Here is a 68,245-nt window from a genome sequence, read left to right as displayed (position 1 = left end):
GATTATGTTTTGTTTTTCTTCTTCATATCAAACGCTTCCGCTTGGGCGTCTTTTTACGTGTGGCTGAAAGCCCCCAAGATCATCAACCTAAAAAGTGGATCCTTGAGCTTTTAAACAGAAAAAGAGTGTGAAAAAAGATCTGCAGGATCATAGCCACTCCCCAGCACTGTGCTCCCAAGGACTTTGCCGTGAAATACAAAATAAAGAAATATTTTGGTATTGCCGGTTAGCAACGAAAACGAAAAGAAAAAATGTTGTAACCTCGCTACGGGGTTCGTCGCTTGGTGCACGGCTTGCAGCAATGTTCCCCATCTTTCAGCGCCCTCCTCTTTCCGTGCGTTCCATTTCACTCGCGATTGTGCTTTATTTTCCCCTTTTTTAGCACACAATAATCCCCAATCCTTTCACTTTGCCGACCGCTCGGCGGAAGGTTGCGCCGGCCAGGTACTTGGGAAAAGCAATATTCCCGCCAAGGTAATATTGCTGGCGGGCCCCGAAAGAAAAGAAACAACACCAACAACACAGGACGACGACAACCTATCTGGATCTAGACTTCTTTTCTTCTCACCTTCGATGGTGCGCTTGTGTTGCAACGAATTACAAATCTATGGCCAATGTATGGCTCCCGGACTTTGGTTGCGGGTTTTGTGGTTGTTGTTGTTTTTTTTTTCGTCATCGGCGGCGTCCCCTTTCGATGCGGACGGAGCGCGCTATTACGTCAGGGTGTTGAACTTTCGGCGCGCAAAGGGGGATGGGGTGCTTGCAGCCTCGGGTCCCCATCTCCTCCCTCACTAGTTCCGACTTCCTTCGGGCGCAGTCCTCCCGCTGTGTTATCAAGGCACGGTCGCGTCGTTTGCTCGTTTGCGGTTTTTTCGGTCAAAATTTAAGGCACGCGGTTCAAATGCGAGCTCGAACCGCTCTGATGTCACCGCTGCGTGATGATCACGCAACACGGGCAACTTGGGCCGGTTATGTGCCACGAAGCGCTTGATAGCGTTGCATCTGCGTTTGGTGATAATGGAAGGATGGGGATGAGCGGTTGGTGTAAAGTCTTGGGCGGTGCGGTTGGATTCTATTGCCTGGTTACACGAAGCCACGGCGCGACAGTTTTGGCGATGACATCTCCAACATGTTACGTGCAAGGTCAGCGCCTGATAGTTGTCCTACTAAAGATACTTAGCGTTTTGGAGCGTTGGCGCTGTTTGGGTGTTTGGTAATCGAGCTGCCATCGAGAAGCAAACAAAAGCAAACTAGTGATGGATGAAGTTGGCGAAAATCTGGAGTCGACTCCGATCCGACTCCGATAATTTGGGAACAGACTCCACCATTATCCGGAGTCGACTCTAATCCGACTCCGATACTTTCGGAATAGATTCTAGCATAATCCAGAGTCGTTTGGAATAATCTGGAGTTGTCTGGAATTTTCTGGAGTCGTCCGGAGTCGTCCTGAGTCCTGAGTTCTGAGGAGTCGGAGTCGTCCGGAGTTGTTCTGAGTCGTACGAAGTCGTCCGGAGTCGTTCTAAGTTGTCCGGAGTTGTCCAGAGTCCTGAGTTCTGAGGAGTCGGAGTCTTCCGGAGTTGTTCTGAGTCGTACGAAGTCGTCCGGAGTCGTCCTAGGTCGTCCGGAGTCGTCCTAAGTCGTCCAAAGTCGTCCGGAGTCGTCCGGAGTCGTTCTGAATTGTCCAGAGTCGTCCGGAACCGTTCTGAGTTGTTCGAGGTTGTCCTAAGTCGTCAAGAGTCAAAATCGTCCAGAGTTGTCCACAGTCGGTCTCCTAAATAAAGGCCTGTATACGAAATGTACGCATACAATGAAAGACAAAAAACACGAAATGAAATGCCTGATGACAAGCACATTGCATCGGACAACTTCAATTGACTCCAAATGATACCGATTCCGGTCGACTCTGGACAACTTCGAGCGATTCTGAACAAGTCAAGACAACCCAGGACGACTCAGGACGATTCCGGACGACTTCGAATCCGAACAACTTCAGGCAACTCCGTACGACTCCGACTCCGGACTAACAGTAGACGAAGTCGGATCAGAGTCGTGGATGCGCTCCACAGAGCACATCACAAGTCTACACGCTAGTCATTAAGGGAGATATTAGATGGCTGCGTCTCACAAGCTGAACGCTTCTGTTGTACAACGCGGGACACAGTGGAGTAGATTGAACCGCTCATTTGACATCTTGATGAGCTTTTTCTTCTCGTTCCTTTTTCGCATGTTGATCGGATCGCCACCGATCGAGTCTCCTTCTTTTCAAAAGACTTCACAGCGTGGTTCTTGTACCGTCATCTTTCTTCTCTCCCCCACACGTAAGCTCAAACTACCCCTTTTTCCTTCTCTATTGCTCTCTCTCACACACTCTACAACATCCTCTCTCTATCCCTCTTTGTATCTTTCTCGTTCGCGCGCGCATCATCCAAATCGATCAGTATTGTTGGCGCCTTGTATTTGCCATCTAGAGCTTGGAAGTTGTTTTTTTTGGAGATTGATCTATCACACACTACCCCCTCCCCCCTTTTCTCGCTCTCTCTCTCCCTTTCTTTCTGCACCACAAGCCCTTCGAATGCACCCTTTCATTGTGCGAATGCGAAACAAGATGCAACCGAGATGGCGGGAGCAGCAGCCAGAGTGTGTGCGTTTGTTGGGAAGGACGTGCGACGTTCTGCAATAAGCCACGACGGTGTGTGTGTGTGTCTGCGGGTGTGTGTTTTGCTACCCGTGCGCTCCTAACGCAACGGAAAGACCGGCTTCGAAAGAGTAGAAATACGGGCGTCCACTTTAGTAAGGCAATCATTTACCACCGTGCGGCGCCAGCGACTAACACACAGCTCGACCGGCGACCAAGCGTGCAAGGCGTGCCAATTAGTTCGATCTAACAGCGGCAAGAACGAGTTCTGACCTTTTTTTTTTTTGGTTGCTGTTGCTGTTTGTTTACGTTCGTGTCCTGCGATCCCGATAGTGGCAGCTGCTGTTTCCCCGCCGGCGCCCCTTCCAATCCCGCACGCAAGGGTAAGTTTTGGGGCGAAATAGGTCGTACGGCCGCAGTGGCACAGTGAGGCCGAATCATGTACGCGCCACATTCGGAGATAAAATCAACTGATTCCCGTTCCCGATCAAAGCACACACACACACACACACACCGGAGCGCAAGGTCTCCCCGCCAAGGTCTCCCCACTCTCCAATGGGCCGCCGTGGTGAGTTTGGCCGTGGTGAAATGCACAAACTCGTCCGGACATCGGCATTCGACTCGGCAAGATCGGGCGTCGGGCGTGTTGCTGCATTAGATTGGATGGAAGGGAGCGCTAGTTTTTCACGAGTGGAAAAGCGCCCGCGCTGCGTGTGCAGGTGAAGACAGCAAATCCCTCCAACACCCCACCGGGTGGGGTGTGCGAGCCCGTAATCAAGCCCTTGCTCACTAATCGGGGAGGTAGGCTTCGGCTTCGGGTTTTAGTATTTTCTTCATCGGTGTTTTTTGTGGTTGTTGCTGTTGTCATACACACATGAGAATCAGAGGTTTTGGGTGGTTGGGCTGCCCCCACTCCCTTCTCCAGGTGTTTGTTGGACCCCGTTGGGCTAGTTGTGGCGGCGGTGCGTGTGTGTGGGGCTACCGGTGAAGGTCTTTCGGAAAGGAGACTTCGGGCGTCGCGAAATACACCTCGGTGATAGTGAGCGAGCGGGACAGAGAGAGATAAAAAGAGGGGGAGGGAGAGAAAGAGAGAGAGAGCGAGACAGTGAAAGAGAGCGTGTGTTTGGCGCCCGATTCCGTCCATCACGTGGCTGGCGTGGGCTTCTTGGGGGGCGCCCGAGCACGCGCAGAGCAAAACGCCAGCCACCCGATCGAACCGTGATCATTTGAGTGTTTGGAGCTGTTAGAGTCACTTGCATCTGCGCAGTGTAGCGTCGCAGACACGGCTGCCATAGTACACCGCCCGATCGACGCAACCATCGCCACCACGAGCCCCCAGGGTAAACGCGTCCAAGTGGCATTAGTTTGTTTGTTTGGCATTTTTGCTGTGTGGATTTTATGTGCTCAACTTTTCGCAGCTTCACCACAACCCGACTAGAATATCCCAATCTAATCATTTTTTTTTCCTTCAACATTTCCGCTTATTGTCCTCTACTTGCATGTGCCTCTGCGGCGGAATTTGTTCCGGAATGCCCACCACAAAAAACAAAACCCAACAAAAACAACAACCTGTACAGAAAGCCTCCGGAACAGAGATCAGCAATCAATCCAGCCGTACAGCAGCCACCAACAGCAGCTGATCGCGATGAAGCCGTTTCACAGCTGGAGCAGCGCGGTGACGATCCTCACCCTCGCCCTGTGCGCCGGTGTGGCGCTCGCCGCCCCGAACGTGCGCGTCAAGCGCGGCGACGAGGTGGAAGTCATCGCAGACGCCGAATCCGCCGTCAACCCGCTAGCGTCCCAGGTTAGTGCCACAGTTCCTTGTCCGTTCTGGCCCACATGGCATGGTGATACAGATACACACACAACACATTTCACAATACACACATACACACAAGAACGTTGCTCATCCCTTGGTGGGATTCGGTTTAGGCAACATAAAAAATAGGAAATCCATCGTAAACGTTGTGGTGCAATTTGGTCAGTAAGCAAAGTGTGTCTGTGCGCGTGTTTAAGTGCGTCTGTACGTGTGCTGAAGGTGCCATAAGTTGCCGTACACTGCATCATCTTCTCGCATTTGACCTTCCCCACCGCTCGATTGGCTCATTGTTTATGCGTGACCACACGGCACAGTGCGGCGCATCCTCGGCGCTCTGCTGTGGAGGTTTTCCCACGGCGCCTAACCTCAACCGGGAGGGCCATTGCTCAATGTCAGCTGTTTGGGGTGCGGGGGAGGCCGTTCTGCTCTATCATTGGACTGTCTGGGTTGGAGCTGCGAAGTGTCCTCCCTAACCTATCCCAACCGTCCAACTCCAACTGTTTGGGAGCGCGAAGTTCTTGCACTGTTCAGGCAGAGCGCAGTTGCCTAATCGCCTTCCAGGCTGGCTCGAGTGTGCGAGAGGGGGTTAGGTCTGGCTCCCTTCGCTTGGCTCAATGGCTGCTGCTGCAGGTCCGTTTTAGATCTCCCCGCCTCTTTCAAACCGGTTCCTTTTTATGCCATCAGCTGTGGCGGCCCCAAAGCATGGGTTTTGAGGGCGACTCGGCGGTCATAGGCGGCAGCGCCTGCGTGACTTACGTCTTTGGCGCCGTATTGGTATGGGTAGAAACGGATTCCGCATTGATCGGCTGCGGCTGGGTCAGACTTTGAATTTCGTTATTAAAAAAAGGCAAATTGGAATTAAAATTGAGCAAATTGGAGAGCTTTCGGCAACGGAACAGTCCTTGTTTTTGCAGTACGCAGAAAAACGAGTTGGCGAGTCCTGTACCCCCTTGCTGTGGTACGCTTGGTGTACTTGCGGGTGAAGCAATCGGTGCAACTGCATTGCTGCCCAATCGGCCCACCCGTTTGGCACATATTGATTTCAGCATTTTTTTCTTTTCTTTTTTTTGCATAAACCAACCCCATACACACCCGCAACCATCCTTTTTGCTCGGTTCGCCCGTGCACCATGCGCTCCAGCACGGCTAGAACACGGTCGCGGCCTCCCTTCCCCAGCGCATTTGTAAGTTTGCATTGCGTTTGCGCCTTTTCCTTCGCTTTGGCGCTTCCACTTCGCAAAGCCAGCTCCTTTTGCTTTCCCGCTTCACGGGCGGATCGAGTTCTTTGGGTGTGTACCACTCAATGCACTGTGGCAAGCGGCGAAGGCAACGAGCAAGCAAGCAAGCAAGCAAAAAAAAAAAAAAAAACAGAAAACCTTGCACACCCAAATGCAACGCAACGCCGTGTGGGGAGCTGTGAATGGAAAAAAGCGATTATTTCGCTATCCGAACACAAAAACACACACACACATGAGGTCACTACAAAACGCCGTATGTGTGGGTGTGTTTCGAAGGCAAACGAATAGAAGGCAAAAAAAACATAAAATCGACACATGCATTCATTAGAATGTTGCTGTAATAATGCTCCTTGCGGTCGTCGCCTTTTCCCTGCCACCGAACGGAGTGTGTCTTTCTTTCTCATTACCTCCCCTCCCTCCCCCCCATTGCTTCATTGGCCGTTTCGAACAGGTTTTGGATTTGCAAAACTGTTGCATCGATCATACGACACCTTCCACACACACACAAACACTGGCTCACTCACAGCCCACTGCTGGCTCGAACCGCCAACGGAGTGCAGCGCAAAGGCGTCGTTTGCCCAGTTGGAGGCTGTGAAAGTAGCAGAACCGAAACGGGACCGTATGCACCGTTTTCGTGACCGATTTGCCAGTTCGCGGTTCATTTCGGTGTAGCGTATCGGCTCAACACACACACAGCTTCCATGGCGCGCGGAGTTGATTTTGAGGTTGCGTCGCGTTCCTCATTAATCAGCATCCTCCAAAAATGGAGGACAAACCAAAAAAAAAACCCCCACAACCACACAGAACCAGTATGTTAACCCTGAAAAGAAGCACGTGAAAGTGAAATGAAACCGTAACCCATAGGCCCACAAAAAAAAAAAACTGCACGCCACCACGTTGCACGCGTCAGCGCGCCCATTGCATAATGTGAAGCGAGCACGACGTTTTATCTTAAAGTTGGGCGTCTGCTCTCTGTCTCTCCCCTTTTTTTTTGCGGACCACTTTTCGTGTGCGCTATCCGGCTCGTGGTGAGCAAGACATTGCTCAGATCTGTTACAAGAGCAGCAGCTGCAGTGACAGACGATGACGAAAACACACCTGTTCCACGAAAACACGCCAGAGCATCCCGAACGCACGCGCGTGTCTGTGTGTAGGGGAAAGTATGCTTCCTGCGTTAGTTGAAGGTCACACATGGAACGAAGGGGGGGGGGGGGAATGGATTCAGGTCGGCCAATGAACTCGATCGCAGTGCGTTTTGCGTAACTTGGAGCGTCTTCGGTAGCTTCTGCGTTGCAAGCGACGAACCCGATAAGCGATCTGCTAAGCGACGCTAGGCTTTTCTTCTGGATCACTGGGTCGCTTTCGGGCGCCATGGTCACAAGCACGACCCGGCACCTTATATCAGCGTGGCCGCGCTGCCGGATTGCTTCATGTCGCTCGTGGTCAGCAGCACTCCTCAGACAACCTGGGCAACTCTTCCGTTTGGATTGGAGCGGAAAAGAAAAGCACAGCTTGCTAAGTGTACCCTGTAGCCATATAAAAAAAACCCGCCATAAATTTCCTTTCCCCCTTTTTGCGCGTGTGTAGTACAAGAGTGCGAGTGGTTTACCTCCGTGCAATACCGTGCTCCGTACCAGAAGTGATGTAAAAGGATCCGACGTAAGCGGACGCAAGCCGGCACAAAAGCACACAAGTTGGAGCGGCTCTGTCGGCCAGTTACCGTCCAACACATCGTCGCACACTTGGCCGCACGTGTACTTCGGTCCTGGAAGGGAGTGGAAAAAAAACCACGCTCAAAAAAACAGCATCCGCTAGAAGGGTGACATCATTGTTGGTGAATGATTTAGCCATTTTCTGGAGCCTACCAAAATGCGCTTTGAATTTGCGAAAGGAAGAAAGGGGGGTTAAAAAGGCCTACCAAAAAAAAAAAACATTGTTGCGTCATACGCAGACTGTTCTTCCACTTATCAAAAATGGCCAAACGAATGGTGAAGAAGCAACACGCTTGCAGATCGTTTATCACGCGTTTATAGATCTCGCCAGCCGATGACAACAAAACACCTCCAATTATCTCATTAGGCAGTCGCACACACACACACACACACACCCAAGCATCGGCACGAGGGTGCTCGAAACAGGTTTGCCGTTGGGCAAAAATAAAAGCCCCCGACACCGATGCGCATCCAGACTGTTCGCTCCTCCCTTTCGCTTTCGGTGTGAAATCGAGCGCGCTGCGGTCAGCGTATACAACCACCGGGCCTGACGTAACGGCCCGAGTAACGGGTGCCCCAAATCCGAGCGATGCCGTAACGGAATCGGCGTGCGTGTGGATCTTCTTCGTCTACCGCGGGCCATCCTCGATCACACTTCCTCATGCTTCGCACACTCACGTACACGCGCAAGCTCGTTCGCTCTCGCTCTCTCTCTCTCTTCCTTCGTTTTGTTCGACGCCATCTTCGTTACACTTTTGCACGTGCTTTCTCCTTGAGCTGTTTTTTTTTTCAGTGTGATGTTTATTTTTGTGTCGGACAAGCGGTGCCAAGCTGACCTAATTGGGTGCGCTTCACTCTCACTCTTCACTCACGCGCTCGCGCTGAAAGGGATTGCGTTACGTGGGCCGTGCTTGTGCCGAGTGTTACTGCATACTTTGCACTTTCACGCGCTTCCCGAATACTTGTGCACTATTCCATTTGGTGCCGTTTCTCGCTTGCTGTTTTTTATTGTGTGTGTGTGTTGTTTTTACGCATTTCTCCTCTCGCTTGTTGGACGCTATTGACGCACAGGTGTTGCGTACGGGTAGTTCACTAATACTGTACCACTTAGCTTATAGCTTAGTATGCCGCATCATTCGTCGTGAGCTCGTGAGAGAGAGAGAGAGCGCATGCACTCAGGTGTGCACTCATTTTCATCATTGTCGTTTCTACACTCTTCGCGCGCTCCTTCCTGTGTGTTGTGGCGCTTCGCAAACACTCCTTTACTGCTCGGCTCGTCCTCTCGCCTTATACGCAATGTTTGTTTCTTCCTTTCTTTTTCGTTTCTCTTCGCTTTCTCCCGGCCTCTTCCATACAGGATGCGGTAGCCATCGGCGACGACCTTGACCGTGACAAGCGCAAAGTTCCCGACCCGAAGTACGAGACCAAGAACGCCATCCTAGGATTCGTGTTTGGAGTGAGTACACGCATTAGTTGAAATACCATTCTCTTTAGTAGCTTCACGACTCCTGGTTCCTTCTTTCCCGCTCAGTTTTTTTGTGTTTGTTACTAATCATTAGTTTGTAGCGCTGTGGGTAGTGCAGGCACTGGTTTGTAATGGTGGTTGGTGTCTTTAATTCATATCCCTAACAACACGGAGATGCTGTACGCTACACAATTGTAACACGTATGCCCCTTATACTGTCTACATTCCATCGACTGCAACAAACAACCGCTCTGGTACTGTTAAGGCTCCCTCCTCCCCGACCAAGCGCTACATCCGATTACGGGCGCTGAGCTTTGCTTCCTGGCAAAGCGAGCCTCTACTTTAATTCCTAGTAGTTACAAAACTGGTACGCAACCGACGCTAGACAAGAAAAGACACCAGCTGGCCTTCAAGCGGTCAGTATCGCTAACCAGAATGCAATGGTGGTGGCGAGCGACGACGCCAAATGGTTTGAACATTGGGCAGATGCAGGAAAACCCTTACATGTGCCTGGTCTACATTCCAGTTTGACGAGATTTTGTAGCACGCCCCTCTCCCTTCCCCATCCTTCTGTATCAGCCTATCTGTTTATCTCACTCCTTTTCCCCTTGTTTTTTGCTGCTCAACAAAAAGAGGGTTGATTTAATGAGTGGTTTGTGTGTTTTTTTTTTTATTATTAATGCAACAGTTAGAACGCTCTATTTCTTGGTAAACGCGCTGTACGTTTCACTTTCTATTTCGCCACACTGTACGTATGCATCGTATACACCGGGGACGACCTTCGCTAGCGTTAGCGTAACTGTTGGGCTTCGTACACTCGCGACACGCATCGAAAGACGGCAAGCGACGAACCCCCTGATTGATTAATGAATCATTCATGGATTAATGAAGGCAAAGTGGAGCAGCAAAGATTCAAATTTTCACACAAAAAAAAAAAGAAAACAGTACAATACAAGCTCACCTATAGATAAACGCAACCCACAGCAAACATTGAGTCATTGAAGTGTCAGGCTTCAGGCAGCAAGCGCGCTTCGCTAATCGATGGAGGTTGGCGTTTTCGTGTTGCTGCTCATTTCATTTGGTCACCAACCGACTAAGGCTTACCCGTTCCTCCTCCCCCTTCAGTCTTTATTCCCAACAGCACAGTAGAAACCGCCCATGGCTGGGTCGTGCGGCCACGCTCGGAAACTGTCTCAGTCGGTCAGTAAGCTGCGCGTGATTTTTCGGTTAAGGTCGTTAAGTTGAGCTCCCCATTTGGCCCGGATAGGTTGCAGCTGGCCGTAGGACGGGCAGGATGAAAGTAGTTGACCCCAGTTTAGTAACCGCATTTGAGAGCTAATTTTTTTTTAGTTTTTTGTGTGTCAACGTTACTCAAAGATTAGATACGCACGGTCGGTGTGGTTGTTTTGAGAAATCGAGCGCTTTCAATTTTCAAGTTCAACGAGATTTTAAACTGTAAACAAAAAAGAAACACGTCCCTATGTAGGCGCCATTATGTAAGGTTCCATTGCAAGACAAAAAGTTTTTGGACGCTGGAAAGCTGTAACCAAACAGACTTGGACTGTTGCTGGATACTGATACTGAAAACGACCATTACACTCTTCGCTCCTTAACCCCTCCGTCAACCTTGAGGGGTTCCAGACTCCTTTTTACCCTTTCCCATTTTCCTATGCACTTGGAAATGTACATCTTAGTACTTTCCATGGCTTGGTGTACAGAAGCATCTCCAAAGGTACTGGGCAGACACTGTATCTCAGATTCGTTGGCCGATGAAGTTCACCCAGGAGTTCCTTCCTCTGAGGGCCCTTCGTTTCGTGCGAAATTCCAGTTGGCCGGATTAAAATTGAATCTCTTTATAGTCAAACTAGTCGGTTTTATTCCTTCTTTCTTCCTATTCCTTGTTTAAACGACGAAACTTCACGATACCGTGTCTGTCTCGTTCCTGGTGTACATTTTAAACTGGTGACAAGGTTTGATGTTGCATCCTCTCTCTCTCTCTTTCTACCCGTTTGCTACCACTAATAACATATCTCCCGTCCACCCTGTATCTTACCTTCACCTCTCCACCTGCTCTGCCGGAATGCGCCACCCCGTCAATCAAAATGCGTGCAACGCCTCCAACCAAACCCAAAACCCGAAAAACAAAACAAAAAAAAACGAAACCAAAAATCGAGTAGAAAATCAACTCGTTCATCGACGCGAAGACGCGCTTCATTGACAAGCTGGACCACGCGAACATTGAGAAGAACAAGCAGCACCACATCGAGCCGCCGAAGCCGGTGCCCGACTTCCAGTCGCTGATCTCGTCCGTCATCACGCCGAAGGTGCAGTTCATCACCTCCAAGATCGGTTCGCTCAGCGGCAGCTTCCTGGGCGGCTCGTCCGGCGGCCACGGCGGCGACGACGACCATCACGGCAACGGCGGTGGTGGCGGTGCGCCCCAGCTCGGCAACATCGTCTCGTCGCTGCTGAAGCTGTCCGGGCCGATCCTGTCCGGTTCGTCCGGCTCGCAGCACGGTGGCTCCAACACGGTTTCGCTAGGCGATCACGACGATGACGAGTAGGCGGCCCGCCGCTGCGCCCAGGAGCTCCACCGGTCTGTGAGGAAGTGTCCCGGCCAGGCCCTGTCGTGTTGCGTGACCGCTACGGTGGCCACGACGCGACGCGATAACGGGCTGGGCGTCCCGATTAAAACACGCAATTATTTCAAACGGGGCAACCGCGGCTCTTGCGAACACATGCTGTTCAGATATTCGCAGACACACATTCATTCATCCCCTTGATTGCTCATTCATTCACAAACACACATATACACACACATATACACATACGTTGAACGTAACGTACGTTAGGATATCGGAATTGATGCTTTTATTTAATTTGATCGCCAAATGCAACAGGAACGGCTGTTGTTGTTTTGTTTTGTTTGTTAGCAAAGCCGGCATGAAGCTTAGCAAAAGGAGTCAAGAAGAGGAGATAAAAAAAATCTAAGAGGGATCAGAAAAGGGATTTAAAAACATATTTCAGCATTCTTCACACTTCTACTCACATCTGTCGTCTTTCTATCGACTTTCTTTAACACTGTCTATGAATTCTCTCTCTCTTTTACTACTCTGTTCTTTCGCCACTAACACAACAGCTTTCACTGTCTTCGTTCTATCCACTTGTTGACATTAGTTATTCGTGGTTATTAGTTTTTATAGCCTGGTTATTATTCAAAGTTATTCAAATTCTACTGACTTTGCTACTGAGATACAGGAAGAGAGAAAAAGAGCTTAAAACATCAACAGTAACAAGGGAATTAATTGTAGTTTGAGGTTAGGAACATGCGCATCATCCTCCCATAGGTAAAGCCCAGATCCAGTGCTGTGCATAAGTATAGCATAACAGTGATGTGTCCGGAAAATAATTAAAGTTTTTTTTTTAAGATAAGCCCATAATATTTACATTTGCAAAGCAAGCTTTTGCAGCTCATCAAGCCACACACACACATACACACATGCGCAATATATACATGCAGGAATCATTTTTCATCCCGTTTGTTTGAGCTTAAGATGGTAAGGCGTCTTTTTACTGGCGCAACGAAAAGTGTCATTTGAGCCAATCACTGGCGTAAGCACTGGAAATCGCAATTGTGCAGTTGTTGTATTTTTCGTTTTTTTGTTGTAATCGGTTCCTTCAAAACAGTTCCTTCCCTTCTACTGCCGACGAAGAGAGTGCTGCTGTAGGTAGATTAAATGCGGCTTTTGATTCGTAGGGCAGTAGCGTCCAAACACACTAAATGCTCGTTCCCAACGTAAGGTTCGTCGCTTGTGGGGCACAATGGGTGAAAGAGCGCTTGTATTTCTTACTCTCTATTTAAAACGATTGGTTGTGGTAGGGTTTCTAGGCAAGCAAACGAAAATGAACAAAAAAAAACAAAAGTAAGATGCAAGAGAATGAAGCAAGAAGGAGCAAGCAATAGCTAAACACAAAACACGTGCAACTAGTACGCTAGCGAAAAATAGAACTACCAACGAATCTTCGAGGCACAGTGCAGAAGAACTCCAGCTCAGTCAGTCACCATTTTACAAAAAAAAAAAAAACAACATCGTAAGTAACCATACGTACGGGCTCTAGTATGTCTCATTTTCTTCTATGTGTAAATAATGGATTAATAAAATGCAAATCTTATTCACAAATCTACCCTGTACCCTGTGTGTTGATTCACTGACTTGTGGTTGTTGCTCTTCGTTTCCCTTTCATCCGTGCCGAAGCGGTAATCTGGGTTTGTTTGTTGAGGTATGGAACCGGAGAAGGCGCATGAAGTTTGTAATTAGTGTAATTATTTGGCAGTATTGGGTTGAAATTCTACGACCGAGGGGAGAGCAAACGTAACGAAGCAACAATGTGTGCCAGCGTTCTGCAAACAAATAAACATTATCGGCGTACAGTAACACTAACACTCACACCACCATGTCGCATGTCGTATGTTTGTTGCTGGTACAGGGAAATTCCATTATAACTCGCGTACTCTGCGCTCCGTCTGCGATCTAGACGATTAATTTGTCTCGTTTCTGTTCTGGTCCCGCGCAGGCTAGCAAGCAGTCAGCCCAGGCGGTCAAAGACGCCATCCACCCGACCAAGGCGCCGGTCTCGGTAACGACGGACGATACGCCCGACTTCGATCGGCAGAAGGTGTCCCTCCAGGTGCCGGATGAGCTGTTCGGCAGCTCGTTTACCCTGGTGACGAACATATCGGGGCGCATCGGCGATCTCATCATGGTAGGGAAGGCGGATTTACATTCAAGATTATGAGCTAAAAAAAAAACCACACACCAAGCAACTAATTTGCGCAATTTTTGCGCTACCCTCTTCACCAGAGCACGGCACGCCGCGCGGGCGAATTTTTCTGGGTGTTCCAGCCCCTGTTCGGCAAGCACCTCACGATCGAGATCCCGACGACGACGACGACCACGACGACGCCGCGTACGACCACAACGACCCGGGCCGCTCGCACCACCACGCCCGATACCGCCCTCGTGCTCGACCTGCTGTCCAGCGCAACCGACACGAACGACATCTGAAGCTAGGCGGCCACGGGTTTTACAGTTTCCTATTACACTCACTCAGTTATTTATTACGACCAGACGAGTACGATTATGGCCTGTTTTCATTCACGACAACGAAACAAAAACACACACGGTGAAGATTATTGTAACAGAAATCTAGCTACCTTTTTTTTTGTATAGCAAAAGTTTAGTTAGGTAATGGATATGGTTTATGAGCACGCGGCGGAAAGTGTTAAGCAGTAATGCGGGCAATAAAGGCTTCACACTAGCAATCAGGCGGTAGAGTTGAATGGCTAGCAAGAAAGAAACCCCATTTCCCCCGTTTCTTTCCACGTGTAGATCTTTTCCGCCTAAAAGTATGCAATCCGCGGTACAATGTTTGAAAAGCTTTTACACCTCGATCTCGCAAAAACTCTACTCGAACAGGAATGTTTCTAAGATGAGTGCATAAGAGCACTATCCGAGAAGAATGCAGCTCGCGCCCGCATGCCACGGCATGAACCCTGTCAGAACGTGGGGAGCTACAGACGAAGCTGAACAGCTGCTGGAGCAGCTATCCCAGTCGGGGGACTTCTTCTTCTTCTTTGGCTCAACAACCGTTGTTGGTAAAGGCCTGCCTGTACTGCTACTACTTGTCGGCTTGGCATTCAGTGACTTTTTGATAACCCCATAGAAGGATAGTCAGTCCTACGTATGGCGGCACGGTCTATTTGGGGCTTGAACCCATGACGGGCATGTTGTTAAGTCGTACGAGTTGACGACTATATCATGAGATTCAAGTCTCACCGGCTCAAGTCTCATCAGTCGGGGGACACCCGCTTGTTTTACAGGAGATTAAAGAAGGTACGGAGCAGGTTTGCTCCTAAAACTGCAATTTGCTGGGATGTGGAAGGAAATCTCCTGACAGACGAGTGGGAGGTGATCGAAAGGTGAAAGTGCTACTTTGCAGGACACCTGGCGGCCGAGCTCTTCTAGATGGAGCCGAGAAGACTAACCGTCGAAATGCATCAGCTGATCGTGAACATCTGGAAGCAGGAGGAACTACTGGAAAAGTGAAGGCTGGGTGTCATTCACCTAGTCAACAAAAAGGGCAACAGGCTGGAATGCTCAAGGTTTTGTATCATCTCAATGCCACCTACTAGATCCTGTTCCTGATCCTGTTCTGCAGACTAGCTCCCCTTGTTATAAATTTCGTTTGGGTTTTTAGGAGGTAAATCCATGACCAATAAAATTTTTACTCTTCGGAAGATCCTCCAGAAGTAACAAGAGCGCCAGATTAGTGACGGGTAATGTTGGTAAACATCTGGAGTTGATTTCGAACCAACTCCGATAGTTTCGTAACGAACTCCGGAAGGTAGGTCCACACAGAATTATCCGTTTCTGAATTGTCTAGAGTCACCCGGAGTTGTCCGGAATCGGTTGATGTCGTGGTCGTCCGAAGTCGTCCCGTGTCGGTCTTCCAAACAAAGGTCTGTGTACGAAATGCACACGGAAAGCTCACTTAACCGGATGACTCCAGTTGACTCTGATCGACTATAGACGACTCCGAATGAATCCGATTCCTGTCGACTCCATCCGACTACGGACGACTCTGACTCCGATGAACTCCTGGCGTCTCCGATCGACTTCCGACAACTTCAACTTCGAAGGACTCCGGGCGACGTCGGACGACTTCGGACAACTCTAGCCGACTCTGAACGACTCCGAGCGACTCAGGACGACTCCAACTCCAGGCAGAACTAGTGGTTCCAATTTTGCTGGAGTCAAATCGAAATCGTGTGTGCACTCCAGAAAGCAGATATGCACTATTTGCAATCTTGGGACGGTCGTTACTTCGGACAACGACATCAGAAACTAAATCCGGAAACGCATTGTGCAGGGGAATCGAGCATACTATAGGCTTGACTGCTGAGATCCAGTAGACTTCGAGCCCGCACGAAATGTGACATATATCGCTCATTGATTCGCCTTGTGGTCCTCTATGCACACGAGTCCTGGGCCATCCGAGCGGAGGATGAAAACGCTCTGAGCGTGTTTGAGCGACGCATCCTCGGGACCATCTTTGGCGGTACGTTTGAGCACGGCGAACATCCTGACGGTGGCGAAGGCTAGCAGGATATGATGACTGGGGGATGTCATAAGGATGCCTCATGCCCCACCAAGAAGGTGTTGGACAGCGATGCCCAGTTTGGCATAAGGCGCAGGCGAGTACACCGAATTCGATGGCTGGACCAGGTGACGCGAGACCTGTCGAATATTGGGTATCTACGTTGATGGGAGGTTCCATTCAGGGACCAAGCATCCTGCAGAATGATTGTTGATCGGGCCTTGTCACGAAGTCGTGCTCTACCGTGAGCAGGTGAGAGAGCGAGAGTGAGAGAGAGAGACCGCGATCTCTCCTGCACCTGAAGCGCCACTCAATTTTCTTTCATGATTGTAACCCAGATGCTTTTGGAGTTACCTTGACCTGCTTTTCATGTCATTTTTTTTAAGCTGTCCCAAAATATGTATTTAATTAGCGGAAGCAAATCATCAGTGCGTAGGACACAATCAATCGACCGCTAATGATGGACGCACACGAGCAGTTGCTTGTTTACTGCTGCCCTCCCCCTTTCCTGCCGTTTACGCAGGATTTAGGCACTCTCTCACGCACAAATTAAAAAGTGGCGTCCATGAACACTGCCTGCTCGATTTTTTCCTTCTCTCTAGCAACTAATTAACTACCTTAAAAGCAAAAACTAAATGTCATAAGTATCACACATACACACACTACTCAATTTAGTACGCGCATCGCCCGCAGTCGGGCGTTAAAGTGCGTTCAAAAGTGCGTGTCCAATACCATCCCAAATTGAGCGATTCGTCACAGAAGCAAATCAACAACCCCCGGGGGGGGGGGGGGGGAGCTTTAAAGCCCACTTAGATGTGAGTGTGTGAAAAATTGGTCCTTCGCCCCTGTCTTCTACCCTAACTACATGGTCAGTGATCATATCGCTTCTAACGTCTCACACTTGTCACTATTCAATAGATTGTGCTCCGTGCTCCGAAATTGCATTACAAACATTTTACTTTAGCTCGTTAATTTGGCCTGGTTACAGGGTTGTATAAGATAGTTTCACTGTTTTACTGCATATTATTCTTAGAACTTTGACAAAACCTATAATGCACATTTCATTTTTATTAAGAATCGGTTTTAATGGTTTTCAAGAAACACATAGCACACTCAAAGATGACAGTATCCGGCGCGGATCATTAAGATGCACGGGATCCATTTCCACAAAACAAGATTACCTTATAGTACACAACGTTAACTTTCGATTGACATATAGCTTGTGTTGATATTTCAAGGCAATCACTAATGTTAAAATCAAACCTTTGGTGACAATTATATTGTGACACATTACGGGAAATGGACTCCGATTACATACTTCCTGGAATATATCTTAACTTTAAATACTTTAATGAAACTGCTCCATCAATCCATCAATCACCTACCAGAACTTTCACTGAGATCATACCGATCCTGGGACTGATTCTGAACCCATCTCAATTCTGGACTTTTACAGAACTCATACTGGTGCTGGAACTGATTCCAATCCCAGAAAGTTGTTTGAATAATTCTTAAACCTGCTTTGGCCCTGGAATTGATCCTGACACCATACCGGTCGTGGAATAGATCCCGATCCCATACCGCGCCTGGAATTGATCTTGACCCTATATTGGTCCTGGCACTGATCTCAAAGCCGTACCGATCCGGGAATTGATCCCAAACCTGATCAAATCCTGATCCCATTCAAATACTGTAACATATACCTACCGTTACTGAAATTTATCCGAAACCCATACTGTTCCTTAAGATTGTACATTGGACCTGGAACAGATCCCGACTCCATTCCGGGCCCTGATACTGCTCTTTTTAATAATTCGAGAAATGAATAGCACCTGAGATTCTGAAAATTCGAACGACTTAACAACATGCCCATCCTGGATTTAGGCCTCGTATGAACCGTCGCCCTCAGCAAGGATTGGCCGACTGCGTGGTACTTAATAAGCCAAATCCTGTATAGACCAGCATGACACGTTACCCCCAAAAGAAGGTTATTTGTATCAGTTGTTTTTTTGTATGAATGTTGCCGCGACGCTTTCACACATCCGGATCGACAGTGACGGCCACCTAAAGTAGGGCATTTATCTTCCGACTTTGAGGCTTCCTGAACAATTCCTCGGAGCACTTTTTGGAAAAAGTTCCTCACACACCGTATATGACATTCTTTAGCTATGCTTCAGCCAAAAATAGGCCAATCGATGGATCATTTTCGACAGACCACGCACAAGCGTTCATCTATTGAATTCTGACTGTAATTTGTATCGTTCTTCCCTTGCTTGTCTTGTCTTAAAACACCTAAAACCAAGTCGGCGCTGCGTTTACCAATGCCAAAGCGATTGCCATTGTAAGCAAAAAGCATCCAACCAGCCGCTGGAAAGTAACGCTGATCAGCCTTTACTAGAATTGTATTACAGAGATAGCATAAAGAACAGCGACAAAAAAAGAGTCTCGTAAAACTCTAACCGAGCTGGAATGCGCATAACGATTACGCTCGACCACTACTTCTGGTCCACTTCAAAGCAGGCGACCTCGACACCGTGCATGCCCGTTCTCCTCCGCTCAGAATTATGCACCAGTGTCGCTTTATTACTGCACCCTTGCGTGGACGCTGTGTGCGTCGGATCTGAGTTCTAGCGCTAGATTCTACAGTCGACTTGCATCCTCCGGGGCGTGTGGGTCTTCGTGGGGAAAGAAAATGCAGCCTAGGTACAGTGTCTTGGCGTCCGCGGCCTTAGCGGTGTGGTATCTCACCGCGTGGCAGGCGTGCGTGTCCGGCAAATCCTTAGTGGCGCCGTCGGAGCTAAACTCGCTCGGTGCAGGATCCCGGCTGGATCCCGCGGGCAACAGTGTGCTGGCAAGTTCGACGGAATCGCTCACCACGGAGAGGGAGGACATTGCAACGAACGCCCCAGCGACGACCACTATCGGTGCGACCGGTAACGAGGTGCCGTACGATGACATACCCACCTTCAACCGCAAGCAGGTGTCGTTGGATCTGCCGGGTGATTTGTTTTCCTCCACCGCCAATCTAACGCTGAGCTTGCGTAACTTTATCGCCGATTTAATAACGGTAAGCCGCGTTGGAGCGTGTTGCCCTTTCGCCTTTACGAACCTGCAGCTCACGCTGACCACTCTCTCTCTCTTTCTCTCTGTTCTCTTCTCAACTCACCACCACCAGCGTACCTCGGTGCGTATTGCGCAGGTGGTGCGGTTCTTTCAGCCCCTGTTCGGATACCATCTGATGATTGACATCCCGAAGGAGCTGGATGTTTAACGCGACGGGCCGCACTCCACCGAACCGAGGACAGCCAAAACCGGGCCGCCACGTGAACGGTGAAAGCGGCAGTAATAATTTATTAAGCCTGGCTCTGTGTATCCTGGTTGTGTTGTAATTAGTCTAGAATTAAATAATTTATCGCCCTCTTGCACTCTTTTGCGTAAATCACTCGCTCGCCGATCCGGCTCATCCGTTACAGCTCCGAAAGCGCGCCAACATCCTTCTGGATCAGTCCACTCCCGACGGGCTTGGTGTCGGTATTTGAATGAACAAATGGCGACCCGCAATCGGTTGAAAGAGCTGCATAAACCGGGCGGTCCGTATAGCCGTGTTCTGCGGAAGCATGAGCAAAGCAAAAAAAGGGAAAGAATTCAGCCACTGGTCCAGTCGAGCCGTCTGGTGCACTTACCGTGATGAAGTCGCCGAACAGCTTGGCCGCCGCCAGCACAAAGTTGGTCGCATTGCCAAACAGCTTCCCCGGCAGCTGGAGCATGATCGTCCCGTCCGGGTTGAACTGCGGCACCTCGTCGTCCTCCTGCCGCGAGCTTCTGTCCGCCCGAGGCTTTATCTGCGGCCCGGCGCTTGTCGCCGGTGGCGCAGGTGTGGTCGTGGTGGTCGTGGTGGTTGTAGTCGTTGTAGTGGCCAGCATCCGGCGAGCGAACGCCGGATTGCGGGCGTTTCTTAGCTGCTCCAGCAGGTCCAGGACGGCGTTAGCGGCGGCCCACTCCTCCGGTCGGTACTTGCGCTTCGCCCGGTACACCTCCTCGCCGACCGCTTCCTGTGGTTAGGGAAGAAGCAAAGCATCATCAGGTGCTGGATTTGCTAGCGTGGCTCAGTATCCGGGAGAGCTGCGAAGGTGATAACGCTTGCGTAAGTAAAACAAAAAAAAAACTCCGAGTTTTGACCCTTGCTGCCCGGAGAAAGCCCACGCATTCTTCGCCCCACGGCTGCTGGGCTTCCTAAGGCACACGTTAATGTGTGCTTTGTTTAACCATCCACTCACACCGTGTCGCACCGCGTGTTGGACACCAACTACAACACCAAAATTGGACATTACCGTGCAAAGATAATCGTCGCAATTGTCGTACCGGACGTTTCTTTGCGACATGTAGATTTTGTTTGATAATAATGGCTCGGTTGCGTGTCCCCTGCTATCACGGCAAGCGCTTCCCTCTACCGGTTGGTCATCCCATACACGCCGGCACACGCAACAAACGATACATTCATCCACCAGCCCCGGTTGTCCCTTTTTTCGCTTGTGTCCGTGACATGCGTGGCCTCCCAAAAAAACGCAAAAGACAAACCATTCAACCAGGTTGTACTTTTTTATTATTTATCTTATTCTCCTGCGTGGAGACGTCTGTCGTGGTGTCTTAACCCTGTCATTCCCCCATCCCGCATACCCGCATCGGTGGTGTATGAGGGTGTGCTTGGTTTTTGTTTTCGGCTGGTCCCCGATTTCTTCTTTCTTTTGATTGATAGCAACGACCGTGGACCGCGTTCCGATGACGAATGTCCGTTACCAAACTCCAGCGACCCGTGATCGCACGCGGCATGGTTTGACTTGAGTGAATGGTTTTGTCTTGAGGGCGTCCGGTTGTACGCGCATCTCCTTTTTCCTCCTTTCGGTTGCGTTTCGCTAGCTCACTTTCGTTTGTCCGCCCGGTGTGTATGTTTTGGGAAGGAATTAATTTTTACTTTTTCACCACCTTAACGCACCACGCTGCCTCAATTGGCCACTGTTTTTTTTAACAGAAATTCGCCGTTAGTCATGCGTGCAAGCGTACGTAACGATTGCGGCCTGCCGCCGGCCCAGAGCGGCTTATCCTGAGCGGTTGCGAGTGAAGGTGGAAAGAATGCGTTGCGTCACACACACACACAGGAAGGCGAACTGTTAGGATATTAAATCATGCACACCCATCATCGTGCAGTATTATTGAAAACTCAAAAACAAACAGTTGAAGGGTAGGCCACACTTCTTCTAGGTTCGTCGCTTAGCTGATGAACACGCAGAAGTCTCCGTAATTTCTAGTACGAAATTCCAGGTCTGTTTTTACCACAGAACGTTATCTTCGCAGCCAACTCCAACGCTGGACACTTCTTGCTGATCGGTTGAAGATGTGTTTAGACCAGTTGACGGTGGAGCAGGTTTGGGAAATTTGATTGATAGTTGCATGATCACTTCACCCGTCTTCACACTTCCACTCACCTTCCACTGCACTGGATCTAGCGAGCTGTTAATCTCCTCCACCGGTGCCGACGGTATCGGTGCCGCCCGCACTGGAGATAGCACACCAGCAAGCCCACACCACAGCGCAACACACCAAACCGACACGGTTATGCTCCATGCTGCCATGCCCGTTCCTGCTCATACGCTTCCTAACGCGAGGAAAGTGCTCTGCTTCTTCAGGGTGTCTGTTCTCATACTCCACCTCAACAACACTATCGCACCATAAACACACACACACACACGTACACACAGTCTCACAGTCACACCGAGAGATCCGCTATCAGCTTGGTAGATGTCCGCACAATAAGGCTGCAGCCTGTCCCTGCTGGCTGTCCTTCCGGTTCATTGAGCAATGTACGCGCCGCTTCGGGAGGATGGATGCGCACGATGCGCCACGCTCAACCATTCGCCCACAAATGTGTGCCGGCCGCGCACACACCACACAGGCACCAGCAGCAGCGTGTTTCTTCCTTCTCATCCGCTCGTATAGCTCGCCTGTGCCTCGTGTGTGTGCCCGGTTTTGTCTTTCGCCTTCTTTCGCTCGAGTTTCGTCACTTTCTCGCTCTCTCTCTCTCTCTATCGTTCGCTTTGGAGGTTTTTGTACTTCTTGTGCGTGTTGTTAAAGGGTAGACAACAGACAGCAGCCGACCGAGAGGGGAACGACGTTACAGGCTGGGGAGAAAACAACGGCACAAACAAACGGCCCCCGGTCTGGTGGGGTCATGTTTGTAGTTTTATTGATTTTTGGGGTGCTTTCTTCTAGCTTTGGAGGTGCCTCGCTAACAATGAATGAGTCTTCGTCTCGGCTTTGTGTACAGTTTTTGTAGTCTTCTTTGCTGTTTTAGATTTTTGGCTGGAACTATTCCAGAACCATCCGAAGCCGATCAGACATTCCGGAACGTCCCGAAGCAGGCTGGGACTTTGCTGGTCTTAAAAAAGAAATCTCAATAAAACGCCCGCTGGCTCACTTGGACAGAACCACGGCAGCCCTTGCATCCTATACAAAGAATTAAAAAAACCTGTAATCGTACCATCAGTTTCCAAGACATTTAACCCTCTCCCCGCTCCTCTCAGGTCGAATTGTATTGCTGGGCGTGTTCCAAGTGCCTGTTGATGAGTTGTCAGCGTGGCATTAAACATATCCGGAGCAACTGAAATGAGGCCGCCCTGGTGGTTTTTGGCTCTGCAGACCATTGTGCGACGTGTCCTTTGCCCTTTGTGTGCAAACGACCTGATCCTCCTTGACATGCTCTTTCTCTCACTCTCTCTCTCTCTCTCTCTCTCTCTCTCTCTCTCTCTCTGCTGTAACGCAACTGAGCAGATCCTGACACCGGTCGGGATGGTGACCCGACACAGTTCGCTTGTCGCAAGCACTTGCATCAGCGCGCGCTACCATTGCACCGCAACTCCAACTGATAAGGGTTCGGCGTGCCTACGGGGGGAGGGAGCAAGGCGTGAAGCGGCAAAGGAGAAAGCTATGCCACGGGCCGCACAAAAACACGTGCAATTTCGATTGGTTATCTCACCCACGGTGCGCACGGGAACGTAACGCGCAAGACGGCGCACGCGAGCGCCTCGGCGAGATCGTGTAATCGAAATGCGCGCACCTCGCATGCGCCACTCAAGCCAACGGAACGGCCCAGCAAACATGCCCCGGTTCGACATGTGTTTGCACTATCGGTTTCGGTTCGCAGCGGCAGAGAGTTTGCAAAAAAAAAAAACACTATTTCCGAACGCATTTTTGGAGCGGCAAAGAATGCCGAGACGGACCACTCCATCGGCAAAACGCAGAGTCTCCATTTTAGGATCCTCGCTGCTGGGGTCTGTTTGACAGGCTTCCTTCCCTTCATTCTGCCCCTCTTAGTGCGCGAATGTATACACTCGCCGGCAGGTTCCGTGTCCATGCAAATACGAAAACGTTTGTGCGGCACGCTGTGAAAACTTCACTTTCATTGGCTTTTAGTTTTCTCCTTCCCCTACCACCCCCTTTTCTTCTGCTGATTGAACCTGATTTCCCGCCATTAGTGGAGGGGCGAATGAAAGCGTTGCACAAGCTTGAGAACGCTCACTTTCAGTGGCAACACCGTGGGTACCCGCCCACGGTAAAAGTGAAGAATGAATTCGCTGCGCGCATACAGCAAGCTAAATTGCAATCACGCAAAGAAAAGCCCTTCGTTCGCGTTGGTGCCTCCCGGGGCCGGGAGGTAAGTGGGTGGCCGGCATAGGCATTATGAGTTGCACAATGCACACACTCACACATCTAGCTTCAGCATTACGGCATTCGGTGGCGTCGGCTCTAACGCTGCTCCAACAGCTCTCGCAGCAACCCGCAGACAAATCGACGCTTCGAACACCCTTCCATTAGCCGTTTCTTCTCCGGCCGGGTCAAACGAATCTGTCATTAACGCCGAAGTATTGAAGGGTCACGGTATCGCCAGGCCCGAAAATGAAACGTTGTCGCGTAACGCTTCCTCCCTGTGCGAATGGTTTCGATTTCAGCCCCATTGAACACGATTTTCCATTACGATCAACCTGTAACATTAACAGAGTAGTTTTTTTAAGGCTTGAATCCGTCTTTATGGTGCATTTTGGAGGATGCGGGCCACGCTAGTGCAGCCTTGGCGGGTTCGTCGCTTGCCGCGATCGTGTAAGTCGCTCGATCGATGTCGATAAGTGTACAATGGCGCGCATCTTACCTTTTAGGCTCTTTTGCTCCTTGCTTTGCTTGTGTTGTTTGATGCTTTTATTCCGTTTCTACTTAATCTTACATTTGCACCAATCCATCAACTCTGAGACAAACGACCCTGTCTCCCTACTCCTCCCTCCTGCTCCTCCTGCAAATCTTCGCACGAAAAAACCGGTTTAATCGAGGAGAAATTGAAAACTAAATTACTATGCCCATAACGGGCGATCTGACAGGTCGCAGCCGATCGGGTCATGCGTTGGTGTTTGTGTGTGTGTGTGTGGGTATGTTTTTTTCTCTCTCGTTTTTTACTATGTACCTCGCTGGTCGCTGTGCGTGTGCACATGCAGCCGAAACCTATCGTAGCAGATGGAGCCGAAAATTATACATTTTTTTCATTTTGAAATTCATCAAAATGGCAGCTTCACACGCACGGTTTCGCACGCTGTTCGTGCAAATCCCCTGCCCGCAGCGCCATGTGTGTGGCGCCATGCTGATGAGCGGTTTGACACGCAGCGACGAATTAAGGTGCCATTTAGTTGCATTTTCTTTTAAATTAAGGGAAAAAAAATCAAGTGACACAAACTGCCATTTGTTTCATACTTACGTTGGCATCGACTGTCTGCATCGGTTTAAAATTGGTAACCGAACTAAATTTGATATGATATTTGCAATTTATTTTTCAAGTTGATTCATATTGGTAGAGCCCATCGCCATTTTAAATCACTCCAAATGCAGCAAAACTACGTCAAGAGATTTATAACAATACTTTTTGCATAGGGAAACTATCCAGTAGCACAGTGGATGAATCGCTTTAGAAAAAATTTAAGTAAATAAAGTAAAACAATCTCAAAACAGACTTCAATTTGGTCCTTTGGTGAATGCTTTGGCAACCTCCAGCGAAAAAAGCTATTCTTTAAAGCTCACATTGATCATCGACCACAGCAAGCGTTGAAGTACGCCTAAAAGTAGGCAAAAAGCTTTAAAGACGCAGAAAACAAAAGTATAGCCATAGGCGAGCGATCCAACTCGTGGTGCTTTTATTTGTAATAGTCATGAAGGGAACTCATTTAGAGATGTTCTCACGCAATTACATTTCCGTTGATTATATTAAAAACTAAATTAAATTATTTCAAGCATATAAAGATGTATACAATGGAGAGAATGTTAATTTAATTTAACGTTAAAAATGAGTAAAATGAGTTAAACCACCCATATGCATCCTCAAGTGTCATCGATACCAAATAATCGCCTTTTATTTCCCTAGTGAAGGCGTTATTTTTTTTTAATTTTTAAAACTCTTATACCGTGTTTTTTCAAGCACACACTTTAATTTGCATACCTAAGTTGTGATTGTTTTAATTCGCGTGCATCTAGTGGTAGGTGAAATGGACATTCAATTTGATTTTATAAACTGTGTTTTAGCTTATATAACGACCTTTCTGACGATTTTTTTCGTCAGAAGATTCTCTCACAAGAGAATATAAAACCATTAGTTTACCTTCGCATTATTTTGGTATTTTATGAACAAGTCTGAACTTGCTTAAGCTTTGAACTCATGCTTAAGCGGTTTCTTTTGTATGAATTAGAATGGCCAAATTAAGGAACCAGTGAGATCAATTGTTTCCATAGTTTTCAAAACTATTGTTTGTTCCCTGACAACTCTCATTGAATTTTCCACCATTATCTTTGTAGATATCCCTGCACCATGCACGGATGAAATGGCTGACTGATCTTATTTGGTCACATTTGACCTACACGCTGAAATACGGTAATTACTAGTGACGACTAGTTACATTCATCCCTCATTTTGCAGCAAGTTAATCGATTACTTTGTTGATTTTGTATCAACTTTGTATCTTATGTTGACTTCCTTTTATTTTGTGTGCGCAAAAAAGGAGCATAACATGGAGGTAATGTACTTTAAGTAATTGTAGCTTGTGGAAAACATTTAGCCAACAAATCATAATTTAGAAGTATAATTTAGAATTTAGAAATCCAATATCCATTGACCTCTATTTGTTTGGGTTTAGTGCAGCATCAGTATCTAAATACAAATTGTGCTCAAATTCCTGCGCTGTTACTACGCGTATTTTTTTAAAGAACTACGTGCTGATTTATGAGTTTGGGGTGATTATTCACATGTTTGTGGTGTCGTTGTGCACACTCATTCTATAAAAAATTTTATATGTCTTTAAACATTCTTATATGTTACATTCTATAATGTACTGTTTCTTCTCTGAAGCAAAACTTTTACTCATATTTTAACATTCATATTTAAATATTCCTAGCTTTTAATCAAATTACCTCCCTTTTTAATTGCCTACGTTATATCTGATTCTAAGAACCAGCCAAGAATCACTGAAGGTAGTCCTTTGTCAAACGATTTCTTCCAAAACTTTCTATACCCTTAAGAATATTACGTTGTGAATAGTTGGTCCAAATTAATGTTGCAACAGATTATCTACTACCTCTTTCTAATGATCCTAAAACATGTGCATAATCACCTCAATCTCATAATTTATCGCTAGGTTCTTTAAAAAATATCTAAGTTTAATTTTCACAGCGCTAATGTCTACTGAGCGTTTAAAATATTCTCCAATATGCCTGCAAACCTCCATAGAAACGTTCCACACATCCCCTATCTTTTTGAAACATTCCAACCAGTGGATCAAGTAGTCAATTATATGATTCGAAATTCTGTAAAATCGGGAGCTATTTCAGAATCGACATGAGTTCAGCATCAGTTCCAGGACCGGTATAGGTTCATTACCAGATCCAGGACCGGGATGAGTTCATAATCAGTACTTGGACCAATGTGGATACTTTTCCGGTTTCAGTTCCGGTAAGGATTTGGTTTTGGCATCTCGTCTCTCAATGGGTCATCCGTTATCCGTTCCTTTTTGAATTGGGTATTTTAGTCAATAATTTCGGTTAACACTTTATTTTAATTTTACCAAAATTATTTGAATATCTATTTTGAGTTAGATTTTTTAGAGCTTTTGATCATTATCGTAATATCATCTGTGTACGCGTTCACTAAATTTCCTTGGTCGTCATCTCTGTTAATTATATGTCAAACTTATTTGACCCCGTGGGCCATACCCAAATAGCTAGCTCGTACTTTATAGCTGATTTGAGGCTGTTTAACGAAAAAACGTTCCGATGTCGGACTTTGTGGCTGATTAAGAGATAGACGGTATTATGGAGCTTTTTAACAGGCACATGGTACTCTCAGGAACCTTGTAGCTGATATAGCCTGATGTGTATGGTTAACGATGGAACTTGAAGGCTTGTTAACAAAGCGTACCGAACTTGGTGGAACTTTATAGCTTTTTAATGCATGACATCGGTACGAGGTGGCCCTTGTCAAAGTGTCAAAAACTGGTGCCGTCAATGATCTCGTTGCTGCTGCTCAGGCTAGTTAAGTTAACCGTTTCATTAGTAACTGGTGCTTTTATAGGACCTCCTTTCATAACCACTACGTGGCCCGAAGTGACGAATGATTTGTATATTATCTGATAGAATTTCCATTTCTGGCATTGCCAATTGTTCACACAGTTGTTGAAGGAACATACGTTTCTTGTTTGTGGACGTGTTATACTGAGGATTATTTTCTTTGTACAATATGAATGCAGCAAAAGCTGCTACATCTAACATATTGTAAAGAAGCCAGTGGCCACCTATTGGTCTTTCTTTTTGTAATATTTTCTGAGAAATACTTGTCCATATTGTCGACCGCCTTTCAATTTGTTGTAGTCGTCGATCATTGTAGACGTATTCTTATGTCCTGTTATTTCCATGTCATAGGGAGAAGTAGACATAGGGAGAAGGTCTTGGCCTGCCTCAGGAGTGTCCGAAACCGCTCACGGTCTCGCGCCTTCGTCTGCCAGTCCGTTATCCCGGCCTTAATGGCGGACGCCTACACGCTTGTGGACGGCCTAAAAAAACTTTACGGACTGGGTCGTCCGTTTCCATGCGTACAACATGACCAGCCCACCGGAACCTGGCGAGCTTGATACGCTGTACGACAGTGAGGTCGCCGTACTCGTAAAGCTCGTCATTATAGCGGCTCCTCCATTGTCCTTTCAAACATACGGGGCCAATTATCCTTCTGAGCATCTTACACTCGAACGCGGCTAAGAGGGTTTCGTCAGATTTGGACAATGTCCATGTCTCAGAGGCGTATGTGAGTACCGGAACTATATAGGTACTATATAGTCCCAGCTTCGTCCGTCCCGACTTTGAGGTGAACTGATTTTTCAGGCTGTAGAAAGACCAGATGGCAGCCAGCATCTTTGCGCGCAACTCAGCTTCCATGCTGTTGTCGTTGCTGACCTTAGACCCAAGATAGGCGAATTGTGGGACGATTTCAAAAGTGCGTTTACCTATCTGTACATCACGCCTACGTAGATTCGGATTATTTATTGGTAGGTCCGCTGATGTTGCCACCATCAGTTTGGTCTTTGCCTCGTTTATCTGCAATCTGAGGCTCTCTGTCGCCTGAGTGATCATCAGTTTAAGGATAAAAAAATCAAAAGAATTTTTAAAATTATATCAACTAAATTTAATGCAACTCCTACGGCTAGAACAGGAGTTATCAAAGTTTTAGCATAAAAATCTTTCATTTCCCATACAAAATGTATGGGATACCCGGGTATGCCGGTTGTAGAGGGAAGGGATACAAAAAGTATATCGAAGAACAAAATTTTTTTCGAGTTTTTTTTTAAAATTATGTTTTTGCACGAAAATAAAGAGAATAAAAAAGTCTAAAGATACATGAGCAATTTTTGTCGCTGCGACTTCTCTGTAAAAAGTTATTAAGCATTAAAAATCGAAATCATACCCGGGTATCCGGTTGTAGAGTTCACGGTTAATTGAAGGAGGAATATTGAGTGAAGTGATTGTACAGTAAATTGTGTGACAGTTTGTATAATTCATGAATATTAAGAATTTAAAAATATACACATTTACACAAACAAAACAAATCCTGTTGTTTATTTCATCGATGACGCTTGCTTGAAAATAAAACACAAAGAAAAATAATCCCCGGCACCGTAGCATAAGGAAGCTTCTTAAGCGCTGTTTGAAAGACCCATCTAGAACTTTGATGCTGTTTAACAACTGCAACAGGCGAATAGAGCGGTGATCTTTAGCGTGCCAAAATGAACTGCTTAAGCAATTTTGGCTATTTGGGTAATGTCACTGAAAATAGAAGCACGGGCCGCAGCCTAATTTTTACATGATATATGATATAATATGGCATGATGATATAATACAAAATCAGATCATTAGCCGCTCTTTTCCTTTCCAGACGATAGTTACGTTACAACAGTTTAATTTTTGATATAAAAAAAAGTTCATCAATATAACTGTAGCAGATTATTTTCAATTGGTCATAGGCCTCTGATATTTCCAACATTTGCATCATAGTGGCACATATTTATGCCAACTAACAAGATTCGGTACGCAAAAAAAATGTGCAAAACATGGCTTTGACTTACGCGTTACTTCCAATACAGAGCAGTAAATTTTGTACCGAAAAGTTGATGTTGGAAAAAGTTGAGCAGGAATTAAAGTAGCGAATTCTTACTTTTGATGCTGTCTAAAGTCCATACACTACATTAGGTCGTTCAGTCCAGTTCAGATCATTGGAGAGGAGTAGAAGATGTCATACAAGTCCTTAGTACGCGTTATTTCATTCCTTCCAATCTCCATAGAAATCTTCATTCATTATGGCGATCAAAATAAGAGTCATAAGCTCACCTATAGTTTATCTAATGACATTGGTCTTGGTAGGATGCTTGATGGAAGCCTGATGGACACCGTTTGCAACACTTTATCAAAATTAACGCGTGTTTGTGCTGACGTCTAGCTTCATCTGATTTCTAAACGTTTTGTAGAAATATAATGTTCTATCTTTAGTATACCTAAAGATGGGTTCGACCCTTTCCAAAACAATAAGCCAAATAAGTGTGAGAGCTTGCGTTTTTAATTCCTGTTGGCTAAGTGATTTTATTAATTTGTACAAGTCTTTTTGTTATAGAGATTGCTTAGCTGGTCGCCAAGTGCCTTGATTGATGGCTTAACAGGAAAAAGTAATGTTTCTAAACTACATACATATGAGTAAGACATTCACAATTTTGTATGAGGCTGAAACTAAACCGTGAGATGTTTCTCTTAAGAATTATTCATCAAATATTTGTTTTTCTAACAAATTTAACCATCGGAAAGGGAATTTAAATTGATGTTTTTAACCATTTTACCAAAATTGTGCGAAATTGAAAGCTCAATTTCGTCAAAATAATCATACTTGGTTTTTCTTCTAGGACTAGAACAGTTTTAGCATTTTTTAATGAATTACTTATGTATCATTTAACAAATAGTTAACAATTTATAATAATTCAACATAATTCAGGAAAAATGAGATGAAATTGCAGCGGAAAAATGATACATGCATGATTAGTTGATTGAAATTCTGATCAATCGCTGCTTCGAGCAGACACCGTCATTTAAGGTAACAAGGAAGAAGTTTAGAGCACGAAAGCAATTAAATCGAACGGTGGAGACGAATCGATTGCCGGCTTGCAAGTGTACGAGAGAACGAGGAAAAGGTGACCAAGATTCCGACAGCTAGCTTTAAACCGAGAACTATAAGGAGGGAGAAGTAGATTGACATAGAGCAGCGAGAGATAGAGAGAGAGAGAGACGGTAAGATAGAGAGGGAGTGTATCGAGTGAGAGAGAAAGAGAGGTAATGAGAAGACAAAAAAAGAAGAAGGGTGTAGTAATACAGAAAAAAAACCCCAACAGCGACCACACTAAACGCACCCGACCGACCCATTCATCGATACGCGCGAGCCAATACGCCCGGTATGTGTGCGAGCGTGCGCGCGCGCCAACGTGACGGGGGCTTAACGCAATAACGCAGGCCGTATCGTGGTGGAGGTGCCGTTTGTTGATGTTGTTGTTTGTGCAGTGTTGTGGTGCCGTCTGCTCGCTATTGCAATTGTACTATCAAACTTAATCCGCATGCGAACGTGCGCGCGCATGATCAAGAGTGTGTACGGGCGTTCCGTTGAGTAGCCGTTGAGTGTGCGTTTGTTTTTTTGGTATTAGTTTTTGAGGGTACTATTAGGTCGTTTTAGTTTTTTTTGTTGTTGTTACAATATTAAGAGTGATCGTGAAAATTTCGTTCGACTGTTTGGGACCTTTTGGAGAGTGTTTCTCGAGAGCGACGTGTGAGGAAAGTGCATGCGCTACTGCCGGCATGATCCGTAGTTACTGCTGAGTCCGCCAACTGTGTGTCCGAGTGTGTTTGTTGGTGATCCTGCATCCTCATTGGTTGTCGCCCGCAGCAGCTGAATACATCCGTCAAGGTATGCAAGAGGTGTGAAACATTCCAGAGGTTACCGGCTGGTCGGGGGTTGACGCACGGATCCGGTTTAGCGTCCGGTCCACCTTGACCGTTTCGTAGTCGCTGTGATTATGCATACGCGCAAGGTCTTCCAGATGCTGCCGGGACATTGTGACAAAACTTGACCTATGTCGGCGTGTCGAAGTAAGCAAGGCAACGAGCAAACCAAACAAAAAAAGCTTTAATGCTCGGGTACATGTTGCGTATCAATAAAGGACACTGCCAGCCATGGCGTCCTCCGTGATTTCCCCGCTCCGTTGCGAAACTATGCAGCAACGAAAGAAAAAAACCCCAACCAAACGTGCTGCCCTGTCTGGTGTATGCAATCGGGCGGTCAAACCACCTACCGCAACAATTCCAGCAACTTCTTGCGAGGTGGCGTGGGCGTTCGGAGTGCTTTCAACATCCGGCACGATGAAGTTCTGATCCGAAACGAAGAGAAAAACAAAAACATACAGCGAGCTACAATCAATCGCCAATCAGGAATCTCCAGCGGAAAGTGAAACCACGATGGCGCCTGAAAGTGAGAGATCGCGTTCCATCGCGTTTGACATCTGCCAGCAGTATGTATGCACGTGTGTGTAACGTGCACCGCACAAAAACGAAACCCGCGCCGTCCGCCTTAATCGCTGCCGAAGGGCCGAAGGACTCGTCGCCGGCACACGAAACGCAATCGAAATGTTGAACCCCAGCCTGTCAAAATCAATCAAACGCGTACGGCAGTCAGTGTCAGCGAGCTGTTACGTGACGCTAGTATGTGTGTTTTGCATGTGTGTGTGTGTGTGTGTGTGTGTGTGTGTGTGTGTGTGTGTGGTGTGTGCTATGGTGGATTGGCTGCGTCGATTTGATGAGAAATTACGGCCGTGGAATGCGGCGGCCCGGTGGTGGGACCATTGGAAAACATCTATTAGTCCAATTATGTCAATTTATTCAGCCACCGTACCTGCCGCGCATATTGAAGGACAGCGCGAGTTTAATGCGGGGGAGGAGCGGCTTAATGAGCGTGTGCGTACAAAATGGAGAGTGCAAAATGAATACGAAAGAGCGCGCAAAGGAAGCGCACTGTATCGCGCAACTTGATAATCAAAACTTCAGCCAAAAAAAAAAAAATCAAATCACTCGTGTCAAACGTTTACTATGCAAATGGAATTAGGACGCTTCCTGCGGCAAAAACAGAACAATCACATCACACACACTTTACGTCACCCGCAGGCGCTGAAATGCGCTGTCCCAGGGAGAATAATAAGACTACCATCTGGCCAAATCGTTGCGCCTTTTTCCACCCGTCGTGATCAATCTGGCCGCTCCTGAGGTGGTCGCTAGATCGTGTGCCTAGCGAGCGCCATTTTCGCAACCTTTAACTTGATGCCGCGCCACGGATTAGCGCAATGCGTTTGTGGTAGTGATGGGCACGCTGGAGCGCACCTATGGTTCCGAGCCAACACGTCGGCTATTGTTAGTTAGTAGATGTACGTGATGGGGAAGATGGGCCTGCTGCCGGGTTTGGATTGATTCGAATCGAGCTGCTTTTGGATTCGAATCCAGATCAGCTCCGGAGTTGGGGGGCTGGTAGGGCTGGAATAATGTTAAGCCTTTTTCTTAAATTTTAACCATCCTCGGCAAGTTGTTGATAAACTCATAATTTTTTTTTTTTTATTGGCTCAACAACCGATGCCGGTCAAGGCCTGGCAACACACTTGTGGGGTTGGCTTTCAGTGACTTATTGAGTTCCCCCCATAGCAGGATAGTCAGTCCCACGTATGGCGGCACGGTCTATTTGGGGCTTGAACCCATGACGGGCATGTTGTTAAGTCGTACGAGTTGACGACTGTACCATGAGACCGGCTATAAACTCATAACTACAATTCGTAATTTATATTACTTTATCTGTTCTGTACAGTTGCACTGTACACTGTACATACACGAAAACTATACAGGGGTTTTCAAGCCAGTTTCGAATGTAAACATTATTATTCACCGCGTGCAACATGTTAATCCACATCAATCTGATGTTATATTTCCATCATAATTTTGAATTTCTTCAGCATGTTTTTCAACACGACTCAGGCTGGAATGAATTTGATAGTTTTTTGTTATGAAAATCATGTGTTGACTTCGAAATTTCATGTTGAAGCAAATACACCATTTGAAAGTTCTTTAAAAACATCTTGGATGCGGTGAATAATTATGTGCACACTGGAAAATGACTTGAAAACCCCTATAAATCACGAGCATTATCAAAACAAAAATCTGGAAACAACCTAAAAACCATGGATAACCCACGAGTTAAGTACGAGTACGAGTTAAGTACGGTAGTAGAACTATTCAATAGGAGCCATTTGGATTCGATCGGAGTAATCTGGATGCAATCGGAGCCAATCGTTAGGAGCAGCCGGATTGGAAAACAGAATCCGATTGAGATCCAATCCGATCCTACTAGGAGCCGGATTAAGAGTCGGAGCTTTACCTCAATTCAACTCCGACTCCGGACGACTCCAGATAGCTCTTGGACAACTCCGCATGGCTCCGAATAATGCTACCTCCGTTTTTATTTGCAATCTTAACCCATCACCAGTATATAGCCGCCTGCTGTAACGTTCCTTGTTTGCCCTATAAAAAAAACCCACATTTTTCTTTTCGGCCAACTTCGCGTAAGCCTGAATCCAAATCGCTCTAGATACGCAAACGGGTTCAAAACTGAAAGACCAACAGCCTTCGGCAGTGTTTTTTTTGTGTGTGTGTGTTTCGTTTACCACTCGATCACGGCCATAAACCAGCAAACAAACACGGCGCGAATACAAGAAGCGTGCCATCGCTTGGCTGCTTTAATGTTTGCTCCCTCTCTCTCTCTTTCTCTTTGTCTCTCTTCTATCTCTTTTTCTCTCTGTCTGCGCTCCGTGGCGATCCATTCACTCTCACTTTCACTCTCGATCGGTCGTAAAGCGGCCGTATTTTGTTTTTTTTTTTACTTCGCATTTTGCGGCGAGTCTTTCGCTTTTGGGTTAAGTGTTTATGCATTTTCACGCTCTGCAGCCAAAAAGAAGCTCGGTCACTTGGTCACTCGGTTGGGAGAATTAGTTGGCTTTTTTTTCGTTGGTTTTTGCTGATGTTCGTGCGCGTGTACGTGCAGCTATTTCCCACCCAGGTTTGTCAGTCACTTTTTGGACGCAGAGTTTGCGTGAACTCAATGCCTGATTCCCTTTCGTGAACGGCGGGTTGGTGGTGGGCCACACGCAGGATGGATTGCAACATGTCTGCTTTATTATTAGCTACTACCTATCAGGGGGGAATCGAAAGGTGATCTGTAAAAAAAAGAAACAGAATGGACTGCACTCCCGGTGGGAAAGCCATAGAGGCATGGGACAAGCTAATCTATTTTCAGATGACAATATGGGAGGAACGTCCAAAATCTAACGCACCATGTCTCGCCGTGTCGTCCGCCGTATCGATTCATTTCATCAAATTGGCAAACGCATTGGTGCGTTAATCATTGCACCTCTCCATTCCACCGACCAGGCCGATGTTACTCGGGGGGGGGGGGGGGGGGATGATTCACGCAGCTGGCGGCTTCTTCAGTTCGGTTGATTTTTTTGTTTTCGCACGAATCATACGTCGAGTTTTTTTTTCTTTTTCGCAACCAAAACCGATCGCGAAACAAAAACCTCGTGCCCGAAATGAGCCAATAAAGTGGCGTAGCCGCTTAACGAGACGAGCGGGCGGTTGGGCAACATGGTCGAGCTGTTAGCCTGCCATCGTCCATCGTCCCGGGTCGTAAGCTGAAGTGCGTGTTTGTGTGTTAGTGTGCGGGGTTGACCGTTTGTACTCGATGCACTCGCGCGTTATGAGGCTTCAGAGCGGCCATCGGCCTTTGGCGAGACTAATGGCTACCACTCAGCAGGGCTCACAGCCAAAGGTCGCACAGGCGCGTTGTGAAGCGGGGCCCTGGGAGAGCTAGGGTCCGGTCGATTTAGGACAAGCAGGTGCTTAAGCTAACCCGAATGTGTCAGGCCGGGGTGTCAGCTGGACTAATCGTTAGCGCCGGCATCGACAACAACACTATTAAGCGAACTGCCTGCGGGGGAGGGAGAGACATTTTGCGCACAATGTAATGTCAAACGGCTCACACGTACGGGAACCTGGGGCAAAACGGTCATTTTACGGAAAAGAGCCATTTGCATATTTGGCAAATGTACACCTTTTCGATTACTTATATCAATAAAAAGCATTAAGTGTTTGATGCACAGCATGAACGATTTTTAAATTAAGGGATTCAATGTATGCTCAAAATGAAGCTATTTTAACCGTGTTTCCAGCCTCACCCTTGTCTATGATTTTCGATTTGATTGGTAATGTTCAGGTTAAGTTATCTATTTTTGCTAAAAGTTTCCACTTGGGCAAAATGACCGATTTCTTCTGACAGAAGGATTGATAAAAGGTTGTGATGCTGTATAGTGATTTAATTTGTTATAATTCCATGATATTGATATTTTCCTGTACCTGTAATGGTAATATAAATGAATGTTCAGTCGTTGTCACTAAATTTTAGCTTTAACTCGCCTATTTTTGTCTCTAAGGCACGAACATTGCCTCAAAGGCATCAACTTTAGGCAGTGTGCATCAATTGTTGTTTCTAAAGCATCAATTTTTGACTGTCAGTCAATCGCTTTATTTGCAAAATTTATCGTATGTTTGTTCTGTTTGTTATGTTTGTTCCGAGATGATTAACTTTAAGTTAAATAGTTAATATATGCAACGGTAGAATTTGAAATGTTACAATTGTTATTCCAATATAAGAAGTTTTAATGGATTGACAAAAGTTGGCATATATTTTCAGGTGTAAACAATATATTTAAAATTATTTTGTTTTATTATTTTTTCACAAAAAACAGTCAAGTCACTCGGTTTTTGTATAGTTTTTGTAATGTCAAATAATGGTTGTCATACATCTGTTCGAATACCTGATACATTTATCATGATTCCTTCAAGAGACAAAATGTTTTGACTTACAGATACAAATGTAGCTAAAACCCCAAGCATCTATAAAACTAAAACCTCAGAATGACATTCTATCGCCTGTTTGTCAATAATCATGTTAGAACTAGTCCTCTAGCGATTTATTACGTTACTTTAGCTAGGACTATCCCATTGGTCTCATAGTACAATCGTCAGCTCGTACGACTCAATAAGATGCTCGTTGTGAGTTCAAGTCTAGAATGAACCATCCTCCCGTTGCAAGGACTGTGACTCCCGGCTGCGTGGTACTGAATAAGTCTTGATAGCCTATGTATATCGCCATGTTCCTCTAGGACGTTACTCTAAGCAGAAGAACAAGCTAGAATCTTGTCATGGATATTGATGTCTATTTTAGCTCTTCTAGTTAACATTTAGAGTTTAGTTTAGTCTAGTTTAGTTTAGTTTATTAATCGAAGGACTATGAAGCCCTCTCGAGTCAGAATTTGTTTACAATAGATATTAGATAACGAACAGAACATTTATATAATGTTGTTGTTGAACGCATTCCGAACACTTAAAAGTGAAGTCAGTTCCGTTATCGCCATTCCAGGCTCATAAATATCGTCAGCTGAATTTAATAGACGGCACATACAAAGAAGGGGGTTGCGAGAGCCAAATGTTGTTCGGATTTCAGCGACTGCCAGAATTGGTCGGCGCCGGAGTATTCTGGCGGAAACATACAGGTGAATCCTTGAAAGCAGCTCGGGACAGTCGATGGTTCCGTTTAAGATTCCCGTGATAAATGCCAGTCTGGCGTGCTCAACACGTTCGGCGAGAGGCGGGATCCCAAGCAGCAAACACCTAGTCCTGTAGTCGAGACGACGCGGCCAATCACGAAGGGTTGGATGGGCTCTAGACGCGCAAGTACCCGAGTGGATGCTGGCCACCAAACAATGCTAGCATATTCCACCAGTGGTCTGATAAGTGCGCAGTACAGTGTCTTGAAACACATAGGATCACGAAGCTCGCGCGTCATGTTTATGACCAAGCCAAGTAGCCGATTGCCACTAGCGACTACTTGGTCTATCTGTTCTTCGAAGGAGAGTTTAGCATCTAGGAGGACTCCTAGATCCTTTACACAGTTTACTGTTTCGAGGTTCTGACCATCATGCGTATAATTAAACAGCGCTGGAGCTCTTCAACGGCTGAATGAGATTATGGCGCATTTATCGATACAGACGCTTAGTGCGTTACGCTTGGACCAGGAGACAAATTCAGTGGCTTGAAGTTGAAGATGGTCCTCGGGCTCACGGATTTCACGATATATTTTAGCATCATCTGCGTAGAGTAGGCAACTATTATCCGGGAGTGCCGTAAGGATTGGCGAATGGCCATTTTGCCAGAAACTATGACCATTGATATTGTCTCATAGATGATTGTGTATGACGATTTTTGATGACTTCAATTTCTATGTTTCAGGACATAAATTCTTTGTTTTATAGTCTGCTGCTTTGATTTTACGAATAAAATGTTAGAGCATCGATTGAAGTATAATATTCAGTTTTAAGTGATCAACGAGATGCATAGCAAAATCCTTAACATGCCCATTTTACCCCAATGCTCCCCATACACTCTTGCCAGCGCTAGGAATAGTTGTTTTTTTTTCGTTTTTTTTCTACTTTCAACGCGGCAATTGTTTCGCTCTCCGGTGTACGTTGCTCAACGTTTATTCCCCCCCCCCCCCCCCCTCCTGTCATCACCTTGCCGTGGCCGCGCGGTGCTGAAGAAGCACATAATGGGTGTAATTTGTCTTCCAGCAACAAGCGCTTCGGCGCGTTTTTTTTTGCGGAGATGCGGCTTGCTCTCGACCTGTCTCGAGGAGCGTGCCACCGATGCTCGTTTATCCGCTGCCCTATGACACCGCGTGGGTCAGCAGCCTTGCGCCCCGCGGTGCAGTTTAATTGCCACCGAGCCGGGCGGGAGCAAACCGTCATCAAAGCCACTCTCATCTCTTGTTGCAGCTTCGCTCAAGGCACTCAAGGCCGTCGAGCGTGTCCCAATTCCTGTCCGGCCTGATAGGGCACCAAAGGAGTATGTGTGTGAAGGGTATTGCGCAATGCGGGCAGCGGTGACTTGTTTGTGTGCAGCTTCTGGAGCAAGGTGATATTTAACCCCCCCCCTCCCAGTGCTCCGTCCCAACTGCAACAGGTTCTGGTTTGGATACCGTCCCAGAGAGGCTCGGCGAATGGAGCGTCCTCCAACAGGTCTCAAACTTGGGCGCACTAACAAAAAAAAGGGAAGTGACATTTCACCAGTTTTGGCGAACCTGCTCCAGAGTGTTTAAACAAGTTTGCAGCCTTCTGTTTTGCGTCGTGGACGATTACGCCCTCCTCCCAAAAGCAGCGCTGGTACGCAAAGCGTGCGAGAAGCGAGGAAATTGCATAGCCGCGTGTGTGTGTGTGTGTGTGTGTGTGTGTGTAGGACAGAGCAGCTAGCTAGTGGGTCTGCGTCTGGTCGTCCTGAATCCCGGCCCGGTCGTCCAAAAACGAGCCGACCGACGCAGATCCTGCATCAGTTGCAGCTCAACCGTGGGACTGGTTTAAAGACTTTCTCTGGCCCGCTCGTCGGCTCGTTGGCTCGCGAGCGTTACTAGCTACTTCGGAGGGCAAGTGCTGATACCTTACTTCGAGCTCCTCGCGTACCATCTCGTGTGCTTGTACACCGGCGCCGCTTCCAATCAACCAAACGCATCATTCAGCACGCGCACAACCATGGCGACAGGAGCAACGCCCGCGCTGTGGAAGCTTTTCGCTGCCGTCACCCTGCTGCTGGTGCTCTTCGCTGCGCACGGCACGCCCGCCAGTGTCGTGGCCAGCTCCCGCCTCCGACGCGTGCACAAATCGACCTACTCGGAAGCGGCCCCGCCGGACAGCGCCGCCATCCAAGCGATTGCCAGCGGTCGGGCCGGCGCGAAAGCACACCCGAAGGAGGGCCACGTTGGGGTGGGCCGTTTGGCCACCGGCAAGAAGGCGGCCGTCACGACGATGAAGTCCACCGGCACCACTCTGCGGCAGCGTGTCGATCAGGCGGTGCAGACGGTGCGCGCCCGCTCGAAGGAGATCAAGATGGAGCAGGAGCAGAAGCGCGTCGACCGGAAGCTGCGCCGGGACGAGAAGAAGCAGGAGCGGGAGCAGAGCGCCGCGGCCGCACCGCTCAACCCGCACAACCTCAAAATGCCCGACTGCCCCGCCGGCAAGGTGTACAACGGTCGGCGCTGCGTGGCGATGGGCAAGATGCCGAAACATTGAGCGGTTCCGTGTGCGCAGCTAGCTAGGTTAGGTAAGGCGAGCGGTTGCATTAGCTGTAAGATGTAAGTGTGTGCGTGCGGTTTGACCAATAAATGTTACTACCTGCACCGAAATGCATTCGTGTGTTTTGTTTTGTTTTCGTTGTGCGTATACGCGCGCTTGTGCGTTACAGCGATGCGGCGCAGCGTTAGGTACGCGCCAACGGTCGTTGCGGTAACCGTCGCATGCGCCTTGCGCACCTGCAGCGCGTTCTGTCCCACGCGGGGACGCAAAACGCAATCACGCGATGTTCAGCTGCGGCACAAGAACCGTTACGGTGCCTTTTGTTTGGATGTAAATCATCAAAGCTGCATTGATTATCGCGGAAATTGCCGGCAGATATCGTGCGGGCTCCGTTCTACCGATAGCAGCCATCAATCGCATCAACCGCACTACACGGTACGCATCGCATCCGGACATCACAACAATGGTGCGCTCACAACAACGTCTCAGAAAGCTTGTTCAAACCCGCCGAAGGGCAATGATTATGTTTGCCGTTTTTTGTTTTGTATTGCTGCTGCTGTTTGGTGCTGTTGTTACGCCGTCTCACGCAAACTGCTGGAATGCCAAGGGGATAGTTACTTCCTATCGCATTGGGGAAGCACTATCTATGCTAACGAGAATCATGAGTCGGTGCGTGTTGAGAGCATAAAAGGCGAAAAAAAATTCCAACAAAGTCTGTTTGACCTTTCTCGCCGCTGGTGATATCCATTTCCGTTTACAAAGCGCTACGCGATCTATTTAAACTATTTTACCATGAGCGAAATGGCGAATCGAATCCGCAACCTTCACCTTCACGTCTCTCTGTGTACTAAAACGAAGAAATAATCCACCGTAAAAAAAGAAGCATAAACCCCGAAGGGCAGTGTGCGTCAAGGAAGGCTTTTGTACCATTACCCGCGTTGTCACCTGATGCCGTTGCCGTCAAGGAATGTGTACAGGTTTTCAAGTTTACAATTCGTCATCCGTGGACTGGTATAATGAGCGTGATAAATCGCTCGCGTCGGGCTAGAGATCACGGGTGCCTAAACACAAGGCACAGAAAATGGCACCAACCTCTTAATGACGCTGTGTGTGTTTGTGTGTGCGAGGGCACAAGAAATGCACTGCTTGATTGCCGGGCAAAACAAGGTTGGCAAAGTTGAGGCGCTTTTTTGCTTTGGGAAAATTAAATCAATAAACTAGAATAAAGACGCATTTCGGCAGAGGATTTTTTGTTTGACGTCGAACGTCGAAACGAACGTCGAATGTGTGTGTGTGAATGTCGTGTTGTATATATGTGGAGTTGTAGGAAAGGGAGAAGTGAAGGCTGCATTCAACCGAGTAACCTTCTGAGCGCGACTGTCACTGTTATCAAGCGAGCTTTCGGGGGTTTGAAGGCGTCAGCGCAGTGGTGTCACTCTCGGTTGATCGCAAACATTGCCATCTTAATTTCAAGTAACAGTTTGAGTCTTATCATACTTCTAACGATGATGTTTATCAGCTGAAAATGATGCTATTTCCAATTATATCGTTAATGATGTGCCCCTCTGAAAAATTATTAAATAATTGAAAAATAAAAGTGTTGCTTTTTTATCTAAAAGTGGGTATATTTAATTTAATATTTAATTCCAAATTCAATTTATTCAATATAATTGTCTATCTACTAGGTTTAACAATATGATTTTTTAAATTACTAAGTCTAATACTAGTCTTAGTATAGCTCTCGAAGCTCTTAGTCGTGAAGAATTCCAAAAATGTTTGAAGCTAGTAAAATTAAACAAGAAACTAAAAACTAAAAATGGATTATGAAGGGCCAGTGCATGCAATTATCTCTATTGAGCCTGATTTGCTTTTAATAATAAAGCTCTCTTTACTTTGCAAGGCACTATTCTACAGAATTCTGTAACTGTGTAACTATTTGTAGATCTTAATCATTTTGAACGCTGCTTCAAAGTTTCAAAATTTCAAAGTTATAATCTATTGTTATAAATCCGCTTCCAATGACGGGACTTATGAATCACCAGCGTATTGATAGAAATCCATGCCATAAAAACTTTATTTTCCCAAACTTTTAAGTGCCTCAGACATGTGACATACTTTACAACGAGTTACAAACAGGTGGCTATGACGAACGTAAAAACGGCAAATAAATATATAAATAAATAACTTAATGCTTCTGATCGGCAATATGTGCCTCAAAGAATCATTTTACGATTATTTACACTAACGTTAAGATCGACAGTATTGTTTAAAGAGCTATATGCATTTAGAAGTAAAGGGTCTTTGGAGCCAAATTCCGTCGTCCTGAATTCAGTGCTAAATGGAGCTCGTGGCCTTAAACTCCTGCTAGGGGCCTGAACATGATTTTTTTTCGAGAACGGACGGGGCATCAATGTATCCGTTGATGAGCTTATGTAAGAAAGTGCACTGAGCCGTCATTCGCCTGTGCTCGAGGGAGTCCAGTCCAAAAAGTAGGCACCTACTTTTTTCTAAAAGTAGTAGCAGGGATAAGTAGCGTGACGAGACCAACTCAGACGGTACCAAAAGACGCGTGTGAATTTTCTTTGGATAGGTTTTAGCCGTTCAATTCTGTATTTTTGAGTTGGTATCCATATTATTGAAGCAAACTCTAGAACAGGCCTAACTATAGCACAATAGAAGGGTTTTAAGGCATATGGACCACTAAAGTCCTCTCCAACACAAATTTCTGTTGATAAATGTTTGCCCATGTCGTTTCACCGTTCTAATTGTCCAATAGTGTTTAACTACTGCATCTCCGGTACACAATTACAACGACACAGTGCAGTAAAAGACTTAGGAGTTACTCTTGACCGTAAACTTGACTTTCATGTGCACCATAACGAAATTATTGATAGAGCGAACAGAATGCTAGGATTTATACGCAGGCAGTCGAGAGAATTCTCCGACCCACATTGTCTTGTCGCACTCTACAAATCACTAGTCAGATCCATCCTAGAATACTCCTCAGTAGTTTGGAGCCCATCGTCGTCGTTATGGTCAAATAAGATTGAATCAGTGCAGAACAAATTCACCTGTTTGGTCTTACGGTTCACACCCTGGCGTAACGTAGCAGCGAGACCTAGTTATCATGCCCGGTGTTTAATTTTTGGACTCGAATCTCTCGCTACTCGTCGCGAAACGGCGCAAATCTTGTTCATGAAAAAAATCATCCTAGGAGAGATCGATTCACCGGACCTTTGAGCTAGAGTTAATTTCCACGTACCTGCTCGTATTTTAAGAAACTTTAGGCTACTAAGAGTTGACCAAACTAGACGTGCATATAGCGATAATGAACCTTTGACTGCGATGGCTATCCGATTTAATGCGCATTATGACTCTTTCGACTGGAATTCCCTAGGTTAACCTGTTTTTCTTGCTGTGATACTCTTTCTTATTTATTTTGTGCTGATGTTACATTGTACCGTGATGCTTTATGTTATTATAAGTTTAGTTTATAAGATCAGTGATAAGGCCAATTATGGCCAATCACTTAACATTTGCAAATAAACAAATAAACAAATAAACACGCAAGACAAATCCTAACAAACGAAGAGCTTTTGAAATACATAACTCAGAGTGATCTTGAAGAGTCAATATACTATCTAGTTGTACACCTAAGGCACGAACTACATATGTGCGGGGAACTAAGCTGCCATCTAATGTATAGTGAAATCAAATAGGAGACCTTTCCCTCGAGAGAAATTAAGAAGCTTGAGAGTCACTGATCTACTGCGTCGTTAACTCCGTATTTAGATATTTTAGCCAGCAGAAGAGTATGGTTTACCGAATCAAAGGCAGCATGAAAATCGATATACACAACGTCTACTTGTTTTTCGTTATCGATTGGTATGACAAAAAATCAGCAATGGCATCAGATTAGATTCGATGCTGCGGTTTGGGGAAGACGTCAACGGAATCGGGTAATCGAGCAATAGCAGCTGCTGTGTCTAAGCTCGGAGCATCAACGTTGGTATAAAGCGAACTAAAATAGTTTGCCAAATGCTTGACTAATGCCGTTGTTGTGTTGTGTTGTTGTGCATGTGAACCTGCGAGAAACTCAAAATAGATCAAAATAGAAGATCAAAATAGCAACAATGATTTGTTGAGATTGGACTCATGCACACATATTGGAATTACCAATCGACAATCACATCAACAAAAATGGATTGGGGTAAGATAATTAGGAGTTTACTGATCAGATCTCAAGACCTACTGTGCGATGCGATGTAGTCCTTGTAGTTAACATAGTTTGAAACAACTCTCCGCATATTGAAGGACTTGAGCACACAAACTATCTCTTGACGTGATGTATTCTTGCGGTTTAAGAAGGTCTAAAAGTAGTATCTGAGTTGGATTCACCCTGGTCTCAAAACGCGTATTATAAGATCAGTTGATTTTTATGTCTTAATCTCAACTAAAAATATATATATATATATAAAGACAGAGGAAATGTTTTTTTTTTGGGAATGTATAGCAACGCATCTCTGTACCCCAATCAAAACCTACATCATCCCCACCCACAAACACTTGATTTGCAATGGCGACCAATGTCCAGCTTGATTTGTCCATTTGTCAAACTTGATTCGCTCAAAATCAATCCAAATGAGCCGCAATCCATGCTCAGGCTGTAAAAAGCACGCCGAACGTCTGAATTTCGATGCGACAAAGCGTAAAGGCCGATGTGAACGAACCTCGCACAGCAGTGATGCACAGTGTTTGGGCAGGTAAACAAAGCCCCTCCCCTCGGTGGCGGCGGGCTCCGAGAGCTGAAGCTCACGCGTCGCCGAGCGGCTGCAGCGAAGAGTGAAAGACGAAACGAGTCAAGGTCGCCACTCTTGGAAGAAGGAGGAGGCAAAGGAGTAGACGGGGGGGGGGGGGATCTGACAGTTACGCCATACTTTCGGGCTTCTCCGGTGGATCGGAACGGGGAAGGCACGGTACGGGCTGTGCCCCGAAAAGTGTGCGCGCGTCGTTCGTCGCGGCAGCGACTGGGAGAACGTGAACTAGTGAGCCTTGGAGCGTGTAGAAGTAGGAGGCTAGGAGCTACGCCGCTGCTCGGCCTGATCGCTGGAAATAGATTGGAATAGATCGATGTCAAATGGGTGGAGGTGGGGAGGCTAGGCTAGGCACACGTTGTGTCCACCACGATCGCTTCCAACATCGAAAAAATCGTGTTGAAATCTCAAAACCTCCTCGCAGCCACGCTGCAATATCAACGGGGCACTGTGCCTCAGCGCTGGTCAAATCGACACTCAGCCACGGGCTCGAGATCGCGGTTTTCGCACCAGCAAACAATAGTGGCAAACGGTAACCGCCCCGGATGGAATGGAGCGCTCTCTGCCTGCGCGGCGGCGACCCGCTCCCCGGTGCGAACGGTGTGGCCTCCATCCCTTCTCTCGGCTGCTGCTGCTGCTGCTGCTGCGACCAACGACCCATGCGATGGGGATGGGTGGGTGGTTTGAGATTGGGCTCGGGGAGAGACGGAGAGACACCATCTCAGCTTGGCAGCAGTCCTCTGCGGCGATCTGCGGTGATACATCTCGGCTCGCTCGGCGCTTAGGCATTAGTTAGTCATTTCTGTTCGAGCGATAGTCAATGCAGCAGTGGCCGCTGCCCGCCGTACGGTCCCGCACTAGTGACGGATGTAGGAGGGTTTCCTTTCGCACAGCATCGTAGTTTTTCAGGTTCGTTCAGGTTCTAGTGCCTTCAGTGTGTTGTGCTGCCCATTCGATCCCTGCGGCTGCGGACCGGAAGGCTACGGGCAATGTAGTTGTTCTACAGGCGTTTTTTTTCATTTTTTGGTGCATGGTGCTCTGTGCTCTTAGTGCGTCTCCAGATCCAGATCCGATCTCGTGCGAATGTTGGGCCACGCGAGTGTTTTACTTTTACTTTTTGAAATATCTCGCAAGGTCGCACGTCGCGTAAATATTGCATCACGATGCGCAGGTGCCTTGCACGGCGCTGCAAAATGGAGCTGGTGCTTACTACGCCTAATGTAAGGCACTCTACTGGCACAGCCTGCCCATTCTCTTCGTCAGCTAGTGTGACCTTCATCAAACGAGGAATGGGGCTTAAAAAAGGACGGTGGAAAGCTGGATCGAGGAAGCGGATCGCGTGGCCACACACACACACACACACACACACACACAAGCCACCACCAACAAGGTCGTGATTCGAATGTCCTCCGCTGCGGCCGAGAAGGAAGTGTGCCTCGCGGTGACAGTGTGCAGTGTTTTCCAGTGTTTCAGTTACAGCGCGTCGGCTCACGGGATGGTCTGCGTGTCTGCCCAAACCAATACCACAATCAGCCATTATCAAACACGCCCCAATCAAAGATTCAACGCTTTTTTTTCTTTGTTTTATTCTCTGATGCCGACCTGAAACGGTGTCACTTTGCAGTGTCCTCACCTTTTGCGCGCGAGAATGTTGCTGCCCAGCGTGACGAGCCCCGGGAAGCTTGTGCTGGTTGTGTTCCTGCTAGCGGCCGGTGCGATCAGTGCCGACGTTGAGCCCGCCCAAAAGCCGGTAAGTGCAAAGTGTGACCGACGTTCCTCTGCGAGGCGCTAATGTGTGTGTGTGTGTTTAACCTTGCAGCACTCGCGGCAGCCACGGGGACTGGGCTTCTTTCACAAGATCACACACCTCGGCTCGCTGCTCTACCAGCAGTACAACGACACCACCTACACGCTCAAGAACGTGTACGATCTGCTCAGCAACGAGTTTACCGACACGTTCACCACGACCACGCCGGACGTAAGTGACGAGCTACACACGAGCTAGAAGGGCTCTTACACTAACAAAACCATACACACACACACTGATCCAATCTTTGCGCTTCTATCAGCCTCGCACGTCACCGACCACGCCGGATCCGTCCACCAGTACGACGCCGAAGTACCGCATCTCCCGGGCCGAGCTGGGGCGCATCCTGAACCGCAACTATCGCGGTTTGCAGAAGCTGTTCCGGCTCGAATGGAACGACGCATGGAACGTAAGTGCTGGAGTGCTCTGCTCACTCTCTCTCTCTCTCTCTCTGTCTCTCTCCCGAAATGACTTAAAACTCATTCTTATCGCAGCAAACGAAGTACAACATCGACGACTACAAGCGGGAGCTGAAGAACTCGGCCTTTCCGCCGCGCAACAAAACGGCCGGACCGATCAACGTCAACCTGTCGGTGGAGGTAAAGGCGGACGTCAAGAAGCCGTAGCGGGATGCAGCCACGTCCCAACATTGAATTCAGTGCGCATTCTACAACTGTGATATGATACAACAAAAAACAATCTCGTCCTTTTTACGGAATGCGTTAAACCTTGTGCTCCAAAAGGGAGCGTCCTGTTCCGGTGGCAGTCGGCAGCTTCCTGCTGCCTCCAGTTTCCCTTTTAAAGTAAGGAGATAAGCTTAGCTAGAACCAGAACCTGAGTAGAGTAGTTTAGGGCTTCCTAGAGGTACACGTTCCGGGGTGGGGAGGCACCGCAGCGCTGAGACTTGGGAATCGGAACGTCACAGTCTGTATGTATATAGGTCGGTAACCGTGCAGTACCGTGAGTAATCGCAGGGAAGGTAGTGCGATGTTTGTTTTCATTTTCTAGCTGGTGCTGTAATAGGCGTAAGTTCATGGGAAGCCGGGGAAAGAATATTAGATTGTAATCTGGGTGTAGATTAAGACGCACACCGTTTTGTGTGCGTGTTTGTGCAGTTGTGAGAGTGGTGGCGCTCGGGCGCCGTATAAGCAATCACGTTCCAATCGGCTAGACACAGTGGAGTGCGATGGACGACTCTATCGCAATAATAATAGTAATAAAAGAAACCCGTATGACGAAGTTTTTCGTTTCACGCTGTTGTTTGGCTTGTTGGTTCGATGCAAGATGTGAGAAGACGAGCTACAAAAGTAGCGTCTGTCGAAATCGGTTGACCGGTCGACTCCACCCTGCGCGTCAAGGTTAGGTTGGACCAACCCCCCGATGGCAATGGCGGTTGTGTGTAGAGTGTGGAGCATCATTCAATCGTCGTGGCGGTTGAGTCATCTTCGAGCGCTATCTCTCGGCGCGCTCACTTTTCTATTCCAGCGAAAATGCTGCCTTGCACTCACACGCCGCATGACATTGAAAGGCACTAATTTGCGACGGCGAAACCCGCTGTGTGCGCCGATGAACTTGAAGGTTTTTGGCATTTTCCAGCAGTGGTGGGGGATCTTGCGATCGCGCCGACTAACGCGCAGGTGGTTCAGTACGTTATTATGCTCTATTTATTATCCCTCAGATATATTAAAAACAAATACTGTAAATCAGTAGACCAAACAAACACACACGGGCACACTCTGTTGTCGATGCAGCTGTTTGCCAATAACACTCCACCGAACCGGCGGAGGCGGTGACCTCTTTTAGTCTTACGATTAATACCACTGCGGGTTGATCAGTGAAACATTTTGATAATGGATACCATTAGGAGTAGGGTGTCACTGCGCTACGTTTGCTGTTCTGTATCACTAGTTGAGCGGTCGGGTCGGGATCAGTCAGCCACTGCCTATCCAAGAGCTTTGTAGCCGGCAACGACGGGCAGCGCTTTCTTAGCCGCCCGGAACACATTGCGTCCGAGCTTCTCCTGTGAATCAGAATAATATAAAAATGATTAGAATCATAATTTCTGGTGTATGCTCAAGAAAAAGCAAATGTTATTCTTACCAACCGCTTGCCGAACTTCCACCGCGGCGCACCATCGACAGGCTGTACGCCAACGACCACCAGGACCGCAATCGCCACCAGGATGAACAGCTTGGTGAAGTTCATTGTTAGCTCGTGGTTTCGGACAGCAGATGCACAGGCAATCGATTTGCTCCACACGGGAAGAGATCTCAGGCTGAACTGGTTGATGTTGCAGCCTCAGAGAAAGCTATTTAAAGCGCCGAAAGCGCACCATCGACGTTTGGGATCGGTCCCGGGGATTCCCTTCGGTACCGGAGCAAGCCCCACGATAAGCAGATGTGTCTGAGGAACGTTCCATCGATGTTACTGTTTAATTGCGGCTGCTGCTGCTGCACGGCGTTTCTCTGGCTCGACGTCTATATTTGTCTTGAGAGCACGAGATGTAAAGACTACACACGAGAGCAGCAGGCACTTCCACTGCAGAGTGTTTGCGAATGGGGAATCACCCATCTTGTGAACCCCGAATGCCGGGGCTACGCAAGAATGAGAACATAAGAAACACAGCGATAATTATACCGATCTACGCGAATAACTGGTGTGTAAATTAATAATGCTGTTTTGTTTGCGGCTCTTTCGAGATGAGTTCGAACGTTATATTACAATAAAAAAGGGGGGTTTGTGCTTTGTATAAACTTTCGAAACACGCCACAACACTTTATTGTACATTATGCTGCTGTTGACGCTGTTTGCTCACCGGAAAGGCATCAGTATCGACGAACTCCCCAAGGAAAGTAAAACACAGCCGCTGTTTACCTGCGCTGTCTTCATTTGTCGAGAAAACAATCAACTTTCCAAGGGCGTCTCCCCTACCCCCTGCATTTTAACATGTGCGTTCTAATGTGATAAGATAAAAATTACATGAGAATGGAAAGGGGTGGCGCACCTTCATAAAGGATTGTCAGGTCTTGCTTTCTCCGACACACGATGCTGCACTTTCTACTTCCTTTCGGTCGGTGTTTGTACAGGATGTGGTATTCCCCTTTTCCGTGCGGTGGGAATCCCCCCACATCCCGCAGGGCGCACGGAAAAGGGGACTTTATGAGGTCGGAAACGGTCGAAAGAAAGAAAGAAACATTCATTGAACGCAGCGCGCATTATTCCTTCCCGATCGATTGTACGGGGATTCCCAGGAATTCCGGGGTAACGCTGGTTGGTATATAAAACGGAGCTAATCGATGCAAAGGTATCAACAGTCGGTTCAAAGCGTTCCTGCAGCAAACATCTTATCAACCCAGAGACCAACCAACCACCAAACAACCAAGCAACAATGAACTTCTCCAAGATCTTCATCTTTGTCGTGCTGGCAGTGCTGCTGCTCTGCAGTCAGACGGAAGCGGGGCGGCTGAAGAAGCTGGGAAAGAAAATTGTAAGTACGAAACGGGTTGCACCTTGCGGAGGAGCTTCTACAGCAAGGCTCACTGTTGCTGATTACTGTTACCATTTCATTGTCCACAGGAGGGAGTCGGCAAGCGAGTGTTCAAGGCAGCAGAGAAGGCCCTACCGGTGGTGGCAGGCGTTAAGGCGCTCGGTTAGAGCGTCCGCAGGAGGATGGTTCTATTCGTGCTTAAGACGACGGCTCTGCTAGGATGATATGGCAGAGAGAGATAGGGAGAGAGGGAGAGATGAAACAGTTTTAACAGATCTGTGGGCAGGGGGGGAAAAGTGATAACATTATAGCATGTAGTAAACAGATCTTGACTAGTTCGGCGAATAAATTTCACTGCTTATCTAACTGCAACTGCTATCAGTACTTTACCTTGACTCTAATGGGGTAATATCACGACCGGCTCTCATCTAGCGTATTACAGTATCATCCGGTCGAGCGATTGATTTCGTCACGCGCATCCGATCCGATCCATCCGACCCCGTTTCACAGCAGCCTTGACGACTATCTGGAGCAAAGCAATTGTCTCAATTTACGGAAGCTACAAACCGACACACTGTCCCGAAAAATGTCAAGCATATGCCACAGAAGAGCCATCCAGTGCGACCGAATGCTCTAACAAACACACGGCGCACGGTTTTCAGCGTCCAGTGGTATTTATTTTGGAAGTTGTTGCACAGCTTTTGCACAACAGATATCTGATTTTACTGAAGATACCACACACTAAAACATGTACATGTATTTCTGATAGTCAAAGCACTCTCAAACCACAATGGTGCATTCCCTCGATACTCGTTTCGGACTGTGGATGATGGTGCTGGCCTCTTAACCCCACGAGTTTTGAATGTTGTGCCTTTGGAGTTCAGCTTCGGTTTGATCATCAACTGGTTGTAACTGGGCACGTGTCAGAATAATAAACAATACGACGCAACATTAACAGATCATTTGTATTGCTTGGTGCCAAAAAGGTTTAGCTTTAGGGCTTATAATCATCTGTAATAAATCGAAATGGTTGCAAAATTAACGAATCTTCTTTGTACTCATACATGGTGTAAAGGCTAACGTGGTCATCTAGGGGAAGTACAGGCAAGTCAGACCTTGTAACTAATTTTATTACCTATTATATATTTTACGTCTTTACTATACTGGGACATTTTCTCGATGGTTTGGACATCGTTATAAGTTATAACGTTGCTGTTGACAATCACGTTAATCAATGTAGTTAATTTTTACCAAGTATTAACGACTTATTGAACAGAATATCTGCAGTTAGTGTGCCAAAACAGCTAAGGCAATTTTGGTTGACGCATAGGATGATGCAAACATTCAGGAATCTTTCAAATAAAGATACAATTAACGGCCCAGTGATTGGAATTATAGAAAATTCCAATAAAAAATTGCATCTCAGGGTTCCCATTATGGCTAAAGTGTTTCTGGCAAAATTGCGATAAGTGCTCCTACTGCCGCTGAAGGCAAAAAATCGTGCATATTTACACCAAAGCGCAAATCAAGATCGTGCAATCTACACCGAGGCGCAATTGGTATGTGTTGTGAAGCCGGTTTCACTGAAGAATCGTAGCCATTAGCCCAATGTGTTAGGGAACGGTTCACATTCTGATCGAGACTTGTTCAATTATGAGCGGTCAGGTGTGCACTCGGCAATATGACCATACGAGCGGTGCTCAGGTGAAGCTATTTTTGTATGGAAGCCATTACAATTTTCATATTTGCCTGTTATTTTGATGAAACTGATTCTGGTGATCAAAATGACAGTTTTAAACAAAGAATCCATGGCGTACGGCGATAATTAGGGTAAATGTACAATAGTGGTACAATTTGCAGTGGTACAGATGTGTTTTAATCGATTTAAAGTCTTAGGAAGGTAAATTCAAGAATATTTTAACAGATAGCAATTGGATTATGTTTTATCTGTGCAATCACAGCCATTTTTACCATGAAACACATCAAATTCACGAAAAAACACATATTTTTGTGACTGATTCGTTGTACCTATAATGGTGGTATGGTTCCTATAGTCGTCATATTGTGTTCCTATAGTGGTGGTAAGCAAAAATACCTCCAAAACAGTGTAATATCAATGAAACTTAGTGTTGAAGCTGTTTTTGTATGAATAGCAAGGATTACTGCTATAATTTCAATTCTCTTCATAATTTGATCGTAAAAAATTTATTAAAGTGCATAACAATTGTCGTTTACCCACACCCTGAAGAGTGTGCTTGATTTGAAGTCAATTTTTCATTCAGCGAAATAAGCGAATTTTGGCCTTTTTTGGTAAATTACTTACAGAAAACTCATTTATGTTACTTATTTTAATGAAAACAGTACGAAATGACAAAAATACCGACGAAAAAAATCTAAAATGTCATGTTTTTATTGATTTTATAACTAACACCACTATAGGAACATGCCTATTTTGCGTACCTATAATGACACTATCGTAAAAAACACTTAAAAACGTAAATATAGGCAAAAGGCAATAACATTTAATAAAACAATATCATTTGATAACAATTATGTTAAAAAAAATTGATTGCGTTGTTATGTGGTCATTTAGAACGTTAACCAAGATATGAGTTTCATTATGAAATCCTAAGGATTTTGGAAAAATGTTGACACATTTAACAAAATAATGGATTGTTAGGTTACTAAGTAACGGAATGACCTCATTTAACTTTTAAACCCTTTGTTAAAGGCCAGATATCATTTCACACTGACATAAATAACTTAATTACATTTAATTAATCGTATGCAACGCATTTTAGTGCAATATCACCACTATTGCTACTACCACCGCTATAGGCACGTTTACCCTAGTACAACGATGTTTAGTTGTTCAAACATACGGAAAAGGCACATTTTCGTTGAAATGTTGGAAATTTGTGATGTAAATGCTAAAATATTTAGCACCAAAATCATGATTTTTAGATTAAAAAAATGGTTGCACGCTCATAAATATTTAATCTCCTTAAGTGCTTCTATGAGCAAAAAGGATAAAAATTTCAAACATCTTGGCTACAAAGTGGCCGGCACTTTATTAATGAAGCACAAATGTTGTTACATGTTTATAGAATATTTGTTTTATTTAAACTTATTTAAAATCCATCTATAGTTCTGGAAATCAAATTTACAATTTTAGAGTGAAAATATGGTTCGTTATAGTAATAATGAGAGATTATGTGCACATTCGAAAGTGACTTGGAAGCTCTGTAAACCCCCAAATCTTATTTGCTGTTTAAAATATTGTAGGAATTATAAATTATTTTCCTTAATTTTTTACCTTATAGTATTACTTTTTTTAATTACCGCGATTTTATCATTCTTGTGTAGTGAGTGAACCGTCAATGAGCGACACAAGATTTGGACAAACACCTGACCCGTAGTAAGATAACGACGACGGAAGCAAATGTTATCGGAACTAACAAACCATCCCCACTTGAGCCCGTGCCTTTCCGTGTTAGAAGTTATCAAAATTAAACAACACCAGAACCATGTTGTCGCCTTTGCATCTACCTCAATTAAGCTATACCACTCGGTCAACAAAAGCATTTCCATTTTGACTATAAAATGCGCCCGCTTGACCGAGAGCGATTCACTAATTGTTCCGGCACCTGCTTCGCGAGAGTAAAACCAACCGAAAGTTCGAACAGCAGCAGCATGAACTTCAAGCTGATCTTTCTCGTCGCGCTGGTGCTGATGGCTGCGTTCCTGGGCCAAACCGAGGGTCGTCGGTTCAAGAAGTTCCTGAAGAAAGTGGTGTGTACCAAGGGCTCTGTTGGCAGTGTTGGCGATTTGCTGTCTACATCATCCCACCGATGACTAATGCATTATACATCTCCATTGCAGGAAGGCGCAGGCCGACGAGTGGCCAATGCAGCCCAGAAGGGTTTGCCGCTGGCGGCGGGCGTAAAGGGTCTCGTTGGATAATGGGTCCCTCTAGCCAGCTGCTTGTTTGCGCTCCCTCCCCTAGGTGGGGGCTTCCCTTCTCCCTCTCCAAACCGATCACGATCCCGCTGCAATCAATTCCGTCACCCGACACCAACGTCAACGAACTGGCGCGGTACGGTGTTTACTACAACGCTTCAATCAACGCCACCGTGCAAGCCACCGCCGTTCCAATAAAGCGCCTGTCTCGGGCCAACTTCCTTAATGCGTGAGCAGTTCAAACCTCGGCGGCCAATAGCCTTTGCGTTTGCTTTGTGAATCAATTTCATTGACATGGGCATGGGAAGCGGAAGGGCAGAGGCCGGGCCAGCCTTGGCTCGCGAGTAAGTGGGCTAGAATCGAAAGTGTTCGCGGCAGATGTTTCTTCAAACCGGCCGAGCGTATGATTTCTTCGACCAGCTTCGGGCGTTAGAGTAGGCGCGTTGTTTTGTCGCTGCACCAAAGGTCTCCAAACATTCGAGCAGTCGGAGATGGGAATTCGATGCCACTTGGCGTGCTGCGGTGAGCATCTCGCCAAAAATGTTCTTCAAGATCGCCGGCCAAACCGGTTCGCCCCGAATGGCAACCCTTCCGAATTTGCTGGCCTCTCGTGTCCCGTTATGTGTGTGTCTCTCGTTTTCTTACCTCTCCAGCTGCCACCTCACCCGACCGTTTTTTTTTCTCGTTCCTCTTTCTCTCCACCCCCGTCCGTCGGTTCCTCTTCCGCGACGGCAAGCCACGAAACCTTCCGGTTTTGCAAAGTTACGCTCGTGCGCTCGAGCTCGGTTTCCCATCGGCAATCTGGGCGTCGAGATCGGACGTCAAACAACAATTGACGTGTGCACCCGCCCCGCCAGCACCAACACAGACGCACGGGCCCTGCGGTGGCAACAGGTTCTATATCCACTGCGGGGCGAATTTGCATCCCAGGCCCGGCCGACGGCTGCAGGTGCTGGGAGATTGCTGACGTGAGTGCGCTTCGGCCGTGGGCTTTGCCGCTGGTCTCGTATGTATGCGTACCGGGGCACGGACGCGGGCCGGGACGGCTGGAAGGGCGCGCGGCTGCCACACCGAGTCATCTGCTGAACTGAATTCGGGCCTTCGGGATGCCGCTCGCCGCTGGCGGGCAGTCATTCGTGTTCCGGTGCTGCGAGCAGCTGGTTGAGCCATTGCTGCTTTTCGTGTTTAGCTTTAAGTGCGGTGGTGTTTGCGCGCTTTGGATGTGCGTTTGAAAGTCCGCTCGAGTTTAGAAAGTTTTGTGCTGAGCAGCCGGTGACGTAGCCGCTTTGTTTTTGTTTTGGTGTTTGTTTTTTACCGCCGTGACCTACTGTGCCAAACGGTTTGAAACGCCGGGATTCGTTCTGCAGCGCTTCTTCGGTGGATTGGTTCCATTTTTCTCGACAATGGCAACGCACCTGTTGTGGCTGTGTGTAGCAGCAGCAGCAGCACTGGTCTGCTCGAACCCGACCCGCGGCACACCGATCGACACGGTGACGGCGCACAACCCGCTGCCCGTGCCAACGGGCGCCGATGGTTCGGCCGGGCTGGAGTCGCTCCTCCCGACCAAGGTGCCCGAGGTGGCGAGCGGCACCACCGAAACTAGCAAGATGTCCCGCTTTCTCGACGACTTCACGTCCGCCTTCAAGCAGGGCACGGCCAAGATGAAGGAGAGCCTGGAGAGCGCCGCCAGCTCGGTCAAGGACGGCGTGATGCAGGGGTACGACTACGTGCGCAGCAAGCTGACCGGCGGTGGCGCCGGGCCCGACCCGTCCACCCCCAGCGCACCGGCCGACGACGCCGCCAGCAATGCCACCGCCTCAACCACCTCGACCGCGTCGGCCCTCACCGCCCCGGTCGCCCCATCAACCGTGCGGCCAGCAATCAGTGGCGGCCTGTCCGATGCCGCCGCGATCGGCGTGTCGAACGAACCGGCCCGCATCGTGCCGAACGACGACGAGGACGACGAGCGGATCTTCTTCAACGACAAGGACTACACCGCGGTCAAGCCGCTCGACGGCAGCGAGGACGAGCGGGACGTCACCGAGTCCCCGGTCACGACGACCGTCGCCGTCGACAACCGGTTCATCATAGCCGGGCCGCTCGCGTGCAAAAGCGGGCAGGAGGTGGTCAACGGGAAGTGTCGAAATGTGTTCTGAGCGCTCCTCCATGCAATCCTCCTCTGTTTCCCCCTTTTCCTACGGTGGTCCCATCACGTCTCCGACGGGCGGGGAGTGATGATTTGCATTCACGGATGCCCTTGTATTGCGGGTGGGGAGGGGGTTTGTGTGATTCCCACCCTGCCTTCTCTATCCCACACAAACCCTCCCACCCTGTCTCTCTTTCTCACTCACTCTCTTTCCACCTCCTCCCCCCCCCTCCCCCATCCCCTCTTACCTAGAGCGCCATTTCGTTAGGAAGTGTGATTTTTTAATTTAATTCTATTACCGCTAATACGCGGCCGACGCGCGTTAGCTTGCCACACGGCACCCACACACACACACACACACACTGTGCACGGTGAATGAGCTAACGCAAGACGCTCAACAAAAAAAGAACATAAAAAAAGGAAAAGAAAAAAAAAACCCAGCATAAATCCCCACCCTCCCGTCTAGCGACACGGTGCTTGGGTGGTTTTTTTCTTCTTCTTTTCTGTGTGCTGGAGGTGTTGGAGACTTACCGAGTAGCAGCAGCAGCAGCTCCGTGCGGATGTTACAGCAGACGCACGGTGCACGCCAGAAGAACACGCAAAAGGGAAAGGAAATAAATTTCATTTGATTAGCAAACGGAACAATTGGTGTGGATCATCTGTGCCTGGTGCCCGTTGAAAGATATAATAGAATAAGGATAGGGAGAGCGAAAGAGAGGGTGAGAGAGAGAGAGAGAGAGAGAGAGAGAGCTTGAACGCAGAACATAAAAAGGTAAGCAAGTGCGAACAGTTTCCCGCGATCAATTAGATCAGAGATGTGAAACTGGTGGCCCGCAATTGATTGAGCCAAAAAAATTTTGTAGAGGCGTTACTGCTTCTACGGTAAACGTCACTCAATTCCGAACACCTGAAATATGAAGTGATTTTCAACTTTGCATGCTTCTTTACTGATTGTCTATGCACCGTCATAAAACCCTGTCGGTGTTGTTTTGCTACCTTGTCTCTATACCTCGGGTGTATGCACCAAATTAGATTAGAAATTCAAAAACTGTTCAAGTTATAGAGGAAAAAAAATGCGAATTAGCATTCAGATTCGGTAAAGTTTACAAAAATGGTTAAAAATATCAATCAAAATTATGTCATACCCTTTCCGACGAATAAATTTGTAAGTAACAAATATTTGATGATAGCAACAACTCGAATTTAGGCTTCAAATGCACACAAAATCCTAAATTTCCGGAAGTATCGCATCCATCTGCATGCCGGTTTGGAACCTTACTCATTTTTAATCAATCAAAGTACTTGGTGACCTGAAAGAGCAATTTGTATTAGAAAAATAAATGGAAAAAATAACAAAATCGCTCAACCAACAGATACTAAGATAAACTAAAGCTGAGCCTATGACTATGATTTGGTCGCCATAATGATCGAGGATTTCTATGGAAATTGGCTAAAAGAGAGTAGCAGCTGCCAAGGATTTCTATGACACTTTGCTCTCCTCGGCTGTCAGATCAAGATTTCTGAACTTGGCTAGACGAAACCACTTGTAGCAATTTATGGACCTTGGACAGAATTGAAAGTAAGAGTTCACTGTTTCTAACGTAGGAAAATGCTGTTCCCGCTCAAAAATATTGATAATCAAAATGTCACCAATATCCAGATCAAGTTTACTATTCTGTATTCGATAAACCAGTTTTTGCTATTATTTTTGTGTAGTAAATCTTGGAAAATATTGGAAATTTTGGACTTAATGTTGGAAATTGAAAATATGCTTTTACAGTTTTTTACATCAAAATTTTAACTAAGGCAATGTAACTGCAATACCAAAATGAAATGTAAAGAGCTACTAATGGTCTGATTTTTGTATCATTTAATATACTATTTGAGTCCTACTATTTTGAGTAGCATCTTGGCTCGCGAAGTCAAATGAGTTTGACATCGCTGAATTAGACGTTACTCATTTGCTAGGCAAACAAAAGCGGCCGGTTATTTCCGTGTTTTTGTGTTGCTGTATTCGTTGTTTGCTGACAGCTGTCAATGCTGACAGAGTGGGGAATTATTGCTCGTTACAGGTAGCTCGCTCTGTAGTGAGCTTTGCAGTACGGCAGCCCTTGATCGCGTCCCCAATCGGCACTGTTGATCGGTACAGATCATTCCGAACCGGTTAACTGCTGTTAAATGAGGTGACATCATTCCCTGCCGTCCAGTTACTTCGTTTTGTCTCGCAGCTTGTTAATTAGAAGGCAATTTAACTCCCTTTTAACGACTGCGACGGTACAGCAATGTGCTGCGGATATGACGCCCGCCGGACTGTCGCTTGGTAATGACCCTGGCTGACGCATGGCTGCCGTAGGGGGGGTGCATGAAGGGATTGTGTTTGCCGCTGAGCGCCGACGGCGACGTCATTAGCTTGGCTGGATGATCTGCTTCCGCCGCCTTCACCTTCGCGCCATGCATCCTTCGGACGCCTCACACGCTCACTCGCTCATCTAATCAATGTTGATTTATTAAATCAACTACCTCCCGGGTCGGAAGCTGCGCAGTAAAGACGGCTGTACGGTCCACCCCCACTCCGAGACCCGGTACGGGTGGATCGTGCCACTTCCAACTGGCACTCGGGGCAGCCGGGCAGAAATATCGCATTCAGCCGCGCGACCGGCCAGCCAGCGTTCGCTCTCGTGTGTTTAATTAGCGCTCGATCGCGCGCTCCGTCGTACACTCTCTGTCCTCGGGAAATCGGAAAGGTCTTAGCTACCCGAGCGTCACGTCGGTGTGTTTCCGTTTTGCGTGGTGTGGCTTTTGTGTTTGTGTTTGCCGGGAGAAATCTGCCCAAGGCCCAAGGTTCTTTGTACCGGGGGTTTGTAACGTTGCCGCGCTACTTCCAACCATCAGTCTGCCGGTGAATCGTCGCTGGTGTAGAGTGTAGTGTTGGTTTGGCTTTCGGGTGTAAACGTTGCGCACGGGGAAAGCATGGGCTCGAAGGTGCTACTGTCCGTCGGTGTGCTGCTGGTGGTCGCGGCAGCAATGGTTGCGTCCAAGTCGGTGCCGGAGCAACGCTCCCATCTCGATCTGGCCGAGCTGGACTCGAGCGAGGAGCAGCCGGGCACGATCGATCGCGTGAAGGGCTTCTTCGGCGACCTGTCCACCCGGGTGAAGGAGGGCGTGCAGGAAGGCGTCGTCAAGGTGAAGGACGGCGTCAAGAAGGGCTCGGTCAAGGCGAAGGAGTACGCGACGAACGTGCGCGACTACCTGCGGGACAAGTTTAGCAGCGACTCGAAGGAGGCGGAGGTAACGACCACCACAACGACCACCACTGCGAAAGCAGTCACCGGATTCTGATGGTGATTGTGGACTGGATGCTGGACCAATTGCTCGTTGACAAAGCTCTCAAGCTTTTGTAATATAAATAAAGTTTTGTTCTTGATTACATCGCATTCGGTGAGCGAGATCCCCCCGAAGCAGCGCCTAAAGTTAGGCATCCGAAATACATGCCCCAGAGCGGCTTATATTTGCTGAGGGTTAGATCTGTGTGCCTTCTATCTACCTCTGGTCATAGGTCATAGCTTCGCTTACTAATCGCAAAATGTGTTTGTCACTGTTGTCCATTCGGATTGAGCTTTGGGAAGCGGCACAGCGGCAGCATCCACTTTGCCAGTCCACTATCAGCACCGGGATGGAGCGGTTTGGCCCGCAGCTCACCCTGTTCGTGGCAGCGCTTGCCTGCGTGTTGGCACTCGACACTCCAACTAACCAGCCCAGCATCTACCGGAAGTATCTGCGCACGCGCAAACCCTCCCAGCCGGCCGAGCTGCACGTGGAGGAGGTGCTGGAGGTGTTCCGTACCGAGGCGCAACCTTCACGGTACGGCGTGGGCAACGCGCTGGTGAATCGCTTCCTTGCCCGGCAGCTGCAGCTCCAGCTACAGGCCAGTACGTCAACGACGACGACGAGGAGGACCACTACGACAACGACGACGACGACAAAGCGTCCCGAGCCTACCACCTTCCGGACACCGGTGTACGAGAACCAGAACCCGAACTACAACTACCTGTTTCGGCCATCGATCACGGCGACCAAATATGGCGGGAAGCCGGCAGCGGGGACCATCGTCATCAAGGAGGCGGATTTACTGTCAACGGCGGTGAACAATACGTCGTCCAACACCTCTAAGTGTCCCAAACATCATAAAGAGGACATATGGGGGTACTGCCGAAAGGTGGTACAGTTCTGATCGGTGCTGGCGCTGGTACGACCACGAGTGTCTTTGTTTAGTTTAGTGTGTGTATATGTGTGTTAGCGTATTCTTAAAACCGCTCACAGAGTTTGTTTACAAGTGATTTACAGTGTATTCTTTCTATTCTTTCTTTCAGATGTTGGATTCTGCGATGTTTGCGTCCTCGACAAAACAAAGACAAAAAAGACAAAACAAACAGCATCGTTGGACCAGTTCTTCCAAGACGCACGACGCAAGCTGGAGCTTAAAAAGCAGACCTACTTTAAACCCTATTCGTCTATAAGCCTCACGTTACTCCTATCAACTGTTATCAATTTACGGCCCCGCATGTCCAGTGCTTCTAAATAAAAGCTACCATCGTTCTAACTACTCTACGGCGTATCTCGCTCACCTTGGATCCAGCTCCAGGCCGTTTTGGGGCATGTTTCCTATCATCATCATCGATAAACGTTCCTCACACTCAATCGTACTCTATGGAACAAATTTAATTTAACTTAAGAACAATTTCGGATAATTCTACCGAAGCAAACGTTGGCAGAAGGTCGTCGTCTCTTTCTTCATCCCATTGGGAAAGGGACAACGGTCTGGGAAAAGGATAAATTGAAAGAACGTCAGACCTTTTCTTGCGATCGCATCAACAGATAAGATATTTTAGCCGCTGCGAATAAAATTCACGTGTGCAAGAAACGCCTGTAGTATCTCATTTAAATGATTATAGCTTCGCGAAAGAAAAGACGTGTTGTCGGAAGCGACAGTGTTTATATATTTATTTTTTACATGGATGTTTCGTCTTATCTTATCTAGGTGTCCTGTCATTATGGTGTTTACGCTAGAATGTTCATAATTTCATAATCCATCCGTAGGTTATCCGGAGCTTTGTAAAGCTATACAACGCTTTTTTATTTTTATGTTTCATATTTTAGGACAATGGTCCGACTTTTTAGCTAATATTAAGGCTGAGAGAAGGAGGGGGAGGGCGAAAGGAATATTTACACAGGAATGTAACGAACTAAAACCTAACTTATCCTAAAATTGGTTCTTCCTCATTATTAGAGTTGAGGAAGAGATTTCGAATTATTTCGTTTCGAGCCAAAGCACCTTTCTTATAGTTTGGCTGTAACGCCATTGTTCGATCTTTGATCATTGGGAGACCTGCACGATGATGGAGTTCTCGCGTAGGGAATCTCTTAGGAAGAACAAGAATTGTCGACAAAAAATAATGCTGATTTTTATTTTATTAAGGTTGCTGGTCGAGAGCCTCGGACCCTATTGTTACATCCGTGCGTTATCAATGGAAGACCAATTTAATAATAGGTAATTATCCTGTTCTCCAACAACAACGCAACGATTTTCCATAAGGTATTATTCTTTTAAATGTTGCATACATGTGCTTTGAATGTAAGACGTCCATCAAAAATCACTCTCAAGTATCGGACTTGAGGAGCCCACGGGATGACGATGTCATTCATCATTTTCCGCAACCCACCTTGGCATTGAAATGAACGGGTTGAATATCTTTTTAAAACCTTGCAAAGTAAGGCTTACGCCTGAGTCTAGGTATTGTTGATCACAATCTTCCAATCCTGGAGTTGCCTGACCAAAGTGTCTCCGTTGTAAACCCCCCCGTAAGTGATTACGTGCTTTTGCAGAATACAGAATGGCAGTGTCATCCGCGGATAATACGAGAGCCGCGCCCGCCCCCACTGTCAGGGGACATCAGTCGTACAGCAGCTGTACAGCAGGGGACCAAGTATGCCCCCCTGGGGTACACCCGCGTTATTCGTACATGAGTCAGATCGACATGACCCCATGTAAACAGCTAATATCCGCCCATAGAGATAGGCGCACAATCTCGACAAGGTACACCGGAAAACCTTGAATCTTGAATCGGACAAGTACATCAAATGCCACACGTTATCAAATGCATTCTCTATATCCAAAAGGGCCATGACTGTGCTTTTACCACTTTTTTTCGAGGCATCAACTACTGTTGGGCGCGCTGCAACTGTTGCGCCGCAGATCACTGCTTTCTAAAACCAAACTGTGCTTCTACAACTGTGTTACATTAGAGCGTGCACCATCATGTAGCGGTGGGCGATACTTGTGTTGGGTTTCATGAACCTTTCGTTAAGATTCATTCATATGAATCTTCAGCGATGAGTGATTCGAATCTCAAATCGAATCTCCAAACATTTATGAATCTCCAGGAATTCAAGGATCTGTAAAACTCATGAATCTCCAAGCAATTATGAATCTCCAAAGATTCATGAGTTTTCAAAGATTCGTTAATCTTTTAGGATTCATAAATCTCCAGGGATTAATAATTCGTTAAGAGATGCATGATTTTCAAAATATTAAATTTGCGCGGTCCCATGGTACAGTGATTAATTCGCACGATTTAACGACCATGCGTGACGTGGGTTCAAGCCTCGCATGAACCGTCTTCTTGTAGCAACATAAACTATCCGGCTGCCAAGGCTGGCAACAAGACTATTGAGAAGCTCAAGCTCTATGAATCTTTGGAGATTTATGCATTCCTTGAGCCTTGTGAATCTTTTGAGATTCGTTAATCTTTCAAGATATATGAATTTTTCGAGATTCATGAACCTTTCGAAAATCAAGAATCTTCCGAACCGGGATTCAGATTCATTGAATCAATTCAAAGATTCACATGGAATCATAAATCTGAATCAGATCGGCCCAACACTACCCTAGATATAGGAGCTGCGTTGATGTGCGGCCGTCTCGAGAGATCGATAGCAACCATTTGTAGGTAAACAGCGCGCGTGTGTGTGTGTGTGAGAGAAAGAGAGAGAAATAGAGAGAGCGTGTGCTGGCTTCATTTGCCACCATGTTAATGCCATCAGGGTCTACGTGTAAATTCGCGACGAAACTATGCCAGGGGATTTTTGTGCTTTATTTTTTTTTTGCACAAAAACACTTGGGGAAGTTCTATTCGAGAGCATCGGTTCTTATCTTATCGCTGAGGTTCGCTGTATGCAAACAAAACACCCGGTGTGACGGTGCGTACTTCCGATGGGCCTGTGGTGGGCCCGTTGCGAAAGTGTCCGCGCTCCAGCTGGGTCAGTCAGTCTGTACCCGTGCCTCTTGCCGCCAAGGAATCTCTCTCGCGCTTCCGCGGTTTTTAGTGCCTTAGATTTCATTTGTTCTCTCTGTCCTGTTTCTCTCTGTTTTGTTTACCCTTTTGCGCACAGTTCGCTTTTGCGGCTATGGTGCGGTACAGTGCGGCGCTGGTGCTGCTGCTGGTCGTGGTGGTGCTGATAAGCAGCCTGCCGGTACAGTCTACCGGGGCCGACCGCGCGGCCATCCTGTCCACGCCACGGTCGCCGCGCCGGGTTATCTTCTACAAGCCGGAACGTGACCAGAACGACACTAAGACTGTCAACAAGTCGAACATTTTCGACTCGCCCAAGCTCTGCCAGCCCGGTTATCAGCTCGATCGGCACTCCCGGTGCCGTCGAGTGATGGGTTAGCTCCTCACACTTACAAACACACCTGCACACATATACAAACACACCTACACACACACACACACACACACAAACAACATTCTCAATCACTGCAATACCTAGTGTGTATGCGTGCGTCACACGGGCTTGGCATTTCGTCCGGCTCTACTCACAAGACAACGTTTCACTACCAACGCTGTCAAAGAGTCAGCGCTGCACTAAACCAACCAGCAACCAGGAGTCCGGCAAACCTCACAACACCTTCAAGAATGAGTGCGTCGGGAACACGATTGGGAGTGCAGCTTTCGGTGCTACTGCTGCTGCTCCTACTGCTGCCACCATCAACCGGCGCGGTCCGAGTGATCTTCCGTCGCCCGGAGAGCTCCACGGGCGGTGCCGCCGCCGCCGACGTCAACAATGCCAACATACTCCGGTCGCCTAATCTGGTCGGCAGCAGCTGCGGCAACGGCCAGGTGACGGATAGTCGTGGTATCTGTCGTAATACTATATCGTTTTGATGCATGGCACCTCCCTCCCCAAGGGTGTCGGAAAACGGCAGCTAGTTCCTGGAAAGCTGCCCCGACTTCCCCAATCTCCGTACATCTATATACAGCATTATCGTTCGTAGCTGGATGCTTAAGTTTTAAGAACCGGTGACCGTGCAGCGCAGATTAGCAGCTGATAGGTAAAAATGAATTTCGATTTAACCTGCCTAATTGATAAGCTCAACCACCATGGGGCATCAGTGACTACCGGGAAGTTCGGCGCTACCGATTGTGATAGCTTCCAGCAAGCGGGTCGAGCGTGTAGGAGTCGGGCGACAGTGTGTGACAGTTATTTAAAAGTGGCACTAGACGGCTATCACCACAACACAACCATTGGTACGATGCAAGCGAAAAGTGTACTGTTCGCCGGTGCTGCTCTGCTTGCCCTGGTGCTGCTGTGCAGCGAGCAGGTGCCGAGTGTGGAGGCGGTGCGCGTTATCTACCGCGTTACCGACGAGGACAAGCGGTTAGCGCATGTGTTATCCTCGCCCAACACCCCCAAGTGTCCCAAACACCATAAAGAGGACATATGGGGGTACTGCCGAAAGGTGGTACAGTTCTGATCGGTGCTGGCGCTGGTACGACCACGAATGTTTTTGTTTAGTTTTGTGTGTGTATATGTGTGTTAGCGTATTCTTAAAACCGCTCTCAGAGTTTGTTTACAAGTGGTTTACAGTGCATTATTTCTATTCTTTCTTTCAGATGTTGGATCCTACGATGTTTGCGTCCTCGACAAAACAAAGACAAAACAAACAGCATCGTTGGACCAGTTCTTCCAAGACGCACGACGCAAGCTGGAGCTCAAAAAGCAGACCTACTTTAAACCCTATTCGTCTATAAGCCTCACGTTACTCCTATCAACTGTTATCAATTTACGGCCCCACATGTCCAGTGCTTCTAAATAAAAACTACCATCGTTCTAACTACTCTACGGCGTATCTCGCTCACCTTGGATCCAGCTCCAGCCCGTTTTGGGGCATGTTTCCTATCATCATCACCGATAAACGTTCTTCACACTCAATCGTACTCTGTGTGCAACATTTGTGCTGCGTTATTGACACACCGGTGCTATGGTTTTCTTACGTAGCACCGCACAATATCAACCGATTCTGTTTCATATCTTCCGATGTACACTGTGCTGACAAATGCTCTTCCAGCAACTCTTCCAACAGCACCAACTACGATCAAGCAACACCCGCACCTTGGAGCTTTGCGTACGGTGAATTATTACTCTATTTTCGTAATATTACCCCGCACGCTCGTGCTCGCCACTGACCATCCCAAGCAACGGTGGTGCTAAAACATGCATCCGACCGAATTCGAAAAGATCTATTGCATCAGGGGTTCGGTACGGTTTTGGTTCGAGAACCTTTGCTGCACCTTTTCCTTGCCTTGCTGTTGCATGCCCCATGCAACGCTCTATGTATCTACACCCCATTTCCGAGCGAGCGGCAGAACGGGATGTTTGATTTTGACCAGTCACACTGCATAAATCAAAATGTTATTAGAATGCTTTATGCCGTCGCAAACACGCTGGCGCAAACACAGACGGCATGTCGAAGCGGGGCACGCTGGAACAAGGGCCGGACATTTTCGGAAAAACTGGAAGGTGTTCTTAATGCAAGTTCTCACAAATTTACAATCGATGCATGCTTTTCAAATATTAGTTTTTAGCTTTTACAATATTAACATTCATAACAGGGCATACAAATACAAAAAATGGGCAACAGTAAGGTACAACTCTTAGCGTTAGTGTGTCATGGAGGGTGACAAATAATTACTTAGTTAATTTTTCAAACAAATTATGTGTGCATTCCGATAAAAGATACCGATACCACTTCACGAAACGAAGATATTATCATGGACCTATGAAAACTGTGCTTTAAAATGACCGCAGTTGAAGGTATACCTGATGATTGATAGCTGTATTAGCATCCTGAAAACTGAATCCAGAAAACGATTTTAATCGTATCCCGATCGCGAGTTTGTGACCGATTTTCGATACGAGAAAGGATAAAACTGGCGCTACAAACAAATACAGTGGAACCCCTAATAACAAATGCCTCTTACAACGATTTTTTCACATAACGATCAACCTAAATGATCAATAAATACCTGTCATAACGAGTAAAATATCGCATAACGAACAATATCATTTGTATTCCTGAACTGCCACTTGGAAGTGTTTCGTTGTGACTACAAGTGTGCTGAACAACGTGCTGAAGAATATTTACTAAACGAAATCAATTTTGATGAAACTTGTTTATTAAAAAAAAAAGATTAGCAGGAATTATCTTACTCCTGACTCTTACTAGACGTAAACTGATAAAATATCGTTTTCATAGTTATTTTGCAGCATATATTGCTAGCAGTGATTTGGAATTGTTTCCTCTTAGGTCTGCAAGTATCATCAGGGCGAAGCGGTGGCTCAACAGCAGTAATAGAAAATAGTGGAAAGCAATAGCGAACTACAAACATTAAAACTATAAACATGATTGAATCTTTCGATTTGTTATTCTGTATTCTGAAGCTTTGGAAAACGCCTGAGAAGAACTAGATGCAAAGAACTAGTTGCATAACTAAAAACCCGTAACAAATTAAGAAAACATATGTCAAAAAGCTTGCAATACATGTGGAAAACCAGAGGGATGCATAAACCTTATTTAATTGATGTTGCTTTGCTCAAGAAAATTATTAATTTAAATTGATTAAAATGGGAGCAAAACTTCTCTTTTTTCATACTTGATACTGCACATTCATAAGTATATAACGGATAATAATTTTAAAAACTAAAGCAGTACAATAACTTCCTGCTTCACGAAAAATTTGGAACAAATCTAAAATTGAAAGAAGTGAGCACCTTACAGGGTTTCGAATCATATAAGGGAATAGTTCAATCACTTAGGGGAATGTTACAAATCGGTAGAGGAATTTTACAAGCAAGCTGTGGAAGTTTGCAATCATATAGGGAAGTGTTGCCATCGATTAGGGGAATTTTGGAAGCGTACTGTGGATCTGTCATCAGACTGCGGGTGCCGCTGTAAAAAGCTTCGAATTGATATCGATGATGTTTTTTTTAAACATCATTTGGAGTTGTTTTCGTGTGGGATTCAGCAGTACACATGATAAGCTAAATAAGTCCTGCTGCGGAGCCATTATTAAACATAATAAGTTAGTAAGATTGACAAAAATATTTTGAGGTATTTACAGCGGCACCCACAGTCTGATGACAGCTCCACAGTACGATTGCAACATTCCCCTAATCGATTGCAACACTCCCCTATATGATTGTAAACTTCCACAGCTTGCATGCAACATTCCCCTACCGATTTGCAATATTCCCCTTAGTTATTGAGCTATTCCCTTATATGATTCGAAACCCTGTATTTTGCCAGTCACTGTAAATAGTACAGCACCTAGCTGTTCAAACACACTACACTAAATCGCCGTTTATTGACTTGCCAGAGGTCCCTCCTCCTAAGCAGGAAATCAAATTCCCTGAAGAATACCAAAGATTCACATTAACTTCAAATTTTTGCGTCAGACCTTATGATGATCACATTTTAAGAACTACATGCCAGAATTGTGCGAAAATATACACATCGAGACAATTTTCGTTGTTTCTTTACTCTTACCAACAAAAAAACTATGGTAAGTGTAAGAATATGCGGTACCATTCGAAGCAAACTCCGAAATGTAAGCTTGTTTGTTTTGCGCTTTCCCTAAGGGTACTGATTACTCTCATGTACCTTTGCTAATGCGTGAAACTAAATATATTTTAGGTACTACCGTACACTAGCCTGATCGAAAGAGGGATTTTAAATGTGCGTCGAAAGTTTATAATGTGCTACATTACATGCTAAATAATGCAACGATTTGTTAATGATTT

The 68,245-nt window shown here is 46.8% G+C and overlaps 9 protein-coding genes across 17 annotated transcripts; 7 read left to right on the top strand and 2 right to left on the bottom strand.

The window, feature by feature from the left end:
* The first annotated feature begins 2,818 nt into the window (after positions 1-2,818).
* LOC121597948 lies at positions 2,819-14,184 on the top strand. Of its 4 annotated transcripts, none has more exons than XM_041924304.1 (5): positions 2,819-3,018; positions 4,213-4,439; positions 8,761-8,859; positions 13,444-13,632; positions 13,731-14,184. In XM_041924304.1, exons 2-5 carry the CDS (start codon positions 4,281-4,283, stop codon positions 13,932-13,934), a joined length of 651 nt encoding a protein of 216 aa, XP_041780238.1. In that variant the 5' UTR covers positions 2,819-3,018; positions 4,213-4,280; the 3' UTR covers positions 13,935-14,184. The 4 variants fall into 4 exon arrangements, with proteins under 4 accessions (XP_041780238.1, XP_041780227.1, XP_041780254.1 ...); XM_041924293.1 differs by lacking the exon at positions 2,819-3,018 and adding an exon at positions 3,848-3,975; XM_041924320.1 differs by lacking the exons at positions 2,819-3,018; positions 8,761-8,859 and adding an exon at positions 3,848-3,975.
* Positions 14,185-18,690: 4,506 nt separating this feature from the next.
* Positions 18,691-19,299, top strand: LOC121592481. The gene is made up of 2 exons (XM_041913962.1): positions 18,691-19,093; positions 19,202-19,299. The coding sequence occupies exons 1-2, from the start codon at positions 18,719-18,721 to the stop codon at positions 19,295-19,297; spliced, it is 471 nt and encodes a 156-aa protein (XP_041769896.1). The 5' UTR covers positions 18,691-18,718; the 3' UTR covers positions 19,298-19,299.
* Positions 19,286-21,985, bottom strand: LOC121592474. Its single transcript, XM_041913948.1, has 3 exons — positions 21,510-21,985; positions 19,710-20,078; positions 19,286-19,633 (listed from the first exon to the last, which is right to left on the bottom strand). Exons 1-3 carry the CDS (start codon positions 21,654-21,656, stop codon positions 19,529-19,531), a joined length of 621 nt encoding a protein of 206 aa, XP_041769882.1. The 5' UTR covers positions 21,657-21,985; the 3' UTR covers positions 19,286-19,528.
* A 9,109-nt stretch (positions 21,986-31,094) lies between these two features.
* On the top strand, positions 31,095-47,755 carry LOC121594844. 4 transcript variants are annotated; one of them, XM_041918584.1, is made up of 5 exons: positions 31,095-31,591; positions 46,332-46,457; positions 46,527-46,685; positions 46,777-46,923; positions 47,009-47,755. In XM_041918584.1, the coding sequence occupies exons 2-5, from the start codon at positions 46,356-46,358 to the stop codon at positions 47,138-47,140; spliced, it is 540 nt and encodes a 179-aa protein (XP_041774518.1). In that variant the 5' UTR covers positions 31,095-31,591; positions 46,332-46,355; the 3' UTR covers positions 47,141-47,755. The 4 variants fall into 4 exon arrangements, with proteins under 4 accessions (XP_041774518.1, XP_041774526.1, XP_041774510.1 ...); XM_041918592.1 differs by lacking the exon at positions 31,095-31,591 and adding an exon at positions 45,024-45,040; XM_041918576.1 differs by lacking the exon at positions 31,095-31,591 and adding an exon at positions 45,301-45,616.
* A 400-nt stretch (positions 47,756-48,155) lies between these two features.
* On the bottom strand, positions 48,156-48,825 carry LOC121594860 (cecropin-B). The gene is made up of 2 exons (XM_041918606.1): positions 48,615-48,825; positions 48,156-48,534 (listed from the first exon to the last, which is right to left on the bottom strand). Exons 1-2 carry the CDS (start codon positions 48,717-48,719, stop codon positions 48,457-48,459), a joined length of 183 nt encoding a protein of 60 aa, XP_041774540.1. The 5' UTR covers positions 48,720-48,825; the 3' UTR covers positions 48,156-48,456.
* A 987-nt stretch (positions 48,826-49,812) lies between these two features.
* On the top strand, positions 49,813-50,373 carry LOC121594865 (cecropin-A). The gene is made up of 2 exons (XM_041918616.1): positions 49,813-50,001; positions 50,091-50,373. The coding sequence occupies exons 1-2, from the start codon at positions 49,903-49,905 to the stop codon at positions 50,166-50,168; spliced, it is 177 nt and encodes a 58-aa protein (XP_041774550.1). The 5' UTR covers positions 49,813-49,902; the 3' UTR covers positions 50,169-50,373.
* A 3,239-nt stretch (positions 50,374-53,612) lies between these two features.
* LOC121591900 (cecropin-C) lies at positions 53,613-54,204 on the top strand. The gene is made up of 2 exons (XM_041912966.1): positions 53,613-53,793; positions 53,884-54,204. The coding sequence occupies exons 1-2, from the start codon at positions 53,695-53,697 to the stop codon at positions 53,962-53,964; spliced, it is 180 nt and encodes a 59-aa protein (XP_041768900.1). The 5' UTR covers positions 53,613-53,694; the 3' UTR covers positions 53,965-54,204.
* Positions 54,205-55,014: 810 nt separating this feature from the next.
* LOC121591878 lies at positions 55,015-56,749 on the top strand. The gene has a single exon (XM_041912929.1). The coding sequence runs from the start codon at positions 55,365-55,367 to the stop codon at positions 56,115-56,117; it is 753 nt and encodes a 250-aa protein (XP_041768863.1). The 5' UTR covers positions 55,015-55,364; the 3' UTR covers positions 56,118-56,749.
* Positions 56,750-59,594: 2,845 nt separating this feature from the next.
* Positions 59,595-61,028, top strand: LOC121591886. Of its 3 annotated transcripts, none has more exons than XR_006004575.1 (2): positions 59,595-60,395; positions 60,478-61,028. XR_006004575.1 is itself a non-coding variant. In XM_041912941.1 (2 exons), the coding sequence occupies exon 1, from the start codon at positions 59,691-59,693 to the stop codon at positions 60,336-60,338; it is 648 nt and encodes a 215-aa protein (XP_041768875.1). In that variant the 5' UTR covers positions 59,595-59,690; the 3' UTR covers positions 60,339-60,353; positions 60,478-61,028. The 3 variants fall into 3 exon arrangements, 2 of the variants coding, with proteins under 2 accessions (XP_041768875.1, XP_041768884.1); XM_041912941.1 differs by having other exon boundaries at positions 59,595-60,353; XM_041912950.1 differs by having other exon boundaries at positions 59,595-60,385.
* Positions 61,029-68,245: the final 7,217 nt, after the last annotated feature.

The sequence above is a fragment of the Anopheles merus genome, chromosome X, assembly GCF_017562075.2.
Source record: "Anopheles merus strain MAF chromosome X, AmerM5.1, whole genome shotgun sequence".
Taxonomy (NCBI): domain Eukaryota; kingdom Metazoa; phylum Arthropoda; class Insecta; order Diptera; family Culicidae; genus Anopheles; species Anopheles merus.
This window is presented reverse-complemented; position numbering and strand designations above follow the sequence as displayed.

Excerpts from the sequence above, each read along its gene's own strand:
- LOC121597948 (XM_041924304.1), top strand. The coding sequence starts at position 4,281 with ATGAAGCCGTTTCACAGCTGGAGCAGCGCGGTGACGATCCTCACCCTC. Across the intron at positions 4,440-8,760 it reads TCAACCCGCTAGCGTCCCAG|GATGCGGTAGCCATCGGCGA; the intron begins GTTAGTGCCACA and ends TCTTCCATACAG. Across the intron at positions 13,633-13,730 it reads GCATCGGCGATCTCATCATG|AGCACGGCACGCCGCGCGGG; the intron begins GTAGGGAAGGCG and ends CCTCTTCACCAG.
- LOC121592481 (XM_041913962.1), top strand. The coding sequence starts at position 18,719 with ATGCAGCCTAGGTACAGTGTCTTGGCGTCCGCGGCCTTAGCGGTGTGG. Across the intron at positions 19,094-19,201 it reads TTATCGCCGATTTAATAACG|CGTACCTCGGTGCGTATTGC; the intron begins GTAAGCCGCGTT and ends CACCACCACCAG.
- LOC121592474 (XM_041913948.1), bottom strand. The coding sequence starts at position 21,656 with ATGGCAGCATGGAGCATAACCGTGTCGGTTTGGTGTGTTGCGCTGTGG. Across the intron at positions 20,079-21,509 it reads TAGATCCAGTGCAGTGGAAG|GAAGCGGTCGGCGAGGAGGT; the intron begins GTGAGTGGAAGT and ends CCCTAACCACAG. Across the intron at positions 19,634-19,709 it reads TGTTCGGCGACTTCATCACG|AACACGGCTATACGGACCGC; the intron begins GTAAGTGCACCA and ends ATGCTTCCGCAG.
- LOC121594844 (XM_041918584.1), top strand. The coding sequence starts at position 46,356 with ATGTTGCTGCCCAGCGTGACGAGCCCCGGGAAGCTTGTGCTGGTTGTG. Across the intron at positions 46,458-46,526 it reads TTGAGCCCGCCCAAAAGCCG|CACTCGCGGCAGCCACGGGG; the intron begins GTAAGTGCAAAG and ends TTAACCTTGCAG. Across the intron at positions 46,924-47,008 it reads AATGGAACGACGCATGGAAC|CAAACGAAGTACAACATCGA; the intron begins GTAAGTGCTGGA and ends TTCTTATCGCAG.
- LOC121594860 (XM_041918606.1), bottom strand. The coding sequence starts at position 48,719 with ATGAACTTCACCAAGCTGTTCATCCTGGTGGCGATTGCGGTCCTGGTG. Across the intron at positions 48,535-48,614 it reads GGAAGTTCGGCAAGCGGTTG|GAGAAGCTCGGACGCAATGT; the intron begins GTAAGAATAACA and ends TCTGATTCACAG.
- LOC121594865 (XM_041918616.1), top strand. The coding sequence starts at position 49,903 with ATGAACTTCTCCAAGATCTTCATCTTTGTCGTGCTGGCAGTGCTGCTG. Across the intron at positions 50,002-50,090 it reads AGAAGCTGGGAAAGAAAATT|GAGGGAGTCGGCAAGCGAGT; the intron begins GTAAGTACGAAA and ends CATTGTCCACAG.
- LOC121591900 (XM_041912966.1), top strand. The coding sequence starts at position 53,695 with ATGAACTTCAAGCTGATCTTTCTCGTCGCGCTGGTGCTGATGGCTGCG. Across the intron at positions 53,794-53,883 it reads AGAAGTTCCTGAAGAAAGTG|GAAGGCGCAGGCCGACGAGT; the intron begins GTGTGTACCAAG and ends TCTCCATTGCAG.
- LOC121591878 (XM_041912929.1), top strand. The coding sequence starts at position 55,365 with ATGGCAACGCACCTGTTGTGGCTGTGTGTAGCAGCAGCAGCAGCACTG.
- LOC121591886 (XM_041912941.1), top strand. The coding sequence starts at position 59,691 with ATGTGTTTGTCACTGTTGTCCATTCGGATTGAGCTTTGGGAAGCGGCA.